A 67,396-nucleotide genomic window follows, 5' to 3' on the forward strand; every position below is an offset into this window, starting at 1 on the left:
GCAGCTTTTGCACAGATGGATGAAGCACTAGGCCAAGAAAAAATCAGCTGCTGACACAGTCCATGGCCTTCCTGAGATGTTGGCAGATGTAGCTGTGCCTCAACGGGGAAGGGAACTTTGTCAGCATTTGGATTAAGACATAGTTTCACTATCTGAGACCTTTTTTCATAAATATGGCCTTTATTCCTGTCTCCTAAACTTTTTTCCTTGCTCTTCTAGTGGCTTTCACGTTGATCTTGGGCACTTTTTTAATCTACATACTTCAGTATCTCCATGTGTATAAAAAGCATAAAATAACTTGTCTAAGGATGCTCTGAACTTAGAAGAGAGGGGGGGAAATTAAATTTGATTAAAATACCTTTTAAAAAAAGCAAAGCATCCTTCTAATGCATTTCCTTTCCATTTGAAATGCATTTTAACAAGAGTTGCATACAATTCATTAGATGTGACTTGTTTCTTCTGTACTTCATCTTAGTTTTCACTGTATTTGACTGCAGAACAATTCAAAAAGCATCTAGAGAATACCAAACATTTGGTTCATCTGTCTCTGATATTGAACAGCCACATTACAGGGGCTGTGCCTAGCCAACTAGGAGATGTCTAGAATGACAGATCCTGGCTCTTTCTGAGAAACAAGGTTTGCTTATCTGAGACTAGGATCTCTGGCTCCAACACCCAAGACTGAGAAGCACACTGAATGTCTGAGGAGCATATGTTCCAAATCAGCTGTCAGTAAATGACCAAGCAAAGGCATGGAACAACATAGACATTCTTCACACATTGCAAATGCATGGACACTTTATCTTCTTTTTTTTAGGATTTTTCCTTTACACTGATGTTCAGATGGAAACCTCTCCAAAAGCCAGGTACTGCGGTGCACAGTGGGAAAACAGCAGAGGGAGTGATTGATTGTGAACACTGGAAGATGTATTGTGTAATCATATGCCAGGAGAAGGAGCAGGCAACATGACTTGGTTTCCATTTCACATAACTAGACAGTGGAACGATCAAGAAACTGCCAAAGTAAATGAGTTCAGTGTGGTTGGAACACCAGCCTTGCGTTGCTTCAGAGAAGGTTCCTGTCACAAGTTACAGCATCCATGGTGAAAGACACAGGTCTTCTGTTTCAGTTTTGCACTTCTTGAGCCACACTCTGCTCTCTGTTATTCCAACTGACATCTGGAGGAAAGCCAGGGAGTTCACTGAAATTACTCTGCTTTTAAATTATTGTAACACAGATCAGATTCCTGCCCACTTGAACCTCCTGTCCTTGAACCTCTGAGGTATGCCAAATGTGTGATGGACTCTTTCTCATGGGGGATTTATATGCTGATTTAACTCTACCCAACGGTTCCTTTACCACATTAGGAGCTTTATGCTGAGAAGGAGAAAAAAAAAAAAAAAATAGTCTTTTAACTATGAAAAAGTGATAGAAATCAAGAAAAATTAGTTGCTCTCCATGGAAATTGCAAGAGGTCCCAAGGCCATATCAGGGCACATTATTTAAATTCTTTTAGCTATCACCAGCAGTGCAGAGCTTCTCCTCCAACATGCCTGAATCTGCATTTGATCTTGTAATTTGAGATATCTTAAATTAGAGGCTATCATACTCCCTTCTCTTTGGAACCTGTCACAGGACTTCTTCTAAAAGGCTTTGATTTTGCATGAATATAAACCTTACAAGACACCCCCCCCCCAACTCGCATGAGACACTAGCTCTTGACAACTTCAGCAGTGTTGGCCACGTGCATAAGCAAGGATTTACCAACACACTAGGTCACACACAGCTCGTGCCAGGAGGACAGGGTGCTCAAACAGGGTCCTGATCTTGATCCTGATCCTGATGCGCTTTCTGTGAAAGCAGGGCACTCCTTCAGTAGCTGAAGGTTGTAGATTACAATAATGCTCGACACTTACAGTCTTGAAGGTCTTTACTCCATCTAATTAAAAATTGTGGATACGTAGGCTTTTATACATGGGGAAAGTAAAATAGGGAATTCCCTAAAGGCATAGATAGAAGAAGAAAGAAGTCACAGGCATAGAATTCTAATTCTTACTCAATTCCTGGGCACTAGTCCTTCCTCAAATTCCTGGCCACGCTTTCTAATAATAAAATAACTTGAATTTCATCCAAAACAGAAGAAAAAATGAACAATGAGTAATAAATCTATTATTGAGGCTAAACTATGGCACAATATTTTGAATAACAAAGAGTGGTGTTTTTAGGAATGTAAGTAGAAAAGCATAACACCCACTGGTGTTAGAATTTCCAGGATTATTACAAGCTCAAAGCCATCCCTTATTTCTCTGGCTACTTCACAGCTTCTTTCTCAGCACAAAATCAGTGTATGTGCCAGCACCTTTTAAAAAGTGTTCACCCCGTGGCACATGAGAACGTTACACATCCATCTTCTACAGACTTTGCTGTGTCAGTGCATTTATTAAGCAGAAAACCACAACATCACTGTTTAACTTCGACTGACCATGAAAGCAGAAGGGAAACCCATGTCTGAACTATTCCATTTCTACCAAGGTCTACTAATAAATACACACTCCATAAAGAAATATTCAGTACTTCAGAAATCACAGTTGCACAGTTCCTAGTGTGGGTCCAGAAAAGGGCAAAGAAGCTGGTGGAGGGTCTGGAGAAGAGGTATTGTGAGGAGCAGCTGAGGGAACTGGGAGTGTTTATTCTGGAGAAAAGGAGGATGAGGGGAGACCTTCTCACTCTCTACAATTCCCTGAAAGGAGATTGGATCAAGGTGCTCTCTTCTCCCTAGGAACAAGTGAGAGGAGGAAAGGAAATGGCCTCAAGTTTCTTCAGGGGAAGTTTAGTTTGGATATTAGAAGAAATTTCTTGACTGAAATGATTCTCAAATACTGGAACAGGCTGCCCAGGGAGGTAGTTGAATACTCATCCCTGGAGGTGTTGAAAAGAGGCAGAGATGTGATGCTGGGGAACATGGTATAGCACCAGGCTTGGTAGAGTTAGGTAATGATTTGACTCAATCTTACAGGGGTTTTCCAACCAAAACAATTCTATGATTCTGTGAAGCTCACTTCAGCTAGAAGTACATCCCTCTGTCATTCTCCACACTTGGCTATGTCATCTGAGAGGCATTCACACCAGCCAGGTCCCTTGGCTCTCTCCATGCTTATTTGAGTTTGGCACTTAGGAGTGTATGGAGCTGCTTTGGTCATATCCATTGCATTGTGTCACTAATTGAAAGGACACATCTTATTTGCTCAGAACATTTCCTGGCATCTGAAGAGTTAAAGAAAAGCTAGGTTTATCTACAGAAGCAGTTTGGAATTTCTCTGCATGCAGAGACAAACTCAGCTTTACCTGGCTGAGTTACTCCACGGCTGGCCAGCAAGGCCCACTCACAGGAGTAGGAGCAATGCCCAAGTGTTCTTTGTGTTTGGGATGCAACCTGGCAGTGTTTATCCAAGCAAAATGCCACAGAGCTTGGCTTGAGTGAGAAGGCAGGTTAAGGCCTATATGTCTTATTAATCAATAAGGAGAGAGGCTGTAAATTGCAGAGTACACACAGCTGACTGGCTGTAGCTTGCAGGTTATAAAGTCTCTTTTCCTGTTATTCTGTAGGGCAACATCATGAACTAGAAATGTTTAAATAACATCATTAACCAGAAATGTTTAAATAACATCATTAACTAGAAATGTTTAAATAATCACCTACATTTTAGTGAGACTGCTCCTAAAATTGAATACATGTACAACTCTTCCTAAGGAAGAGTTTCTCCCTGTCATTACATATTACCTTAGCACTTCATAAGTACTATAAACTTTTCAAACCACTTTTTGCACGTTTAAAACCCTATGCAAGCAATGTCCACTGACATCTGAAAAATATACAGAGATCAGTGTTCAGCAAAGTGCACCACATACAGGTTTTGACCCTTATTCAGTGGCCATCATTTCAATTCTTCTGGAGATAAGGAAATAGACAGAGCAGGCTGCCACCATCTGTGTGGTATTTTGTGGCCACTAACTTGATTTTTTGGTGTCAAACTAGAGAAGTCAAGGTCATTCTTAATAAAAGCAGCAACTATGGGCACAATGAATAGTATCAAAGAATTAATTTGTCAAGCAAGTAGGATGTTCTCTTGCTGTGCCTTGTGTTCCTCCTTGTGTTTTAAAGCAGAGCAATACACTGGAATAACTTTACAGGCTGCATTTACTTTTGAAAAACTGAAAACAGTGAAAATGATTGAGGAGAAAGTTGAGGAATTTTTTATCTCAAGGCATCACCTAGAGAAGATTTCATGTAAGAGTGTGGAATACGTTTTCAGGAGTTGGATAAACAGGCTCAGTTATTTACACTGAAAAATTCCAAAGATTAGGCTTCTGCTTTTTAATGTCTCAGCCCTAAAAGGTATGTGATATATGTGTTCAGTTTGTTCTTTTTGCATTTGCCCTTTAAGTGCAGAGTCCATTGATAGCCATTTAGAAAGCACCCAGGACTTGAGTGCCATGTGTTTCAGCAAAGCTAAGAGAGATTTGAGATATTAGGAGTAGTGTTTAAAACAGCCTCATGAAATTGCTGCCAGGAATCTGCTGCCGGGATAGGAGGGGAGCAGGGATGGTTCAGAGCAAGTCTTAAAGAAATGAGCTGTAGCTGATGCTATCAGCAACACCAGTGAGAGTCAGACTGGCAGTGCAGTCAGGGCTAAACTAATGTCTGGAGTTTGGACACTCCTGAACACAAATTATTCACACCAGGGAGCTCTGTAGCTGACTGGCACTTCAGTCAGCTCCACATACATGGACCAGCTATCCTGGCATGGATGACACACCTAACCTTCAGAGAGTAATGTAAGGGATCACATCTATACAGAGATGACAACTGGCTGGTTTGGGGTTTTTTATCCTGTCACCTGAGATGGTCGGAATCATACTTACCCTTCTCTAACAGTGGACTCACACAGGGGTTTTCATGCACCTTACACCTGCAAGGAGTTGTCCTTGCTGCTGAACAAAGCAGGGTGCTCCAAAATCATTTGGTGCTCCAAAGAGATGTCTAAAACGTGAGCAGGGGAGGGGACAGGCCATTTCCTGCACTCACCAGGTCTCTGCAACTTTTCCCTTACTTCCACTGAAGCAATCCAGTTTTGCATGACCTTGCAAGAGCCCTTTCTGGAGAGGGCTGTGTGTAACACAAGAGTTTGTGGAGATGAGCACAGTCGTTGGATTTGACCCACTGCTTGGTTTGTGGCCAGTTTGACTGCAGCATTCATGGTGGGTAAGGATGCCTGATATGCCTGAAGATGCAGCCATCTGAATTGGGCTACCAAAGTGATGAAACTGAGGGTAAGATTCAATGAGAGTTGCCAGAGCCTCTGTTAGTGGCCGAGGAACAGTGTGGACTGATGAGAACTGATGAATCTTGGTGTTCCTTGGGATCAGACCTGCATCCCTATAGGAGTAACTATTGTCCTGTTGTAGTTACAGCTTTCCCAAATGTGCTATATTTGCACCCTTTTGTTTTTAACTTAAATTACAATGAGAGCCTTGATCTGGGGCACCTCGGTGGCAGGCAAAGTTGGCAAGAACTGGTGGTCTGGGGCAGAAGCTTGAACTATTAACCTCTGACTCCCATTAGTCCCCAAGAAATGCCTAGTCATCAGTGTTGCTTAATTAATTTGTAGTGAACTGACAGGAAGATGTGAACCTGCTTTCTCCTAATTGTGTTACTTTATAAATATGTCCTTTAAAAACCTTGTTCATGTTATTCTTTAGACTTTTGACCTCCCATTCATCTTTCTCCTGCCATACAACAGATGGACTTGAATCTAGCATGAATGATGTCAAGTTTTCATCTAGTAGGAGCTCTCACCAGTATTGCTTCTAGTTGCTCTGGCTTCCAAATACCCTGTTTCAATAGAAATGAGAAAAATGCCTTTATCCTCATTTCTCTGTGAAATACAATATATTTGGAAGATAAGCCTAGACCTTCATGTTAATCGTAAATCAATTATGTTTATCCCTAGCCCAGAAAGCATGAAAATTCCTTTTTTTTCCTTATTGCAAAATCCAGTAGGATCCTCACAGTAATTATACCACTTTATTTTTTTTTTTTTAAAAACTCATAAGCTCACATCATAATCATTAGAGCTACAACTGAATTGTTGTCTGTCTTTGATTATTTGAAATGTCCATTTCAGCTGCAGTGGAAGTTTGGGAACGTATTTAATTTTGATAGCTGAAGCAAAGCCTTTTATTAACCAGATTGCCCCTTTTTATTCCTCACATAGCCTTTTGAGGTTTTACATGACAGGATTCTGCATGAAGAAAGTGAGAAGGGCAGTAAGAAGTTAAGCCTGTAAAATACTGTCTATGCCTGGTGCCACTGACCATCGATTTGGCAGAACCCTGCAAGATTGCTCCTTACACCTTGAGTCTGCAAATAGATCCTGCCAATCAAGCTGTCCCCACTGTTTGTTATTGCTATTACTTGAACCATCCAATGTGTTTATCTGATACCTCCTCTGTGCTAAGGGATGTACAAGGACAGTGTAAACATGAGAAAAGGTGGGATGGAAGAAATATCCTTCATTCTGCTACATGCATAAGTACCTGGGATACAGAGAAAGGAAATATATCTCACTGTCCTCAAGATCCCAAATATCTGGGGTTAGATTTTTTTTGGTTGGTTATTTGTTTTTAATTTGGGGTTGTTGTCCTGTTGCTTGGTTGGTTTTGGTTGGTTTGAATTGGTATTGGGGCTTTGAGGAGGGGTTTTGAGGGGGGTTGTTTGCTTGCTTGATGGTTTTGGTTTGGTTTGGGGGTTTTTTTGGGGGGAGGGGGAGTGAGTGTATTTACAGTGCTGATCCTGCCTGAAACACACTGGTTCCAGCTTATAGGAAAACAAGGGATATGAGTTAGTCCACTGTCTGTGGCTTGCACATTCTAATCTAGTCCCAGCCATATCTGGTGAGGCTCATCACAGGCTCTCAACTCCCTTAAACAACCTTAGCCCATGTGATACTGAGGTGCTGGGTTTGGCTCACATGGTGACCAGCACTGCCGAAAGAATAAAATCCACTGCATCTTGCCTCACAGTTTACTTGGCAAGATATCAAGTAAGGACACTGCTGATGAGAGTTCACGTTTAATTGTCTAGAGCTCAAGCACCAAAAACAAGGCATTATTCTGTGTGCATTATGAAATAGGTGTCAGGGACTCATTTCTCCTGTTCATCTCAGGCTCTCTGGAATGTAAGCATGATCTTATGGTCAGGCCCTCCTGCCCTTTCCACATCAAGCACTAACTTGTCAGAATGAGTGGAAACAGGTGTATGCAGAGAAAAGGGGATGGCTGTATCTGAAAGAGTGTTTGTCACTGTTGCAGCCACAGATGAAATTAAATCTGGCTGATAAGCACAACCGAAAATTTTCAGGCTCATTTGTGCACCATCATGGCTAGTGGCATATGTGCCAGCAAGTATGTTAATTACAGGGCACTTCAAAAACTCTCCCTTCTTGGCCATCTTGATTTCACTTGCTCTCTATTACTTGAAGGCTCTCTGAAGTATTTTGGCTTTGTTATGTCCAACTTTACACATCTCTGTCCTTAATCTATATTCTCTCATTGCTGCATTGCTCCCTTTATGGTCAGAAAGTGTTCTTTTTAGGATCAGTAGCCCATTTATGCTAGCAAATGAGTAAGAGGGAAGAGCAACCAACTTGTCATATTCAGTAGTACAGTAAATGCTAAAGTATGGCCCTTGATTAACTGGCACCCTGACAAATTACAATGACAAATTAGACTAAATACTCCCTGTGAAGTAGCAAACATGATAGTTCTGCCCCTGAGATTTCATTTTTCTTATTCAGCTTTCTCAAACTATATAAAGTTGCCTAAGCTCAGCCCACTTTTCTCACTTTTCTGTGCAGAAATCAAAACTTCCTAATGAGTAGGTCAAAAGATTTCAATGAGCCCTTCATCTTTCTTTCCCTCCCCTACAAATATGTTACTAAAACCAATCCCAGTCAGTTTGCATGTGCTGGAAAGGAGCCACCTGAAGTATCCCATCGTTTCCATGGACTATGAGGTCGGCAAGGAAGGATCTGCCCTGCCTAGCTCAAGCTCTCTAAAAGTAAAGAGCACTTTGAGGTCCTGCACCCTCCCTACAGACTGAGGCTATTACTACATCATACCTAAAAGCAGCTACTATTTGTGTCCAAGTGCAAGTATGGCAGCTAATCGTGCAGGATATATGGCGTAATGAAGCACCAAATTACTTCAGAGGGGTTTAACATTGCTGGTTTGTCATCACTTTGGTGGGGAAAGGGGGACATCTGGTGGGAGGTCTTTGTAGAAATTGATCAAGGCAATTTCCTACAAGATACAAATCCCTATGGAAGTGATATATTCTGTTAGATTTCGCTGAACTTCTAACCAAGAGTATTGATTAATGGAGGCGTATCAAAATCACGCAGCAGAATGTGTTGCAGTGGTACATAGTCTAAAGCCCTCACTTCCCTTTTATCAAGTTCACAAAGAAGTATATCTAGGCCTGGATCAATGCCCAGAACCCTCTTGCAAAGAGAGTTTCACTAAAGATCTGGGAGAGAAGGGGTGAGAGGAAGTCTGATCCTGAAAAAGCACTTAATACCTTTTGCTGGGGGTTAGAAAATAAATACTAGAAATCTGAAAGCATTGCATGAGTACATAAGAAAGCAAGACATTATGACATTCTCCAAGCCTTAAGCAGACATCTTCTCAAGGACTGTAACCTGCTTAGTCAAGCCTTGGAAATTAAATGAGGCAGGAGGCAAAACTTTCAGTAATACTTGAGCATGAGACTCCGAGATAAATTGCAGCAGATTAAAAGAAGACATAAGAACGTGGCACATCTGGGGTACAGTGCCTGGTATGCTTTGTCCCATGGTGTAAACACTAAGTAATGACTGTATTTCTTGATGAAGAGGAGAGCTACAAGCCTTTCCTGTCTCAGTCTTCTCTGATCCTTTCCTAACAACAGTCAGTCTGGAACATGCAGCTTTGTTCCTTCTGCTGACGTTTCACAGCTTCTATCCCATTTTGTGGATGGTCTCCTCCAGAAACCGACCTGTGAGGAGAGAGCTCCAGGGTCACAACAGTCACAGGATGAGAGAATCATGGAATTTTTCAGGCTGGAAAAGACCTTTATGATCATGAAATCCAACCATTAGCTTACCACCAAGTCCACTGGTGTGTTGGCCCTCAGCACCACATCTCTGCCTCTTTTAAATACCTTCAGGGATAGGAGTTCAACCACTTCCCTGGGGAGCCTGTCCCAGGGCTTGATAACCCTTTTAGGGAAGAAATTTTTTCCTAATATCCAACCTAAATCTCCCCTGGTGCAACTTGAGGCCATTTCCTCTCATCCAATCACTCATTCCTAGGGAGAAAAGATCAACACCCACCTGACTCCAGCCTCCTTTTTCAGGGAGTTGTAGAGAGCGAGGTCTCCACTCAGGCTCTTCTCCAGACTAAACACCCCCAGGTCCCTCAGCCACTCCTCACCAGACCTGTTCTCCAGACCCTTTGCTGGCTTCATTGCCCTTCTCAGGACCTGCTCTGGCACATACACATTTGTTGTAGTGAGGGGGCCCCAAAATTCCACCCAGGACTCAAGGTGTGGCCTCACCAGTGCTGAGTACAGAGGGACAATGACTTCCCTGGTCCTGCTGGTCACACTGTTCCTGATTCAGGCCAGGATGCTGTTGGCCTTCTTGGCCCCCTAGGCACACACAGGCTCATCTTCAGCTGGCTGTCAACCAACACCCCCAGGTCCTTTTCCACCAGGCTCTCCAGAACTTTGATCTTGCTATGGGAATAACAATGCCAGGAAATAATTCCCAGGCAAGCATTGCTGCATAGGGATTTGAGGAGAAGACAGCCAGCATGATGTCTGGATGTCTTGCTGCTGCTGCTTGATCTGTCAGGCCTGTTTGCATTGTAGCTGAGCTATCATCTCACACACTGCCAACTGGGTAAATTTTATTTCCATGAAATTCCATGGCAAACAGACACATTTCTTTTCACCAAAGAGGGCACAAGGTATTTGCTGTGAGCTGATATTTGCAGTGGATGTACTTTTCCCCCCTCTGCACTGCACACCACATTTCACTTCTTTGTCTGAATCATCTCGGATTCTGTGTCCTATGGCAACAGAGTGTCCTTTCAGCCCATCACTGTTACAAACTCAGATTTATTTTTTACTATTTCTCATAGTTATCTGCAGTCTTTAAAGTGCACTACAGGACTATCAGTGCAGACAATTTATGCTTGCATTTGCATTTAAGTTATCATCAGCATAAGGTCTTAAATCAGATTAGGATTAGCTTGCTTTTGCAAAGCTAAACCAGAACTTTCTAAGATAAACCGTATCTTGCTACTATCCAAAAAGTTATTTCCATATAAAGTATGTTTATTAAATGTGCTGAACTGTTACAAAGATCCTTTAAATTTATGAAAATGCTAAGAAACTACTTGGCAAGAATACCTGAAATGACAATATATATCATAAATGCCTTCCATATTATATAAAGAACAGCATGCAAAAAAGAACCACTAAAAACGTTCAGCATGTTCACTTATGCTCTGGGTGTAACATAAGCCAAGCTGACCTCAATTTATAAGAGGCCATTTCATACTCAAATACACCACTAAGCTTTATTTTATCTGTTTTATTTTCATTATTTTTGGCCAAACCTGAAATGGGAGCATTGAGGCTTCTGAGCTGCCTCATAAAAAGGAATTTCAAAATGGAACAAGGTTCACAACCGACTCCTCTGATGGGCACACATGGATATCTTAAGAAAGAGACTTACAAAGAGGGGATGCTAATCACATAATCTCAGCATGGTGGGGTTGGAAGGGACCTCCAGAGATCATCTACTTCAATACCCCTGCAGGGTCACCTCGATCAGGCTGCTCAGGATCAAGTTCAGGTGGATTTTGAGAGCCTTCAGAGAAGGTGACTCCGCTCTCTGGGAAGACTGTTCCAGGGCTCCAGCACGCTCAAAGTAAAGAATTTTTTCCTTATGTTTAAGTGAGACCTCCTGTGTTCTAGTTTGTTCCCATTGCCCCTTTTCCTATCACTGGGCACCACTGAAAAGAGCCCAGCCCCATCCTCTCGACCCCAACTCTTTAGATATTGATCAACATTGATAAGATCCCCTCTCAGTCTGCTCTTCTCCAGGCTAAACAGTCCCAGGTCTCTCAGCCCATCCTGGTCAGAGAGAGGCTCCAGTCCCCTCATCGTCTTCGTGGCCCTCCACTGAATTTTCTCCATTAGTTTCCAACTGCTGTGGTTCCCTAACCTTGTGGTCCTATCTGGAATGCACATTTTGATTGCCTGAACTTCTACTGCCAGTGGAGTTTCAGTTCAAGTGAGTGATCTCATCATTCATTAATTTCAGGCACTCTCTGGGTAGTTTAGTTTTGTACTGTGCTACAATTGGCAAGTTTATTCATTAGGAAAATTATCAGAGCCAAGTGCTCTTTTACTGTCAAAAAACAAAGAGTAAGAATTCTTGCACTAAATCTTCAGTTCTAGGGTTTGAGATCGATGATGCACAGTGATTTTTGATGGTGGATGATGAAACAGCTCTGTGAAGCCCTGTTACTCAACACAGTTATTGCACTGATGACTCTCCACCAGGGTACTGCTTGTCTGATTAACTTCCCTGTTGAGCCAAAATTCTGGATTTGGATTCCCATTAATCAAGAAATAAAGTTTTAGTGCATGAATCTGAATCATAGAATGGTTTGGGTTGGAAGGGGCCTTAAAGACCCTCAAGTTCCAACCTCCTTGCCAGAGGCAGAGACACCTCCGACTAGATCAGGTTGCTCAAAGCCTTGTCCAGCCCGGCCTTGAACACTTCCAAGGGAGGGGACATCCACAACCTTCCTGGACAACATGTTCCACTTTCTCACCACCCCCACTGTCAAGAATCTCTTCCTCATCTCCAAACTGAATCTCCCCTCTTCAAGCTTTAATCTATTCCCTCTCATCCTCGCTACAAGCCCTTGTAAAATGTCTATCTCCAGGTTTCTTGTAGGCCCCTTTTAGGTACTGGAAGGCTGCTTTAGTGTCTTCCTAGAGCCTTCTCTTCTCCAGGCTGAACAGCCCCAGCTCTCACAACCTGTCCTCACAGTCCTCTGATCATCTTTGTGGCTTCCTCTGGACCCACACCAACAGTTCAATGTCCTTGACTTGGGGGCCCCAGAACTGGTCATGGTTTTATATATCTGAATTTGTTTCTGCAGTGGATAGGTGACAAAATGCATAGGAGATTGTCTTTGCTATTTGTGAAGAAAAAAAAAAAAAACCAAAAAACCTTGGTGAGGCTGTTCTGATGGGGAGTCCATTGGCTAAGCTCTATAAGTGAATTTTCAAAATCCAGTTGCCTGTAATCAAAGACTTCAGCATGCTTAGAAAAAGTAGTCACATTTCAGTATCCCTCTGGTCTTTTCTTCCATTTCTACACCATAGTAGTGCGATGGGATTTTCTACTTTTCTCTGGGACATTATTTGCTACTTGCAAGTGAAAATACCAGCCTTTATGGAAAAATCACCTGATATGTTATGGTAAGTCCTGCCATCCCAAGAGACATGGTAGTTTAAGAGCTGGAGTGAGTGCTTGCTCTGTGTCAGGGATTAAGACTGGGACAGCCACTAAAGGAGTGACAAATATCCTCTATAAACCTCTCACCTTTTCCACAGGGGAAATAAAAGGGAAAAATGGAGAGTGACTTAAGGGTTGGAAAAGAAAACTAGAATAATTTAAATAAAAATAATAATGATAAAATGAAATAGGTAGAAATCAATATTGAAGCCAACCCCCTGATGGCAGTTAGTCACTGTCACCACTGATGCTGTGAGAGAAGTCCCAGACTGGACTCAGCAGCAGATGGGAACTGGATTCAGGACCTGGATTCAGGAACTCATGGATTGGGATTGAAGGCTGAATGGACAGAGTCCTCCTCAGATACCAGCAACTGAAGAAGAGGAATGATGGAATGAATAAAAGAGGGTTGGCCCTGGTGATCCCTCAGCTCTATACCAAATGTGATATCCATGGAATGGAATCCCTTGTTGGTCAGTTAAGGGTCACCTGAACTGTCTGCTCTTCCTTGCAGGTGTGCATTGTATGCACATGGTGATCCCTGCAGAACTTGGTAATTGTTTGGCTTAGTCAGCAGTGATAGTCCAACACTGCCTGAAGGAAAGATACCGAATTTGAAACTATTTTATTGCATCAGAACAGCAGCTTTGTTTTTTTTCTAGCCAGCTTCACTTCTTTTCACATCATATTTTGTGCATTTTCTTCATTGTGGCAGGTAAATCTAACTATGTTGCAACAGAAACATAGTGGTAAACAAGTACTTTATGTTTGGGTTTCCATCTTTTGTCACAGTCCGGGGCTTATTTTTGCCTCCCACGTAATGCAAGAGACATCTTCATCCTCACCTTGGAGAGCAGGTCTTCTGAGGAGCAGCTAGAGGCATTTCAAAGAGGCAGAGATGTAGTGAGGGAGATGGTTTAGCACCAGACTTGGTAGACTTAGATAATGGTTGGATTCAATGATCTTAAAGGTCTTTTCCAACAGAAACAATTCTATGATTCTATGATTATGGATGTATAAAGTACTTCTCATTTTGAAATCTGCACAGGATCTTCCTGCAAGATCAACACTTCTTTTTTGGCTCCAGAGAGGTCAAAGATACTCTGTAGGAGAATTAGAAAAGGAACCATTCATTTGAATTGAAAACACAGACAGGAAAACACATGACATTTATAGCACAACAGTTTATTTCTAAGAGATTAGCTGATGAGATTTCAGGAATAAATACAATGTACATTTGGTTTAGAAAAGGCTTTTCCCTAGATTACCGTAAGAACATTATACCATTGATTTCTGACACAGGATTTGTAAACCTAAATTGTAGTGCTGCATCTGTAAGCACAGATTTTGTGGAAGTTAAAAATCATCCAATGCAGTAATTGTTTCAGCTGTAACTCTGACACCAGCAGAAGTGTGGGAAGTGTGATTTCTGTTCCAACTGTATGATGATTGGGCTGAACTTCTTCATTGCAATGTAGTTTCAGTGTAATTGAAATTAATCATTGAACTGCTGGAGAGGATCCAGAGGAGGGCCACGAAGATGGGGACAGGCTGTGAGAGTTGGGGCTGTTCAGCGTGGAGTAGACAAGGCCCTGGGGAGACCTTACAGTGACCTTCCACTACCTGAAGGGAACCTACAAGAAAGCCAGGGAGAGACTTTTTACAAGGGCTCGTAGTGATAGGATGAGGTGCAATGGCTTCGAGCTGGAAGAGGGTAGATTTAGACTGGAGATGAGGAAGAAATTCTTCACAGTGAGGGTGGTGAGACACTGGAACAGGTTGCCCAGGGAGGTTGTGGATGCCCCTCCCTGGAGGTGTTCAAGACCAGGTGGGACAGGGCTTTGAGCAACATGGTCTAGTGGGAGGTGTCCCTGCCTATGGCAGGGAAGTTGGAACTAGATGATTTTTAAGGTCCCTTCCAGCCCAAACCATTCTGTGATTCTATGATTTTTATTCCTTTGAACTAATGAAGTTATGCTAGAGGAAAATTCTTTTCTGGTCTAATTTTCAGATGGGTCTTTCTTTTTAGTTTTTCAGACCAACAGAAATGTGAGATAGATGTGGTGGTTAGATTTGTCAAGGCTCATGCTTACTCGATACCTCTATCCTATTGTGAAGTGCTTGTCTAGGTGATAGAAATATTAATAATTAGGAGGAGAACTCAAAATACCTTTGAGATAGTCCTCTAGTCATTGTTTGTCAGAATATAGGATTGACACAGAAGATTGTAAGCATGCTGGCACAAAGGTTTGTGAAGAACATCACTGAAACTAGTCTGGGATGAAAGCTGGAATGACTTTTTTTCCCCCCAAACAAATCTATTTAGCATATTTTAAGCTATCCTACTTGGCAGAAACTGGCCCTATTTGGTCTTTGTTCAATTCCCCCCACCCCCACCCCCTTTTAATAAAAGAACAGACATTTTACATCTTGTGTGGCAGTAGCAGTAGCAATTAAGTATTTTCAGTCATACTAACAGCTATAGAGATGCAGGAGTGAAGTGCTGCTACTGAAAACTCTCTTAGCTGCCTCTGCTTAGAGAGTGGCTAGTGGAAAGATGAGGTTGAAGGTAGCACACAAAGAAATGCTAACACTCTTCTTACTGGCTTGCTTGTTAGGCTTACCCAGCTGTTGGAAGAACATCTAAAAAACTGTGCCATTGAAAAATCTTTGAACTCATGTAATGCAACTAGAGCCTGATGTTTCCTGCTACTGCATAGACTTTGCTATCATCAAGCTGGCCTTCAGTAAATCAGATACTGATCCTTCATCAGTCTTTGACAGTTTTGTGCTTCATCTATTATTTCTTCTTCCTATTTTTTCTCCTCTTCCTTTAGCCATTGGAGAAAGAGATGCACATCTATTCTTCTACCTATGGATGTTTGCAGATTTTTATCAATACACATATGTGTCTGAATTTGTGCATAAACATAACTCTAATCAATATATAGGTAATCTTGCAGAAGAAAACCAGCATCAGTAAAGTAAAAATCCCTTCCCTGGATCAACTTTTTACTAAGGCAGGTAATGACAGCACAAGGGGTAATGGCTTCAAACTGGAAGAAGCTGGATTTAGATGAGACATTAGGAAGAAATTCTTCTCTAGCAGGTTGCTGAAGTGCTGAAACAGGTTGCCCAGAGAAGCTGTGGAGGCACCCAGCCTGCAAGTGTTTAAAGCTAGGTTGGACAGGGCCTCAAAGGTTGCTTCAAAGGGGCAACAGATATCGCATGCTGGATGCTGGAATGTAATTCTGCATCACTAACTCACCCAAAGAAAATAATTTAAGTGGCAGGAACTGCAGCAGTGGTGCAGTGATGCAGATATTTGGCCAATAGAAGTTAATGAGCATGCGTGGGGTGGCAGAGAAAGGTTGTTAGGCTTTGAGGAACACACTGATTTCCATATACACAACACTGGGTCCCATCTCTGGCACTCTCAGCTGCTCCACAAGAGAACTAGGGCCAGGTAGGAGCTGGAGGCTGCTCACATCTCACACTCGTCTTGCTGTAAACATGTGAGACAGTGCTTTGTCTCACATCAATGGATCAATGGCTCTGGAAGGGCATGAGCCTACTTGAGGGGATAGGGAAACTGGGCTTTTGGTGTCCCTGTAGCTCAGTTTCTCCACTTTTAAAATATTGTGAAGGTTTATTTATTTATTTATTTAGTATTGTTTTAAAGTTCAGATGCCTTAGTGACAGAGGCCTTTTACACAAATATTTGGAAGCTGTTCTTATGCAAGCTTTTAAAACTTATCTCCTCTGGAGTGCTCCAGGGGTCTAGGCAGATTTATTCCCTTCACATATGCTTTCTTTCTCTCTCTCTCTTTCTCTGTTCCTCCCTCTGCCCATGTTCTGTAAAACATATTAACTTCTTTGTCCTGAAAGGTATTTACTTTTAAGTTATTCAAGAGATGGTCCTGAAACTCCAGGGTTATATGAATTAAACATTATCTAGTCTCTGGAGCTGCAAATGTTGCACTGTTAGTTTGACACTGTAAGGGGATATTAAAAAAAAAAAAAAAAACCAAAACGGTTTTTCCCTTCTTTCCAGGCATTATTATTTATGAAATACCTCCATCCACTGACTTACATATTTTCTCAATGGTTATAAATATCCTGAATGGGTGAAAGCAAATCAAATAAATAAATACAGCTGATTTTTGGCTCTTGAATAAGATGAAACTCACCCATAATCAACCACTTCAGAGGAAGAGTAAGTTTATGCAACTGATTTTTAAACTTTAGATCCAATATAATTTTAAAAGAGGAGGCAGTGCTTTTAATTCCTTCCCTTAGGCTGCTCCAGAGTTGTAATTATTGCACCATTTCTTTGTATTCAATCTTTTTATGTTTGGTGTTTTCTTTTTTTAATCATAAATTCCCAGACATTTTTCCCCACTTTGGATAACTTTACCTCCTTCTGGAATGGCAGAGCTCTGTACCATGGAAGTAAAAAATAAGCTGTTGCAGAAGAGACTGAAAGATTCATGAAGCACAGGAACCAATAAATTACATGGAGTGAGCACATCCTGTGCACTTATTTCACATAATTCTTTTAAATTATTATGATGTAATGATTTTTTTTTTGTTCCATAAAGAGGGGTTTTGGCAAGAACTTGCCCACTGAACACATCCTAGCATTAAACTTACACCCACTTTTTTTTTTTTTTAAACCTTTTTTTTTTTTTCCCTGGTAGGAACTTGGGAGAAAAGAAAAAAATAATCAAGCACTATAACAGGGAGTAGGTCTGCTGGAGGACACCACCACTGCCTGATCTTCATGCTCCTTTACTGGGTTCATCCTCATTCGGGTAACCCCTGTGCTGTCTAAGAAACCAGCCCCTGCAGAGTTGTGTCAGGTAAGTCGTTTCACTCAGGTGACTGTTTCAGAGCCTTCACCTCAGTAACCTGGCATCTTGCAAGCAATTCTGACCAATCTGGTAACCAAAGTAAGTGAAGCTGTACTAGAAGAGAACCTAGGGAAAGATCAGAAGTTAGTATATAAATGTATTGCTTTCAGTCACGGAGTAATCTGTAATACCACCTTAATCTGTGACGATTCGATGCCACTAACAGGTATTGATCAGTGCTACAAATAGTAAGCAAACAGCAGTAGAAACTAAGGCTGACTGGGCTTGTTATTTTCATTTGCAATCTGTGTACCTACAGTTCCATAAATAGCCTCCCTGATTTGCTCTTTTCAGCTGCAGATTGTGTAGCTGTGGTTCCATAAACAGCCTTTCTGATTGCAGAAGAGCCATCCAAGCTCTCCCCTCAATCACACATGCAGAGGCTTAGCATTGTTTCTGGTCGAAAAAAACTCCACACGTTGCCTCACAAACCTCACCTCTGAACAAACAATGCATTTATAGGCAGGCATGGAAGTTCTCAAACAGAGAACTCCAAACAGGAGGTTTACATTGAACGAAGGGTGGAAATGGTTTGGGCCCTTCCAGAAGCACCATCTGTTTCTACGGCTGGTCATTGTTTGGTTTATTTATGACCATAATTTTAGATTTATCTGGTTAACCTTTGGATAGCCTCCTAAAATAAGTATTGACTCTCAGAGTTTTCAAGGTAATATATTAAGATGCAAGAGTTCCATGTTATTATTTTACAGAAAGAACCACAAGCCTCTTAATGCAATATATCAATACCTACAAAGCTGGCAAACAGCTCCACTATCACATGGCAAAGGGAACTGCAGTGTGACATATTTGTTGTTCACACACACAAGCTACCCTAATGGAAATTTCTTTCTGAGAAAACAGAAAAGCAAAGGACAGCTTGGGGTTTTGTTTTTTTTTTTCAGACTTCCCTACAATAGTTTAATATCTATTTTCACATTACATTTCCACAAAAAGAGAGGAGTAGATGAGATGAAGCTCCCCCAAAAATAGTAGGAAAAAAAAAAAAAAAGAGGAAACGGCTCTCGAGGATTCATGTCTTGCATCAGGCTTAAAATGGATGAAAGGAGATGGAAATAAAGTCTTTTTCTATATTAGCCTGTATGTTCTCATCCTGCACTATTAGAGGTGCTGGGAGGCTTTTCATTTTTCTTGAGGGATTGGGTCCCGCAATCCAGAACAGGACAGAATCCTGCTTGGTGTTGCAAACATTAATCAAGAATGGTTCGAATTTTGTTCAAAAATCAGCTGGTAGAAATTAGTATCTCTGGGAAAGGGTCTGTACAACTAAGGTAATTTTAGTTGGAGTATAATTACACTTTTCTTGCTCACTAGAGGTTATGCACACCAATATATAGACTTCAGAATTAAGGAGCATGAACTCTCACGGATTTGTTTGTATTTAAAAGGCATCAATCCAGTCAAATGAGAATATTTATAGAGTTTATTCTTCAAAAAGAGTGAGCCCACAATCTCATGTAGCTTTTGGCTCCTCTCTGTGTAACAGGCTAAAACCAAACCCTGAGATTAAAACACCTTACTTGTTTACTTTGGACTTTATGGCCTATGTCCAGTCTTGGTTTAAACTTCATTCTATAATATTCCAAATCTACACAGCACTCTATAAAATGCACATTGACAAGGATGCTGGCAACCACTGAAAATGAAACCACTGCTGAAAAATATGCTGCAAAGTTAGTCTTAACTTAGCAAAGTAAGTGTAAATTGAGAAATCCTTTGCAGTCTTCCTAATAATTTACTGTATTCCCCTTCCCACCAGGGAAAAATATTCTTAAATTATAAAAAATCTGAAAAATGCTCTCTTGCTGGTGATCACCCTGCCTTCCCCCATGAATAATAAATCCATCTAAGACAGATACTGCAATTCAGAGTTATAAAAAAGAATAGCTCCATGGTTAGGAGGAACTACACATACCAGGTAGAACAAAAGAAGATCTCAAAAAAACCCAGCATTAATTTAGGTCTTTTGGGTGGCACTGCAGAGGAAATGAACCAGGCTGGCCTCCCAAAATGCAGTCAGTGTTGTCGTCTGTAGTCATATAATCTTCCTTTTTATGATTCTAACCCTGTAAAATTGATTTGTCACATTAGCTCCAATTTGCCAGTTCCATATGCATCTGAAACACTAGCAAAAATTAAATTAAACTATAGCAATGCGTGTGAACACCTGATGAGAGGGAATAAAGAAGAGAGAGCCAGGCTCTTTTCAGTCATGCTCACTGACAGAACAGATTAAAAAATATTAATTCTGCACAGAAGAAAGACCATTTTTACTCCAAGGGTGGTCAAACCTGGGCACAGGTTGCCTGGGGGGTTTGTGGAGTCTCTGTCATTTGACAGAGACCAGCTGGACATGGTCCTGGGCAACCTGTTCGAAGTTGAGCAGAGCCATAGACCAGATGACCTCCAGAGATGTCTTCCAGCCTCAGCATTTCTGTGATTCTGTGAGAAGAGGGAGTTATTCTCTAGCTATTCCATCTAGTTCAGCTCCAGTGTAAGACTGATGGCACAGTGAGAAGCTGATCACACTGTAGTTCTTTAATCTAAATAAATTCCACAATGGCTAAATTGCATTTTCTGAACCTTCCTCATCAAAAAGAGACAAAGTGTGGGAAAAAGACAGGATTGGGGGGTTTTTATGTACCCTTTGTCCTTGTGTTCAATCAGCTTCAAATAATTCATTTAACCTGCTGTGGAACACTGTAAGACATATTTTTCGTTCACAGAGATTTGCTGATTTTATCAAGAAGCAGGAAAATGTTCACCAAAATATCTTACGGGGCAGGGAATGTGGTCTGAAGTTTGCTACAAGAGGAATGCAAAGCCAAAGGCTCTTCTCGCATGACTTAATCTTACACTGCCGCCTAGTGGCCAAGATCTAAATGAGTCACTGTACGGCTTCACACTGGGCTGCAGATAGGGATATGGCTATAGAGTGCTTCTCTGTGCTATTGTACTATTTTGATTCATCTTTAGAAACTAGATTATGTTTATTATATGTCCACACGGTAGCAGTGTTGTCAAATATCACAGATTCATAGAATTGTGTCAGTTGGAAAGGACCTCTAAGATCATCGAGTCCAACCATTCACCTCATACTGCCGTGTCCACATGTTTTTTGAATGCCTCTGGTGACAGTGACTCTGCCATCTCCCTGGACAGTCTGTTCCCATGACTCACCACTCTTGTAGGAAAGAAGTTCTTCCTAATATCCAACCTAAACCTTCCCTGGCAGAACTTGAGCATTTCTTCTCATCCACTTATTACTAGGGAGAAGAAATCAACAGGCATCTCACTCCAACCTCCTTTCAGGGAGTTGTAGAGAGCCAGAAGGTCTTCCCTCAGACTGCTTTTCTCCAGACTAAACAATCCCAGTTCCCTCAGCCACTCCACAAAAGACCTGCTCTCCAGACCCTTTACCAGCTTCACTGATCTTCTCTGGACATGCTTCAGCAGCTCAATGTCTTTCTTGTACTGTGGACCCCAAAATCTGAATACAGTATTTGAGGTGTGGCCTCACCAGTGCTGAGTACAGGGGCACAATCACTTCCCTTGTCCTGCTGGTCACACCATTGTTGATCCAGGCCAGGATGCTGTTGGCTTTCTTGACCACCTAAGCACACACTGGCTCATGTTGAGCCAACCAGAAAACCCTCCCCAGGTCCTTTTCTGCTGGGCAGCTTTCTAGCTGTGCAGTAAAGTGAAGAACAGATAAATATCCATGTTGAAGGACACTAATATTCATGTTGGGCACTAGTAGTAAGTGAGTAATGATTGTAAGAGCACTTACAAGAGAACAGTATCTAAGTTATTTAGTTCTTTCTTAGAAACAGTGAAAAGTTTCATCTTGTCAATGCACCAAATGGGCATAAAAGTCCCAATTTGTTTCTCTTAAGGAGAACTGTTTGCAGGGCATTTGCTTAAATCAGCTTTCCTACAAAGTGCAATCATGTTCTCATCTACACTGTACTAGGCATGTGCCTGACCTCCTACTGTCACTGGAAGCAGATGGTGAGTTAGAAATGATAAGTCAAATTAGTTTATAGTTTTGGAAATAAGCAGCTCAAGTAATAAGCAATTCCCCAGAAACCTAACAGCATGCTGGAATCATGCTGTTCTGTTTCTGTTCTGAAACGCTTTGCTAGTGTTCTCATGAGGAGTTTTAGCTGAGCTGTCAAAAAGAAACAGTAAATTGAAAACTGATGCTCTGGTCTTGCCTACAGAGATAGGCTACCTTCCTTAAAATCTGCTTTATCTGCTATGGCTTAGATCCTCAAGAGGTAGTTGTATTTATTCTAACTATCTGGCCACACTGAAAGTTTGAGGGCCTCTGCATGGATCTTCATTATACATCTCAGAAGAACATCTCCTTTCTGCAAAGGAATAATTTCTAATCTTCTCTTTGCTGTCATTTCTAGCCCCCTTCACACCTCCCATCCTGCTAGTTCCACCCTACTTCATCTCCCTCAATCCAGAACTAATGTTGGGATCTACGAAAGGAGTCAAAGAGGAAAATAGCTTTGCCAAACTCATTCCAAAAAGTACTACAGCAGTGGTACTCTGAAACTGAGAATAAGACTATAAATCTTCCTCGTTGCCATGGTGATCAAAATCAGGACAGTAACTTCTTCTCATTTTTTCAGCCTGTACTTCTGACATCCTAAAGAACCTGTTCTGTGGACAAGGGTCTAATTAACTGCAGAACACCAAACAAATATCCAAGACATGAAAATGGAAAGAAATTAAATACTACAACTTTATCTCCAAACAAACAAACAAAAATAAAATTAAAAAAAAGGCAGAGATGAAAAATGTTCCCCTACCAAGAGACAAAGGGCAGGTGACAAAAGAGAGTAAGGACAAGGCTGAGACTTGGACATACAGAAGCAACATTTTAAGTGAATGAGAAGCAGGCAGTACCCTTATGTGTTGGGACTCCTCCTAACGCCACCCAGTGGCAGCCTCTCCATCCAAGATCTCAGAGGAACTACACTACCAAGGAGTCACAGATGAATTTCCTTGGTATATTGTTCCAGGCAGATATACTCCTTTCCTGACCTCATTTCAAAGGAAGGAGATGGGTGAACACTTGGTTCCACCTTCAGTCCTGGAGGTGCACATGGCAGTGTATTTTTTCGTATTCTCCAAGCCAAGGCAAGGACTAAAAGCAAAGTTTAAGCTTACACACATTTTTTAGAAGACTATAGGTGGATCAGTATTGCAAATTTGTGAACTCTACACCAGTAAGTCTCATAATGTCTCCTCTGATCAGTAAAGGGTTTCTTATAGCAATATGCACTATTTGATTGCTGTTTTAAAGGGCTCAGGAGTGTTTCATAGTATCACAGGTATACCACAGCCATTATTAAACAACTGCATAACACAAGGGAAATCACAAAGTTCAGTGAAGCTTTTTAGCAGGCAAGCTCAGAATTTCATGCTGTGGTTTGCAGAAGTACCTCTCCAGAAAGTTCGTCAGGTTACAAAATCTCTCAGCTGACACCAAGAGAAGAAAAAGCCAAAGTGGAAAAATTAAGGATCATACAACTCGATAAGAAATTCAAAATTAAGAAGCAGGAAAAGCATTAAATTAAGCAAGTAATTTGAATTTAAATAGGGTTCACTTTAATTAATTTAGCTTTAATTTAGTTTAACAGCACTTGCCTTTCCAAATGTTAAAGATCAGAGATTTTATTAGAGAATATATTCAGGAACATTTCAACATAACCTTTTCTTGAAATCTCTGACATTTTCTCCTTAGAAAAATACTTCTAAAATAAAGGATTTTTTTTTTTTTTTACTTTACACACTCAGGCTTTGTAGCTTTGCAGCAACACTAAGTTCTCCTCAGCCTTTTGCTTGGTTTTTGGATCACACTGGAACCACACTTAGATGGAAAGGTCACAGGGTGCTAAATGTGTCCAGAAGGTCTTCATACAGTTTAAACAAAACTTGGAATTAACAACAGGCCTGAATTCAACAGCTTGCCTCCTTCTTGACTAGATGTCTTCATTTAATGATCAATGTCCTAAATTTGTCTAAATTAAATGGCTATTTTAGCACATGTTAGATCAGCAGAGCTGGTCTGATGGGCTGGTCTCCATGAGACTGGACTAGAATAAGCTGTCTTACTAGGAATGTTCCCACACCATTAAAAACAAATAAAATAAAATATATCTTTACTCCAGTACTGATATTTTTTAGAGTTGAAGACCTATGTGATTTTTAGTAATTAAAAAGGGAAAAATGAGGACACAAACAAGAACATGAAAATTGGCTTTTAGGAAATCTTTTCAGTAACTTCCTTTTCCACTGTTTTTCCCCTTGGAACTAGTGATGTTCTTTCCTTTTTTAATTTGTTTTTTAACAAGCAAAACAGACATATAGCACTAAAACAGGCTTAAAATTCTTTGGTGATGATAAATTTGCTCCATTCTGTTTGGATGTCTCCCCTGAATACAAAACACAAATATAATCTGAAAAGGCAAAAAATCCTGGGGTCTTTTAAAAGCTAAAAGGCTTCAGGTTTGTTGATTTTTTTTCTTTTTCCTAAGATCTACACCAGCTCTCCACAATTAGACAATCAGTCATCTAGGCATGGTTAAGTCTTTTCATTGTGTCCAAGTACAAACTGAAGCTAAATCATGATCCCTGAGTGGCTTTAAAGACTTAATAGCTGTTTGCCTGGTGTTAAGTTGATAATAATCTTTTATATTAGCTCTCCAGCACTGATGTGGAAGGAAAAACAAAGTTTAGAAAGCAAGCAAACAGGAAAAAAATAATTAAAAAAGAAAAAGAAAACAACACCACAGAAACCACAAACAACCAAACAAAACCCAAACCAACAAAAAAACAAAAAAAAACCCCAAAAACAACCTGGTAGCCATTTCAAAGCAGAACTCATTCAGCATTCAGTATTTTGAGTATCTTAATAGATAATATTTAAGCCCATTTGCACAGGTGATGAGGAACAGAAGGTTTGATAGCTATGAAAAACTCAATTATTTGGGATTTGTTTGGAGGGGTTTCCTTCGTATTTCTGAGTTTCTCCTTCCTCATTTACTATGTTTGTCTTTTGTTGCCCCAAGGAGAAATTGTAGTAGCAATAGTAGCTTCTTTGCATTTCTTTAATTAAATCCTGAAAGGCACCAGATGCTTCCATTTGCAATCTCCCTTTCTCTTACTAAAGCACAGAGGAGTTAATCATACAGTAGGCTTTAGTTTACTCTGAACCCAGGCTGGGGCAGAGTTAATTAAGTCTTGCCATTTAGATGAAGTATAGCCTGTCATCACAACAGGTCTCCCCTGCATTGCTTTGTATTGTTTTTTTCAACCCAGTAGAGAATTCTGAGATTTTTAGCTCTCTCTGTAGTTTAAATTATTAAAGACTTGATCTGTAATCATTCCTTCTTGTCCAAGAACTAAGTCTCATAATTTGGCCCCTAGGAAGTGCCTGGTTCAGTCATACTGAAGTGTAAGTAGCTGGGACTTGAAGAAACCACAGGAGAATTTCAAAGGACAATGGCTCATGCTACTTTTCACCAGATTCAGAAGTCATTTAGGTGCCCAAAGGCACAAGTAGGTGTTCCCTGTGATTCTCACTAACATCTCAGGCCACTTTATAAAATCCTAGGGTGGCATTTTTTGCATCCTTAGGTGTCTAAACACTCTTTGACTGTGTTCTTGACTCTTGCATCCTCTTTTCAAGTGCCCTGCAGTGTTAAGAAAGGTGAATGTTAGGCAGCTATTCTGGCATATGCCCCAGGGGCAGCCAATGAATTCACAAGCTTTACCTTTCACAATGGAAATTTTATCCAAATAGACAACTATACAACTGGGATGCAAATCACTTCCCAGGTACATCCTCAGGCTGACAAGATGAGGTTTTAATCACTTTACCTTTTGCCTCCCTACATCTGATTCCTCTGAGAAGGAAATGTGCCTGCACCAGCCTGAACAGACCCCTGGGGCACTCCAACTGGGTCACCACCTCAGGGATTTGGGCACTCAGTAGGGCACACCAGTAAGGAGAACAGATCCTGCTCCACCTTGCTGTCTCACAAGATGACTCTGCGATATTCACAGATGAGCTGCAGACCCAGAACTTTATTTAAAGGAAAGACTTAACAAATTATTTTTAATAACAAACACAGCGGAGGAAAATGTGCTCTGCTTGGGGAGAATTAGTAAAGAAGAGAGGCAAAATTCATCAGATAAATTATCCATTATGAATTATTCACATAATTCTATGAGAAACTTTAAATTAGGGCAAGATAAAGATCCTAAATTATAACTCCCTTCCCTGAAGCATAAGAGTATGTGAGAACTTCAAATAACTAGGCTTTGCTTTAAAAAAAAAAAAAAAGTAGTTAAAACACATCACTTAGGTCTTTCTAAGTCTTTGCTAACTTTGCTAAACTTGGATGAACTTTATCAGATTTGTAGTTATGTTATATTAATGACAGAAAATGAGAGCAGGGCCACATAAACTGAAATCAACACCAAGCAGAGCCCTGGCTCCTGAGGAGGATGTTGAGTCTTACACACACCCAGAGCTTTCTCACAGCCTGCTATTGTCTGAAAATAAAATACTGTCTCTGCTGCAGGCAAACAAAAAGCCCAAAAGCTCAGCCAGACTGAAAACAGAACATGAATTGTGTGGGGTTTTTGTCAGTCTTTCTCCCAGTGTCTGTTCATCTGCCCAGTCTGGAGTGCCAAGAAGGCTTCTCAATGAAGGACTTTGAGTAAGACCATTCCTCTTCATTTTATCCTGTCTAACTCACGCTCACAAAAATTCAATGCTGTTTCTCTGAGCATATCAGATTGCCACAATCTCTTTCTCTTTCCTCAATGCTAAGGATCATTTTAAGAGGAATTAACATACTCTTTCCCAATTGTAACTAAAAGACCTTTTCTCCTGCCACATATCTAGCATCCTCTTTGTTCTTCCTGTAGTTAAGTTGCATATACTCAGAATCACTTAAAACTATAATTAATTTGCCCACATGAGATTAACACACACAACCCCTCCATACAGTACCTTACTATTCTGCCCTGTCCTGACTTGCACTTGGACAAATGACAGCACAAGGTGCAACGTTAAGGAAAGCTTGGGTTTTATTTTGGCCTAACCAATTTAATATTATAAGCTCATACTTGTTTAAGAAAGACTGTTTACAAAGGCTTGTAGTGATAGGGGCAATGGTTTCAGACTAAATAGGAGTAGAATTAGATTGGATGTGTGGAGCAAGTTCTTTACCATGGAATATTGGAACAGGTTGCCCAGGGAGGTAGTTGAGGTCCCATCCCTGGAGATATTCAAGTGAGGCTCTACAGGGCTCTGGGCAACCTGATCCAGCTGAGCATGCCCCTGCTTACTGCAGCGGGGTTGAACTAGATGACCTCTGGAGGTCCCTTCCAACTTAAACCATTCTATGATTCTAGGATGAGGTGTCCATAGCCTAAATATCCTTGTTCTCAAAGTGGGAGAGGAAGAAAAGGCTTTTTTGGGAGGGAAAGGCACTTTTTTTTTTCCATTGTAAATACAAAGAGATTCTTGGTGGAGGAGAGGAAGCATAATAGACGTTGTAGGTGAGGTCATAGATCCGTGATATGAAGTGTACAGCACTGGTGCCTTGTTAAGGAGTTTCCTTCTCTCTTCTCTTTCTCATGCCTCAAGCCATTTGTTTCTGTTTCTGTGACTCAAAACACAGTGTGGAGACTAGCCTAGGCATGACCTTTGTAATACTTGGCATATATATTTCTCTCCAAATCCACAGCACAGACCCCTCTGCAGTCTGCAGGAACAGCTGTGGGGATGGGACACCAGGGTGGCTGAGGAAGGCAGGGAGGGACTTGTGAAACTGGTATGGAGCATAAATAGGTTCACACTGTTAAAGACAAAGTGTCATCCTGATAGCCTGTCAGACTTACTTCAACTTACAGATGAAGAAGGACAATTTTATTGCTGATGAACACAGCAAAGAGGACTGCAAAAAGAAAACACTGTATTACTGTTGTTCCCTGGAGACACACTGAGAGAGCTGAGGCTATTCAGTCTGGAGAGGAGAAGGCTCTGAGGAGACCTTCTTGTGGCCTTCCAATATCTTAAGGGGGCATACAAGAAAGCTGGTGAGGGGCTTTTTAGGGTGTCAGGTAGTGATAGGACTGGGGGGAATGGAGCAAAAATAGAAGTGGGTAGATTCAGATTGGATGTTAGGAAGAAGTTCTTCACCATGAGGGTGGTGAGACACTGTTTTACGGCCAGGCTGGATGTGGCTCTGAGCAACCTGATCTAGTGTGAGGTGTCCCTGCCCATGGCAGGGGGGTTGGAACTGGATGATCCTTGAGGTCCTTCTAACCCTGACAATACTATTCTATGGTTCTATTGTTGCAGCAAACTGCTGGAAGAACAAGAGCTTGGTCAGTGGCACCAAGCAGCAAACTGGACCCAGGCTTTCAGTGTCCTGCAGTAATGAAGAGAGAAATAAACACACTGCTGTGAATTTGGACTGACTGTAGATTTTTAAAGCATTTTTATGAGCTTATTCTAGAATGGACTAAATTCTTACAAAAGGTTCATGGCAAGAAAAATAAAATAATCAAAACTCTCTTCTCAAATAGTAGCCAGGAAAAAAGGTCATAAATTAAGAAAGATCAGAGCAATTGAAGTAAGCAAAATTAAGGTTCTGGTTTGTAAGCCTACTAATCCTAATAGAGTTAGGGGTAAATATTGATCATGTAAGCAGGCTTTCATCGATAAGGATAAATTAATCTAACCTAATAATAGAATGAAATTTTTTAAAAAGGGAAAATTTATATTTGATATCCAGGGGGGAGCCTTTTGTCAGATTGTTTTTATACTGTGAAATAATATCCAAGGGAAATGGCAAAATTCACTTGAGACGTTAGGAAAAAAAATATAATGGTGAATGCATTAGAAAAAGTACTGCAGAAAACTACCCTCCAAAGCCTGGGAGTGCTCCAAGTGACCTTTCATAATCGAACTTCTCTATTACTGTTTTGTTTCTCTTTTTTTGAGCCCATATATATGAGCCCAGGCATATTTTACTTTGGCCCTTAAATGAGATTGCATGATATATATCAACTATTGGAGAACAGGGGTTGCTAATGGGGGCTGATCTTCAATGCCCTTTTGTCATTACAGATGGGAGAAAAAGGAACCAAATTAATTGTTTCATTTCATTTTTATTCAGTATACTGTAATATATTTTCATGTTTTGAATTCCAATTTCTCCCAGTTCACTTTGTAACCAGTGCTGGAAAAGCCATTTCTTGTATTTCTTAATATGCTTGAAGGATCTAAGGAAATTACAGAATTTAACAGCTTTACTTCAAAAATCCATGTAAGAGCTCCAATGACCACCATAAGCTGCATGGTCATACTGGACAAATTGTCTGATGGTTTAGAGAATTTACTTATATTAACATCTAGAATATAAAGTAGATAAAACCCATCAGAGAGTTTGAAATGTTCCATTCATCAGTAAATCCATTATACTGTATAAAACCCACATTGACCTCTTCCCAGTTATGACAAAAGTTTCCATTACCAGAGGTTTAAAGAACCCCTGTTTGTTACAAACCTTTTAATATTTAGATGAACTCTGGAGTTTGGAAGGATTCAGGATTAAACTGTGCACTCAGCAAGCTGAGTGAATCTCATACTGAAGTCAGTTACATCTTTTAGATGTATATAAAGGGAAGAAAAAAAATAGTCTTGGTTTTGTTGTGAAGTCCTTAACCACTGATAGCTGTTGTCACTGATAGGGCGTGGCAGGTGAGAACTGAGCATGTCCTTTGTACCTTGTCCCTGTCCTTTCTGAGTCCCCACAAAGGTAAATTTTGTGTTGAGAATAACTTTAAAGGCCAGCTTGGTCTGGAGCAGATGCAGGTTGAATTGGCTAGTACATGGGCCTAGTACAGTGAGCTAATACATTGGCTAGTACGTTCCAGCCTGGTGGTGGGTGTTCATGCCAGTTTTCTGCCAGCTGACAGAGAGGACACACGGTACCTGCTCTGGAATAAGACAGTGCTAACCAGTTAAAAATGTTTGACCTGTTTGAACCAGGAGGGTGTCTCTGTTACATGGCTATGGCCTTTTCAATATGGAGTTACACAGCACAACACTGGTTTTATTGTATCAGCAAACCACAGCCATCACTGTAGCAGGCTTCATCTTTGCCTTCATGTCCTCAGGCAGGTAGCTGGGTTGAGGAAATTCTGTGGGCAAGAGCAGCTGACATCCCTGGAGAGGGGGACTCGATGCCCCAGCCATGACAGCAGTCTAAGAAGGCACTAGTGAATGCCAGGGGCATGGAAAAAAAAAAAGTGAAGGATGAAAGGGATACGTTCCCCTGGGCAAGAAGACCAATATAAGCACTCTGAATTACTTGGCATGTGTGATCCCTGTGGCAGCATGCCTTCCCTCCACTGCCTTTGATCCCACCACTGAAATAGTGCCCTTGCTATCCAAGCCGGCGCCTGGGTTCAGGAAGTCTTTGAACCTCAAGTTACTGGCAGCCAGAAGAATACTCTCTAGAAGCATTGCTGCAGCATCTGTTACTCTTCCTCTGGCACGTACTAGTAGCTATGGTTAGAGAGCAGATCCCCATCTAGAGGGAGTTTCAGTTTTTTTCACTCCAGCTCTTTCTGTACTCCACAGTCTAGGGCAGTGTTTCAGTCTGTCCTAGCTCTGGGCAAAGCTGCAACATCCACCCTTCCTCCTACTGAAAGCTTTTCAGAAAACCCTTTGATTACAGATTATTTGTTGTATCATGAGGTTCCGAGTCTCCTTTATCATGAAGTTCGGAGTCTCCTTAGTGATCCCCAAATGACAGTCACACAAATGACAAAGTCTCTTTACCCCTCAGGATATATTTGTCTGTACATGTACTACGAATGGACCACAAGTTGCCCACATGAAAAAAAAATATTTTGCAGAATCTGATTTTTAACTTGTATCCCTGCAATTTCTTTTGGCAAGTGGCTTTTTGCCTATCATTATGTCATGCTGGGATTTATCCTGGCATTTTCTGATATTGATAGTGGGAGAAGGCACTAACAGCAGAAGGTCAGATGTGTTCAGAGGGCTGGAGGGGTGGGAAACTTCACACAGACAGTGATCTCAAAATGACAGTTCCTAAGTTGTGGGGAATCTCTTTTGGTGACACAGATCCTTCATCTTATTCTTCTGATTAGATCCTTATGAAGCTACCACACACTTCTGAATATTTGGAAAGAATCCTGATTTCATTAAGACAGCGTCAAAACATCTGTCACTCAGAGCAGTTTTGCAAGCAGCTCAGTTCCATACACAGACCCAGGCACCATTGCTCAGAGCACATGAAGCCTAGGAAATTTGATTATCAGAAGCTAGAGACATGGACCTGATGGAGAGGGTCCAGAGGAGGGTCACAAAATGATTAGAGGGTTTGACCACCTCTGCTACAAGGACAGGCTGAGGGAGCTGGAGTTGTTGAGCCCAAAGAAAAAGAAGCTCCAGGGAGACCTGGTTGCAGCCTTCCAATACCTGAGGGGGGCCTACAGGAAGGATGGGGAGAGACTGTTTACAAGGGCCTGTGGTAACAGGACAAGACTTCAAACTAGAGAAGGGCAGATTTAGATTGGATATCAGGAAGAAGCTCTTCACTATGAGGGTGGTGGCACACTGGAACAGGTTGCCCAGGGAGGTGGTTGAGGCTCCTTCCCTGGAGACATTCAAGGTGAGGCTCGACGAGGCCCTGGGCAGCCTGATGTAGCTGGGGATGTCCCTGCAACTGCGGGGAAGTCGGACTGGATGACCTTTGGGCCCTTCCGGCCTGACCATTCTATGATTCTATGATTGTGGTGTGATTGTGGCATTGCCTTTACTATGAGTGTCTGCTGTCAAGGGAAATGAGTTTCTTGGAGGTCAATGAAGTTGCACAGGCTGTAATGGTGATTGCATTCTAAGAAATCTCAGGGAAGGCTTCTGAGTTCCTATTCTTCCCCTGGACACTGGGACTATTTGCTCCAGGAGTGCTTCCCCACAGAGAGCATGCAGGGAGCCAGAGGTAGTCAAAGGCTGATAGCTACAGCAGGGAGCAGGGCAGCTTTTCTTGAGATACAATGAGCATTCCTTCCCTGTAGAAACTATGGAAGAATCTTCCTCCACAGGAAGATCAACATACATCATTAAGACTGCAGGTGGGTGAGGAGGAAACCATAGCACCAAGCCAGCATGATAGTACTCCTGGCACAATGGTTACTGGCCCCCTGAGAGGCAGCAGAGATCTGTGCTGTGAAAAAAACCCAGCAGCCTCAGCATCAACTTTTTCTCAAAAAACATCCTAATCCATATTTTTGAGATCCACAAAAATATGGTGGTTTATGGATTTGAGCACACTAAAAGGCTAATTGATGCTTTATTTAAGATCTTTCTTCCAGAGTGAGCTTACTGAGTGTCAGTTCTATGTGTGATCACAGAATCACAGAATGTTAGGAGTCGGAAAGGACCTCCAGAGATCATTGATTCCAACCCCCCTGCCAAAGCACCTAAGACAGGCTGCACAGGTTCTTTACAAATCACCCAAGGAGCAGAGAACCTCAGGGTCGTTTTACAGAGCTACTGCTGCTGAGCAGTCACATCGTACACAGATATATATCCTGCAGGCCTCAGTGGTGAGGTCCTTAGGATCTTTCCCGGTGCCCAGTATTTCCCCATGACAGCAGAATTGCAGTGGTTTATGACAAGTCTTTCAACAGCTGATATTCCTCCAAGCCTGTCCTGATTCCTGAGAAACACTAGTAACAAATGGGTCATGGACCAGAAGTCCACGTGATCACTTAGTCATCAGGGCAAACTGCTTTTGGCCACCCTGCACCTCAGGAAGCTGCTGGGGCCAGCAAGGCAAGCAGAACAGTGGCCCCTGTGAGAAGTGCCTTGCCCTGGCTGTCCCTCTGCTGGCCCTCAGTACTCATAGCCAGACACATGACAATTGGTGTGACTTGTATGTTGACTATACCACAATACACTGAATGCTTTTTTGTGATGGCTTTAGGTTTGCTACAGCTATTGCTGGTCCTCACTCAACAATAACAGCAAAAAAAAAATCAAAAAGGAGATAGAATTCCCTCTAGGTTAACAGTCCACACACAATCACCAAAAAGCCATATAAAACTCATGTGAATGCCTGATTCCCACAGAATTCTACTGTCATACAACCCAGTAGAGCTTTGGGTAATTGCCAGTGGAAACAAAACCAAGCCAAGCAGACCTTCCATAATTAAAACATGAACTGCCTTCTGGATGAAGGAAAAAAGATGCACATGGGTGCCACCTGTGGTCCCACCACAGCTTGGGAATGCTGCTCACTGTCCATTCAGGCCCACTCTTTGCTTTTGCTTTACTGGGGAGGGCAGCATTGGAAGCCTCTCTCTGCAAAGTGAGCTCCACCCCAGGGAGCAGGAGCCAGGCACACCTCTGTGCTGTGCGTGGCATGTCTTCATCAGCATTCCACTCCTCCACACCCTCCCGAGCCTTGCTGGACACAAAATCTTATCTTTGGAGAATCACAGAATGGCAGAGGTTGGAAGGTGCCACTGAGGATCACCTAGTTCAATCCCCCTGCTAGGGCAGGATCATCCAGAATAAATCACACAGGATGGCATCCAGGCAGCTTTGGAATGCCTCCAGAGATGGAGACTCCACAACTTCTCCAGGCAGCCTGTTCTGCTCTGGCACTCTCAAAGTGAAAAATTTTTTCCTGGACACCACTGAGAAGAATTTGGCTCCATCCTCCTAATGCTAACCCTTTAGATATACATAAGCATTAAAGAGGTCCCCCCTCAGTTTCTTCTAGGCTGAACAGATGCAGGTCTCTCAGCCTTTCCTCGTAAGGTAGATGCTCCAGTCCCCTCAGCATCTCTGAGTGACTCCCCACTGGACTCTCTCCAGTAGTTCCCTGACTCTCTTGAACCAGTGCTGGACACGGTACTCCAGATGTGGCCTCACCGGTGCAGAGTAAAGGGGAAGGAGAATCTGCCTTGACCTGCTGGCCACACTCTTCTTGATGCACCCCACAACCCCGTTTGCCTTTTTGGCCACAAAGGCGCACTGCTGGCTCATGGTCAGCCTGATGACCACCAGCTCTCCATGGTACGTTTCTCTAGAACTGCTCTTCAGCACGTCAGCCCCCAACCTGCACTGATCCACGGGGCTGTTCTTCCCCAGGTACAGGAACTCAGCACTTGCCCTTGTTGAATTTCGTTAGGTTCCTCCCATCCCTCTCTTCTAGTTTGCGGATGCCTTTCCCATTAATTTGCTCATGGGGATGAGGAAGCCCAGATTCAGGCAGCCTCTGAAGAGTGAGGCCAATTTGTTCCTCAGCAATTGCACACCCACCAGACGAGGTGCTAAAATTAACGCCGTACTAACACCTGGCCTTCCCCGGGTTTAATAAAAGCTCGGGAAATGGGGCTGTTGGGAGGGGGGGTTTTGCTTTAATAAGCAGCAAGCTCTACCCCCGCCCAAGGCTCTTGGCGACATAGCTTGAGGCGGGCCGCAAGAGCAGGAGGTTCCCTTTCCCGGGCCCCGTTCCCCCGCCCGCGGAGGCCGGTGCCAGGAGCCGCCTCTTCGCTCCCCGCCCTCCCGCCGCTCACCCGGACCCCGTGACGGTCCGGTCCCGCCCTAGCAGGCGGTAAAGGCAGGGATCGTGTAGCTAGGCTGGGCGCGGAGAAGCTATGGGGTCGGCGGCGGAATTGCTGCCGCCGTTAAGGGAATGTGAGCGGGAAGCGGGGACGGTGTCCGCCCGGTACCAGCAGCGCCCAGAGGAGCAGGTGGGTGTCAGCGGATTGAGGGGTCTGGGGAGGGCAGGGCCGCCGCATTAGGGCTGCGCCGGGATGGCAGGGGCTGTCCCGGCAACAAGGCGAGACGCCGGGAAAGCTCGGCGTCCCTCCCGGCGTCCCGCCCTGTTGCCGTGGCAGCCCCGCTGTCAGCCGAGAGAATCCCTGAACACCTTTGGATTTATCTTCCGTGGCGTTCCGGTTTTCGTCGGGGCTTACGCAACCCAGCCGAGCTGCGTGGGGCTTTCCCCGCCGCACTCTGGAGCAGCCCCCGGTGTACCCCGCCCGGTCCTCCTTCCTCCCTCCCCGAGACATTCGGTCCCTGCCTAGCGTTGAGTTGTGACCGAAGGGACAAAGGTTCTGATCCCTGCTCAGCATTCACGTGTGAACATCTGGCTTGAAGTAACTGTGGTGCTGTTGCCATCTCAGGAATTCCTCAGTACTTCAGCTCTGGGTCTTCCTTTGAAAGACTTTGGCTTGTTCACTGAAGTGTTTTAAGCTTTGAATCTCTTTATTACTTATTAAATTGGATGTAAGGTAATTGGAGAAACAGGTCAACTCATTTTTTTGGCTTGGCTTTTCCTCAGGATACGCATTTTTGTGGCAGGGTGGATGGCGATGGGCTGAGGAAAGGAGCTGTGTATGCTTCTCTGTTGTTAATTGTGAAATGGCTCTCCATGCGCTCTTTGTTTTGCAGACAGCCTTGCCCCGCTGCTTAGACAAAGGCAGTGTTCTTAATGCACCTTTATTGATGTTTCGTTTAATGATAAAAAAGAGCACAACCCATTTCATCTTAAGTACTTTAATGAACTGCTATGATTGCCTTGTGTGGCTCGGTAAGAGAAACGCACTAGTGCTGATAACTGCACTGGGGCAAACAGAGCTGCTGCAGTACTTACCGAAGTAATTTCCAGAGAGTTTTGTTTAATCTGTTAATAATTTCTGTTGAAAATTCTTACAGGATGGTTGTGGCTGCACTCAGCCCTTACTGAGCCCTTTCCAGCTAGAATAGCTTGATACTTGAAAGCATCTGGTAGGACTTGGTGACATTTCAGCTAGAAGTGGGCCACTTCTGAAAGACACTGGTACTTGAGAATTCTCTTGGTGACCATTTACGTCAGTCAGTGCATCTCCCTTGGCCCCTTCTGTAAAAAATGGGTCAGGGCAGGGCACATACCTGAATGTAGAGTAAGGCTAGATGTGCTACAAGAGGCACAGCAGTTCCCATCTCTGTGTCCATGAGCCCTTCTGCAAGATATCACAGGAGGAGACTCAAATTATTCATTGGTTCTGGCTGCCATCTTCCCTGAAAACAGATATTAAAAAGCTGCCTCAGTTCATCTTGGATGTTACTGCTCTCAAACTGGTTGTAACTCCTCACTTAAGAAGGGAGCTCCCTGCAGGTCACCGCTGCTTCTCTCAGTGACAAGTGTGGTGGTGTGGTTTCAGAGGATGCTTTAGGCTGAAGAACGGCTTTCTGATGTTGGCCAAACACATTTGAAAATGAAGTTGGGTAAAGCTGCTGGTTGGGGTGGCCACAGGCACAAGCACACTTGGCTCAGAAAGTCTCTTTCCACTTTTCTTGGGCACAGGTAGTGATCATGGCCCTTCCTTACAAGTTAGGACATAACATTAGGATAGGGAGGCAGTTTTAAATAGGCCATGAGGAAGAAAAAGAAAATCCTTCCAGTTTACTAGAAATGTTTCATAGTGTGGAGTATTTTTTTTTTGCATACTGAGATGCCAGAAGCTGAACAAATAAACTAGATTTGGCAATAAGGAATAGCAGTTGCCTTTATTTAATATACATAAAGTACGTGCCCTGGTGAGGCTTCACCTGGAGTGTTGTCTACGGTTCCGGACTTCCCAGTTCAAGAGGGACAGGGAACTACTGGAGAGTCCAGTGGAGGCTACAGTGATGGCTGAAGGGGGTGAAGCATCTACCTTGTGAGGAAGGGCTGAGAGACCTGGGGCTGTTTAACCTGCAGAAGAGCAGCCTGAGAGAGAATGTTAATGATTACCAATATCTAAAGGGTGGGAGTCAAGAGAATGGGGCTGGGTTCTTTTCAGCGGTGCCCAATAATAGGAAAAGGTGCAGTGGGAACAAGCTAGAACACAGGAGATTTCGCTTGAACTTAAGTAGAAACTTACTTTGATAGTGCCAGAGCACTGGACCAGGCTGCTCTGAGAGGTTATGGAGTCTCCTTCTCTGAAGAGATTCCAAACCTGCCTGGACATGTTCCTGTGCAACTTGATCTAGGTGACCCTGCCTTAGGAGGGCGGTTGAACTAGATGATCTCCAGAGGGCCTTTCCAAACACCGCTATTCTGTGACTGAATAAAATAGCAGTAAAAGCAGTCATAATTTGATTATTAAATAGGAGTATTTTGTTTCTACATGTAGGGAAGACTAAAGCTAGATGAGAAATTAGCAGTACTTCCACTTGCTGCAAAATTTGACAGAGTCCCAGATTCCCCTTTTCAGGAGAAGCACAGACATGCAGCTTGGCTTGCAGGGGCTCGTGGATCATCAAACCTAGTCACATGCTGTCATGTTTTTGCTTTCATGACTGCATCCAGATTTCTCTCAGAGGAGTCAGTCGCCCCTGCCCTTTCTGTTGTCTTGGAAGGGCTGTTGCAGAACTCTGCCATTCCAGCAGGCAGGAATCTGGAATCCTGTTTGCAGGCTGGGTCTCACCTGGAGTCTCTCATGGAGGCCTAGCATTGTTGATGTGTTTGCTGTGAGTGTTTGCACTGTTAACACAACCACTGCTCTTCAGCCCATGTGTTCCTGTTCCTTATTCTCTCCCTGAAGTGTAACTGTAGGTGTCACCTTAGTGTTGAGTGTGATGGAAAAGAAACAGGTCAAAATATGCTTTCACAATGGTGTAAATTCTTACTTCTCTTAGCTGGTGTAAAGTAAAACCTTCGTGAGAGCAAATCCTTTGGCCTTTTTAGAGAAGTTTTGTTGTTTTGGTTTTTTTTTTTTTTTTAGGTGAGGACCTAGGACTGGTAACCTGGGTGTGATTTCTTTTTATAATTTTTTTTTTTCCAATTTTCTCCAAAGTAAAATCCATTTGTGTAAGATCACACATAGTAAGATAGTTCTAGAAGAAACCTACCTGACAAGCAGGAGCCAAATAATAATGTACATGCTTTAAAGTGTTGGGTTATTTTTAGAAAGAGTGTACTCTGTAGGAAATAAATTTCTTTATTTAAATGCCAAACCCTCTGGCTTTGATTTTCTTTTGAGGCTTATGTCAGCAAGGACATGCTTAATGAAATTACTGACAGGTACATAATTTTAAAGAATAGAAGGATAGAGTTGGGGTCTTTTTAGCCTGGAGAAGGCTCTGGGGAGACTTTTAGAGCAGCTTTGCAGTATTTGGAGTGGGCTACAGGACAGTTGGAGAAGGACAGGATGAGGGCTAATGGCTTCAAACTTGAAGAAGCTCAATTTCAATTAGACATCAGGAAGAAATTCCTCCCCCTGAGGGCGGTGAGGCACTGGAACAGGTTGCCCAGAGAGTTTGTGAAGGCTCCAAGCCTGGAAGCATTCAAAGCCAGGTTGGATGAGGCCTTGAGCCAGCCTAGTCTATCAGGAGGTGTCCCTGCCCATGGTAGTGAGATTGGAACTTTATGATCTTTAAGGTCCCTTCTAACCCAAACGATTCTATGAATCTGTGATACGTTACTAATACCATACGTTGTCTCTGGAATTCATTTTTGCAATGGGCTATAGAATTACCTACTTCAGTGGTTAGCTTTAAAAGCTAAACTGGATGATGATGTAATTAATATTCTTCATAGGTTTGCATGTAAAGATGAGAATAATTACACTTACTGCAGTCTTCAAAGAGCTGCAAACCTGGTTAGCATCTTCCACATCACCTGGTGTTCACAAGTGGTGTGTGGAGGCACTGGAAGTCACCTGTAGCTGTGGCAGCAGGTTGCTGCTTCACCCTGCGAGTTCACCATCTTCCCCTAGCTGTTGATAGTTGTTGGTCAGATACACAAGGTGACCTGTGTTTTCAACACTGGTAGAGGTAAGGACCTAAGGAAGTGATTGTGCCCCTGTACCCAGAACTGGTGGGGCTGCACCTGGGTTCAGTTTTGGGCCCCTCACTACAAGAAAGACATTGAGGTGCTGGAGTAGGTCCAGAGAAGGGCAACAAAGCTGGTGAAGGGTCTGCAGAACAGGTCTGGTGAGGAGCAGCTGAAGGAGCTGGGGGTGTTTAGTCTGGGAAAAAAGGAAGCTGAGGAGAGGCCTTCTGCCTCTCTACGACTCCCTGAAAGGAGGTCGGAGTGAGATGGGTGTTCATCTCTTCTCCCTGATATCAGGTGATAGAACAAGAGGAAATGGCCTGAAATTGTGCCGGGGACGTTCAGATTAGGTTTTAGAAAAGAATTCTTTAGTGAAAGAGTGGTCAGGCTTTGGAACAGGTTGCTCAGGGAGGTGGTAGAGTCACCATCCCTGGAGGTGTTGAAGAAATGTGTGGCCATGGCACTTTAGGACATGGCTTACTGGCCATAGTGGTGTTAGGTTGACGTTTGGACTCAATGATCCTAGAGTTCTTTTCCAACTGAAAGAATTCTATGGTTCTGTGACCTCAAATCTCCTTCTCTAACCCATTTTCTAAAATAGGTTAGCCTCTGTCATACTACAAGAGGCTAAATCTCATCAACAGTTACAAATTAAATCATGAAATAAGATCAGAATGGTGGATTGCGTATGTGTGAGGCAAAAGTCCTGCATTCCCGCAGGGCATGACGTGGTGCTAGCAAAATACATGCCACCAGTCACTCCATAGGGACTTTGAACCCAAGCTGTGTTACAGCAGAGTTCCTTGAAAGCTGTGGCATTGTGGTTTTCTGTTCTACTTAAGACTGTCTGGGCAGTAATGGGCTTTAGCCTCCTGTAATCTAAGTTGAAGGCAGTGGCAGAATTCCCGATTGCTTCACTGAGGCCAGGATCTCCACCTCACACTGCCTTAGGATGCACAGAATCCAAAGTGCTGTCTGATAGCGAAGCTAAAGCAAAAGTTTCGAGAAAATATCTACATGCAGATTTAATATGCAGTACCTCTATTTGCCAGGAGCTTGGACAATCATCTTTTCCTTGGCCTCAGCTTGTACCTCTTTGGGATGTTTGATTATTACTTTGAACAGTGTTTTATCTTTTGTATGTGGAGTGGTGTAGCTGTCTGAATATTTTATCTTCTAGTTGATGGGTTCAGATGTAGAGGATGGATTACAAATTTTTTTGGCCTTTCCCCTTGAGAATTATGTTGAAGAGATATGGGTGTCTTAACCAAGTTCAAGCCCTGAACTTGAATAAGTTCATAAGATCATAGAAAGGTTTGGGTTGGAAGGGACTTTAAAGAGCATCTAGTTCACCCTCCACTAGACCAGATTGCTCAAGGCCTTGTCCAGCCTTTGCCTTGAACACACCTGCAGGGAGAGGACATCCATGACCTCCCTGGGCAACCTGGTCCAGTGTCTCACCACCCTTACTGTGAAGAATTTCTTCCTAGTCTCCAGTCTAAATCTCCCTTCCTCAAGCTTCCCTCACTACAAGCCTATAGGTGTAAAATATCACCAGTATTTCTCCAGCTTGGAAAGAATGATCAGAAACAAAACTAGAGGATAATATCAACAGCCTTGTGGTATCCCTGCAGGATGGACACGTGTTGCCCGAAATGGCATCATTGCAGTCATAAGTCAGTAGAGGCCAAGAATGCTTTAAGGTCAAGTTGTACATGTGGAAAATGTGGTGCCTAAGGCTGGAAACCTACTTCTAATTTATTCCACACTGAGATAAGCTGCAAATTGTAGGTTTCTCCTGCTTGCAGTTGTTGGGATTTATTTCTGAAGTAAAATAGTAATAATTGACAGGGAGGGCTTGCTCCCTAATTTGTTCTGGCTCTACAAATTAACTCTGCTGCAGAGATTCATAGCTATAAAATATGTGATAATAACTTTCTAAAAAGCATTAGTGGGTTTTCTGAGGCTTGACAGCATTTGTGGAAAAACAAAAGAAAACCCCAGCCCTTCAGACATACCTGTAGCACGTACAATAGGCAGGATAGCATGCTCTGCTTAAGCTGGAACCTAAAATGGGGAAGAGAGGCAGCAGATCATAACATGGTGACAGGCAGGGTGCTGGGTTCTTGTCTGTGATGCTTTGTCATCTACTGCCATATCAGTGGGGAAATTTACTGCTGAAATGATGGGGCTCAAACACAGTTTGTCAGGGGAAGCCTCTACTGCTCTTGAAGCTATCTCTGCTCTGCACACACACGACAAAGTTCAGTATCTGGAAAAGCCCTTTCATCTTCTTTGCACAGAACTGCTCCTGGCATTTCAAAGTTTGTTCCATAAACTGCTGATCCTAAACCTGAGTTGTTGTAAAGCTGACTAAAGGAAACCCAGTGCAGTTGCTTTTCTTGTGTTGTTGCTTGTTTCTATAGAAACATCTTGTTTCTATTTTATAAGTGGTGGCTAAATTCTTGCTGTGAAATGAATGTTAACCCAATCATTGGTTTTGCTTTTTTGTTTTGTTTTTTTTTTTTTTTAGTTTATCCCAGAGGAATAAGCTCAACTTAGTTTTTCTCTCTGTCTTATTTTTCATCTGGAAATGAGGTGTGATTTGTTCCCTCCCCCTCATTTCCTAATCTATTAATCTTTTCATATTTTGAACTATTAAAACTATCATAGAGAAACAAATCTGTTGTGTAAATTTCTTTTTCTCCAGACAGCTGAAATAAATTTTGCTGTCTTCGTAGTCTGGCTGATTATCAAGATCTTCTTACTGTTTACATTGACAAGGTCAAATATTAATTGATGTTTCATGCTAGCAAAGGATGTAAAGGAACACCATTCTCTTCCTACTCTAGTAGAAGAAGAAAAAGATGAGAAGCATTTCCAATAATTATTTGCTCTTCTTAGGCACATTTCACTTTCTTTTAATCAAAACATAAGAAATCTTTTGAGGTATGAGAAAGCAGGGTGGAATCCTGGGCACATGCCACGTGTTGCTAGCTAGTAAAAAAACTGCCTGGTTTGCATATGTGGAGGAGTAGAAAGCAGAAAGCCTGTGCCAACCCACCCGTGTGTTGCAGGGTTTCATGCTGGTGCCCTTCAATGGGCCAAGGCTGGGGCTCAAAGAAGGAGTAGACCACAGCTTGGGCACTTGCCATTCACTGCAAACCCCCAAAGCTTGTCCACAGCGATAAGCTGGGCAGTCAGATGGCCAGGTACCAGCAGTTCAGTCCTCTGGGGCTTACATTGCTGACTACCTAACCATGAAGTAGCTGTAACTGTCTGTTGGCTGGTACCTGTCCTTGTCTACACCCAACAGAAGTTGGTCTTTTATTTTGGAGGGGAAAGAACTTGTGGTTTCTTCCATTCTGGTCGCTCTGCTCACTTTCTGTTCACTTTCTTCTCGTATTTTTCTGTCAGAATGAGCTTGAAGTATTTTCAGTTTTAGTTTGCATCCTCTAAAAATAGATGGCTTTGTGAGGTGCTCTCTTCTAAACCTGAAATGTTCCAGCACAAATTTTACAGTAAGTGAGCATGTTCCCAAAGCCACATCTCAGTGGCTTTTTTGACATTTAAGTGTCTATGGGTTTCAGCTGTCAGACACACCACCTGTCCCCTGGAGTAAAAATAAACATGGCTGGAGCAAAATAGATAGTGAGTAGTTCAATACTGCAGAAGGAACTTTTTACTTAGAAACAAAAAAAGGAAGATGAGGGGGTGGGTGTGTAAATGTAATACTGCTGTGTTTCTTTATTACACTTTCAGTTTTTCATGTCTCATTTAGATGTCATTAAACACATGTTTCCTACTTAACTCAGAGGGGGTTTCTTTCCTATCTATTGTGGAAATAATGTTCTTAGACAGGGCCTCTCTTTTTCTTCATTTTATAGCTGTAAATGTGACCAATTGTGATCTGAGGCATGCTACAAACTATTTCAAGATGCTGCTGCTTTTCTGTGTTGCAAAGAACTTTGTGGGTACCTTTTTCCTACTCCTTTCTCTCTTTGCTGCCTTTGCCCAGAAGCATTTTTTCAGCTGTAAAATCACAAGCCTTTAGATGGAGAGCAATTATCTCCCACTCCTTTGGCTTTTCTCCTCCATTGCTGGAATTCATGTTTGTGTAATGCCCTTTTGGGCATGGGAGAAAAGAAGTGATAGACTTGTACTCAGCCTGGTGCTGTTGTCAAATAGAGTGTGGTGGGGGAGTTTTCAAGTTCTCTGAGCAACATAAGACTGTTGGGGTTTCTTTAATTCATTAGCCACGAAAAATAAGAATGGGGATGTTACTTACTTTGTTTTGAAGGCTCTTGTACCTTCAGAGTAGTTGAATGGATTTTATTTTTTTTTTTTAACAAACCATTCTGAATCTTTACATGGAGCAGGTTCCTTATGTTCATCCATTCCCTCCTCCCACAGAACAGAAGCTGTTTAACTTCATCCAATTCTTTCACTTAGGTCCATTATTTAGGATTATTTTTCTTTTACTCAGGTGGAAAAAATCCCAAGCCAAATGAACCAGCTCAAGCTCCTTAGGCTAAGCATGCAAAGCTCTGGACCAAGATGCTGCTTCAGGAGATGAAGTGCCTGGAAGGCAAGACCAGAACTACACCTGTTCTCCTCATGGCTAGTGCAGTAGGAAGGTTACAGGACTCAGAATCATTGAAGTCACTTTAGAGCTGTTAGTTTGTAGTCCTCCTAGACAGTTTGCCCAGCCCCCTGCTGCCTTTCTGGTGGCCCTGTGACACCTCACCCATCACACTAGCCTGGTGGCAGAGGGGTGTGTGATCAAGCAGGGCTGGCTGTCTTCCATGAGGCTGGCATGAGGCACTGGCTGCAGCAGTTGGAGCAGCTTGGGTCACTCCTTTCAGACTGCTTGCTTCTTTCCAGGAATGAGCCCTGGGAGGCCCCAAGTTGTTCTGACAGAGAATGGCACAGAGTTCACCTGCACACAGATGTTGCAGTGGTTTGCTTGGCGCATGGCCAGCCAATCCATCACGTACAGGTGATGAGGTGCCTTGAGTGTGGCACTGTGCTCACTGCTTACCAGGTAAAGTGATGCAGCAGCAGCCATGCCCCTAAGAGAAGCTGAAGTAACTTCCAGACAGAGCTTGTTGGCCACACCATGTAAGGAGATCATTGATACTACCCTTCAGTGAGCCAGCGCTGCTGGTAGCAGAAAAAAGACATTCTAAGTCTGTGCTTCCATGTTGTTTTTGAGCCACAGGAAAAGAACTTCCCAAGCATGTTAGGTTTGTGTCCCCTTCAGATCCACTTGTGTTTGGCATCCTCTGAGGGCTTGATAAAGTTCCTGGGCAAGCGATCAGGGGTAGGATCCCTGTGCTCCCAGAAGTTTGAAGGGGAGAAAAAAACTTGAACTGGCTATATTATACTGAGGAGGTGCAGACTGGGATCAACCTTAAATGACTGTGAAAAGTTCAGTGCTAACTTTATCTTTCTCTCCTAGAGAGTGGCATATGAATCATTTCAGAGTCAGTTTCTTTGATGGTGGGGATATGTTCTAATGGGATCTCGTATTTCTCTGCATGGTCAAAACACCCTTGATGGGAAGAGAGTGAGCAAGAAAAAGTCCCTTCTGTCAGGCTGGCGTGGAGTGGCCTCTGCTTGTGACTTACCATGTGCTTTTCTGAATTCTGCAGCAGTCAGTTTGAGTGAATGTGGTGGAAGGTTGCCTTAAGCAAGGGTAGTTAGTGGTCAGAATACACTTAATTTGATGTTATGTCATAATGGATGTAACTGGCAAAGCCACAGCCGGATGTTCGTTGGGTTCAGCTGGCTCAGCTGGTTTTACCTTCTCTGTTCTTTTAAAGCTAGTCCAGGAAAATGTTGAATTACACAGGAAATTTTTTTCAAAAGCACTTGAGGGGTGTAGGCACACCAGCAGTGCTCGAAGTGGATGGAACTTGTGCTTAATATCTCCTCTGTGATCTCCTCAGAGACTTGCATTCAGAAGAAAAAGATCCTTTAATGGCATTCTTCATCTCAGAGGGTACATCATGGTGCTCCTAAAGGAGCCAAGCCCCTAAGCTGTTTTATTGTAAATTTGGTTACATAGTTTCCATTGTGAAGTCTTCCAGAGTTTGGGTCTTCAGGCTCTGATTTTCTGCCAGTAAAAAGCAAGAGACAGCAGACAACAGCTGTGCTGCTGAAAATACGTCATTTTGAATAGGGAGGGGAATTTTATAACACCACACATCTGAGAAATCAAGAGAAAACTGGGTGCTTGATGGGAACTGCAGTAGGCTTGTGAAGAACATTGTGCATACATGCTGAACAATGGGACACTTCAGACACCTCCCCTTCTGTTCTATATAATATAATAATTCTGGCTTTAATTTTAAATAATTTAAAGTCAAAAATAGAAACCAAATGTGGAGTGTGGAGTACTGAATTCAGTTTGGAGTCCTCAGTGCAAGAAAGACATGGACTTGTTGGAGGGGAGGGCCACAGAAATGATCAGAGTGAGGGAACACCTCCCCTATGAGGACAGGCTGTGAAGGATTTAGGGTTGTTCAGCCTGGAGAAGAGAAGGCTCTAAGGAAACCTTACTGCAGCCTTCCAGTGCTTCAAAGGGCCTATAAAAAAAGGACAGACTTTGTAGCAGGGACTGTTGCACTAGGACAGGGGGTAATGATTTTAAAGTAAAAGAGAGGAGATTCTAGACATAAGGAATAATTTATTCACACTGAGGGTGGTGAATCATTGGCCCAAGTTGACAACTGAGGTGGTAGATGCCCCGTCCCTGGAACCATTCAAGGTGAGGTTGTTTGGGGTTCTGAGCAATCTGTTGCAATTAAAGATTTCCCTGCTCACTGCAGAGAGGTTGGACTAGGTGACTTTTAAAGGTCTCTTCCAACCCAAACTATTCTATGATTCTATTAGATATTTTTTAAATGGAAACATCTGAAAGCATTTATGGAACATAAAAGGAAATTGAGGCAATGAAGTCAAAGACAGTTGTTTCTATAAAGGAATCTGCTAGTGTAGCTTGCTTTGAGGGCATTGATGATACCTGTATGTCTTAAAATCACTTGAAGATTAATTTAAATTACAGTAAGGAGTAATTCATTAAAGCAATTTGATAAAAAACATTAGGCTGGGAAGCAAATGCAATCAGCATTTCTCTCAGCTTCCCTCGCACAGGAAAGCCCCATTCTCCTTTTCCCTTCAGGAATAATCCTGGGTGTGTGGATTTGGTGAGTGTTTTTCACCCAGTTGGAGGAAGGAGCAGAGAGGAAGTGAGAAGACCATACTGCTGTTTCTCTCTTGGGCATGCATCCATCTACACCCATTTAGACCTCTGTCTCTGCTTATGCTCCCCTGGCCCCTCTGAGTTTCTTCATCACTCCTGTCTTTCAAAGAGCAATGAAAAGCAAACATTGCTGCAGATGAAGGAGACCTCACTTACACTCTTTCCTGCACCATGGCAAATGAAGTTTGGGGGTGCCTCCTGCACAGCACTTGTTAGCTATGAGGAGAGGAGCAGCCTGGAAAGCATACTTTCTCTGGGGGCTACTGTAGATAAAGAAATTCCCTCCACTGCTTTTTCATACACACACACGCACAAAAAATCTTAGCAGTTAGGAAGGCAAGGCTGGGTTGTTGGATTTAGAACTAGACACTTTGAAACAGAAACCACTTTTGGTTTTAAATGAGGCAGCTGACTTTTGGGGTAGGTGGACTGCCCAGGATGGACACATTTCTTGTTCCCTGTTTTTTCTGTTACGGTTGTGTCTGTGTAGCTTCAGGCTGATTCAGCAAGATTTAGTATGAAAATAGTCCTGAGATTTGGTAGGAAAAGAGTCCTTTGGAAATTGAGTCAGGTAGGAGCTATGTGCTTGCTGCAGACAGACAGTTTCTAAAATAGTTTAGAAAAGTACTTTTGGGGAAAAGAAGAAGCATTTGGTTCTAAGGATGTGGTTTGAGAGCTGCTCATGTGCAGCACATACGTGGGACTGCATGCTGGTTTACTATTGCCCTGGGAACTGGTAAGAGCACTTCTAGCTTCAGTGTTAAAGCTTTAGAGAGTCATAGAATCCTTTCAGTTGGCAAAGACCATTAAGATCATCAAGTCCAACCATGATCTAACTCTACCAAGTCTGGTACTAAACCATTGCCCTCAGTACCACATCTCTGCCTCTTTGAAACACCTCCAGGGATGGAGATTCAACCACCTCCATGGAGAGCCTGTTCCAGTCTTTGAGAACCTTTTCAGTGCAGAAGTTGCTCCTGATGTTGAAACTAAACCTTCCCGGGGGCAACTTGAGGCCATTTCCTCTTCTCCTATCGCTTGTTACTATGGAGAAGAGACCAGCCCCCACCTGACGCCAGCCTCCTTTCAGGGAGTTGTAGAGAGTGAGAAGGTCTCTCGTCAGCCTTCTCTTCAGGCTGAACTGCTCTCCTCTCCTTCTCACAAGACCTCTGTTCTCCAGACTCTTCACCAACTTTGTTGTCAGCAGTTTGGAGTATTGTAGCATTACTAGTGCTTGCTCTAATGATTCTGGTTTAGCTACACCTCTGAAGAAACTTACGTGTTCAGCATGTGAAATATTGTGCAACAGTAAGGAAAAATGCTGTCTGTATTTTATGGCTGGTTGTCTGTTTTCAGCTTCACTTGTTTGTTTGCTGAGTTCCCTCAAGCAAGACATACACAGCCTGAATTAACAGAGTTTGAAATCTTGACAATTTCCATGATCATTCTGGAATGTTTTGTAAGCTCTTGAAAACGTTGTGGAAAATAACCCAATGCTGGTTTTGTAGCTAAACATACACTTTTTAGTTGCCATGCCTAGAAGCTTGCTTTGCATAATCACTTTAGGAATTCATGAATCTACTGCTGTTTGAGAAGGAGAGAGTGAGTTGAAGTGGTGTTTAAAGAAAATAATAAAATAAAAAAAAAAAATAACTGGGCAGCCTGTACCCTGCTTGAAAGACTGTGCAACTTCTTGCTGGTAGCTGATCAAAGCAGAATGGGGCTGCTAGGGAGATCCTGCGTAACAACTGCCTCGTAACAGAAGAGATGTTGTCTGTGTAAGCATGCACAGTTCAGTGTGCTTCATGGCCTGGTGAGGTGGAGATCATGCACATGTGCTGCTGGCAGCTTCCTTCCCACTGCTGCACTCCTCTTGCTCTCTGCAAAGCCTTCCAAGACACTGCTGACTAGAGGCAAAGAGATTCCTTTGGTTTACCCCTTGTTTGCACTGGCCACTGGCTCAAAGTCTAAGCTACTTTGCTAGAAATTGTTGTGACTTCTCTTGCACATGTTACCTATTTTCCTCAGAAGTGATCTCTGCACTGCTTGATGCAAACTGTCCCCAAGCCCAAACAGCTGAGGGACTGCAAGGGTTTTGTTGGTTTGGGTTTTTTTCGTAGTAGCTGTGGTGCTTTACCCAACCATCATTCAGTCAGAAGGTTCTGCATGGTGGCCTAAAATAAATTATATAAAAAAACCCAAACATAAATTAGTTTCCTTTGGTCTTTGCTGGATGTTTTTCTGTGGGAGTAGGAGTTCACGTTATTCCTTGGAGTCTCATGGCAAGCCTGGAATTGCTCTGTGAGGGAATTTCTGTTGCTCCACTGAGACTATGCCATGTAACCAGGGACACAGAACAGCTTTCATCCTTGAAGGCAGAACTTTGCTTTGATTCCAGGAGGAGACTAATGGCACATAGAGATTGCAGACAATTCACTGGAGCTATTATAAGTTGACTGAAATATTGATGAGTACCTTGCTGCTTGTCTTCTCATTGCTGCCTAATGGAAGGATTAGAAATCTCATCTTCATCATCTTGAAAGCAAGTTTGCCCTGCCACACCCCAACAGAAGTCAGTAAGGTTTTGTGCAAAGGATTTCTGGACAGTGGGAGAGATGGGATTTCAGGCTCTAATCTAGTTATGTTTTACATGTTGAAACAGTTGCATGTTTTCTGTGGAGTCTTCAGCTAATGGGGTGTTTTTGCCTTCCTATATGTTTGCCACATGTTTCATTTTTGGGAAAAGTGCAGAAGTTGTTTCCCCTCCCCTTTGCCTCTTTGTACCACCACCTTGCTTCTGGTCCATTTCCAGTCATCTTGTCACTTGGTACCAGGGAGAAGAGACCAACCTCCCCCTGGCTCCAACCTCTGTTCAGGGAGTTGTAAAGAGGAAGAAGGTTCCCCTCAACCTCCTTTTTTGGCAGACTAAGCCACTCCAGTTCCCTCAGGTGTTCCTTACCAGACCTGTTCTCCACACCCTTCACCAGATTTGTTGCCCTTCTCTGGACCTGCTTCAGCACCTCAAGGTCTTTCCTGTAGTGAGGGCCCCAAAACTTAACCCAGGACTCAGTGTGGCCTCACCAGCCCAAGTACAGTGGGATAATCCTTTCCCTGGTCCTGCTGGTCAGACTATTCCTGATCCAGGCAGGATGCCGTTGGCTTTGTTGGTCACCTGAGCACGTGCTGACACATCTTCAGGCAGCTGTTGATCAACCCCATCAGGTCTTTCTCTGCTGGGCAGCTTTCCACCCACTCTTCCCTAAACCTGTAGTGTTGCATGGGACTGTTGTGACTTCTTCAGAATCACAATAATAAGAACTTCCTTATTTTTCTTCTGTCCACAGGTCCAGCAAGAACAAAGAAACCACACTGCAGAACCTGTAGTAGATGACTATAAGAAGATGGGGACTCTCTTTGGTGAACTAAACAAAAGCCTAATCAGAATAGGCTTCACAAGGATGTACTTTGGAGAACGGATAGTAGAACCTGTAATAATTATTTTCTTCTGGGTTATGCTCTGGTTCCTTGGCCTGCAAGCCCTTGGACTAGTTGCTGTTCTGTGCCTTGTCATTATTTATGTACAACAGTAAAGTTCTGCAGACTGTTTGGATTAGGTATTTCAGTACTGTCACTGTGTCAGTGGATTTATGTGTTTCAGCAAAGAGGTGGCACATCAAAAGCTGCAACGCTTCAAATTGCATTTTGCTGAACTTCCAACGTTTGGGATGAGGAGGACTAAAATTATGCATTTCAAGCAAAGTCAGCAGTGCAGTGCTACATCTTTCAAGGCCAAAAAAGGAGCTGTTTGTAATGTAGTGGTGGCCAGTGTGCTGCTTCCTGCACTCTTGGTGCCTGAGTCCAAGGACTGGCGTTTTGTTTTCCCTGCCTCTCTCAATGTTCTTGCTTTGTATAGTGAAAATTTCCTCTCTGGTTTTAAGAGAATACTTGATGCAAGTTTCCTGTTTCACTGTGGGGGCTTACATGCTGTTTGTTCCCTGAATCTGCGTAATTTGGCAGTTTTTTGCTGAAAAGCTAGGTCTGCAGGAAGGAGGGGGGACATTGCTAACAAACCTATAATGACAAACATTCCTAAGGTGAATTCAACTTCCCAGCACAAAAGCATCTTTGGTTAGTGTAGTTTCTTGTAAGCAGTTTCCCCCAAGAAACAACCTATGCCAGGTAAATGTTTTTATGCTAATATTAGTGACTTCACACACAGTTTCAGCTGTTGTTCAGGCGGAATCACAGTCCTCTATTGGCCAAATAGTCTAATGTAGCTCTGCCTTGGTTTTGGAAATGGTCTCAGCTCCTGCTGCTATTTTTTCTTTCACCTTTTGTTTTTGTTTTTATACTTATTCTTTTCCTTAGCCTTCCTTCTGAAGATAAATATTTGGATAATTCATGGACTTTGCAGACAGTTAGAGCTGCAGTGTTGGAGTGTTGCCATTCCAGACTTCTCTGCTTCCTCTGGGTCCTGTGTTGAGTGTCTGAGCAAACCACATGGATATCAGACCAGATCTCTTCACGCTTCCCTGATCTGCTGTAATCTGGACCCAACAGAGCTAGGAGCTTTGCATACATAAGCAATTCCCCATGCAGGGCAAGAAAGTAGTTGAAATCAGGTGGCTGTTTTATTTAGTACTCTTAAGTGATTCATTTCTACACTTGGCAACAAAAATGTGTGTCTATAGTTGCATGTCATGGGCAACACAAATCAGAGAATAGGTTGTGTGCATTCAGGAGTAGATACAAAGTTCACTCTGGCTCCCCAGGACGTGCACCAGGAGTGTGTTGAATATTTCCAAGTTAAATGTGCTCATTTAAGGAAAAACAGTAAAATGAGACAGGACCTTTACTAAATAGGTTACCAATTTAATATTTGGTCTATATTACTTTAGTAAGAAATTTGATTGCAAAATTGACTTCATTTATGGTAGAGTGAAATTAAATATTTACTTAAATGTAATAGAAGATGTGAAGTTTATAGAAAACCTTTTGCAGTGACTCTTTTGATAAACATTTTTATGCTAGCAGAGATCAAAAGTAAATGAGTTGAAAATGGTGTCTTATCCAGAGACATTTGAAGCTAAGGGAACTATAGTCCCTGCCCTGCAACTGGATTCTCAAGGCTGAATCCTTAAAGACTTTCCTATTAATTAAATAATTGTTGCTTAGGGCAGTGAACATGCAAGCCCAAGGCCTTTCAAGTCTTCATGTGCCTACATGTACCAGCTGTAGACATGTCTCTGTTCTTTTATAATGAACGCAAAGTTACCTTCTGAGGAGCCAGGTCCCCTGTCCTGACCTTCAGATTGACCTTGACTGTGGATATGAGAGGCTCTGGTGGACCAGCGGGACTGCAGGGGAGCAGGACTGAAGCCCAGCTGCGTGTGTAGATGGCAACCTGGGTTGGTTGTCACCAGTTAAATAGTTGTGCTGGGGGCAGGGAAGCTTTGACAACAGAAGGTGTTCCTGAATGCAAGGCTTTGTTATTCACTGATGGAAGTCTCAATACAAACACCAAGTATAAGCTGAACTCAGAGGCAGGAGCCCTGTACTCACAAGTGCCTACGGGTAAACTTTGGTTTTGTTTCAAGTCCTTCAGAAAGCAGAACATCTGTTTATACCTTTGTATATTTGTATAGATATAATGGTGGATCTCTGTGTGTTCTTCTTCTGTGTAAGGGCTGTGCTACAAAAGCACCCTGTCGTTAAACAAATTAAAAGCCAAAGCCTTTCTTCCCACAAGCAAGTTACTGTTCAGAGGGTCTTGTCCTGTAGGAAGAAATGACACTGTGCTGTGAGGTGGCATGTAGGTATTTCCCTGAAGTGATTTTGGTCTGTACATGAGAAATGGGGAACAATGATAAGTTTAATGAGGACATGTTCTATTTGCATGCAAACTTCTGATGTGTGCACAGCTGTGACTGTGTCACTCATGGAAGTCATTTCAGTTGTTCTTTCACTGTTCATGTTTGTATACCATGTGCTCTGGGGAAAGGTAGCTTGTGGACAGTGTGTTTCATATGGTTTCCTTTGAGGGTAACCTTCCATGTCTTGTTCTTCATAGAAGTATTTAATTTTTAAACACTTGAAAAAAATTAGCCCTCCTATTGGAGTTAGGTTGACTGAAAATAAAAAACAGGGGAAAAAAAAGAAAGATGAAAAGATACCCTTGCCTGTTTGATTTCATACATTCCATTGTATAAAAGAATTTGCACCTAGTCACCTGTCCTGATCTTGTGCTCTTGCTGTGCTGTCTCCCTGTCAGTTGCAGGAAAGGAGAGAGGAGTTAAGGGGGAAAAAAAAAAGGGGTGACTGGGGTAAAATCAGCCATAAAGAGGAGAAAATGGAATGCAGTGAAATGATGCATAAGTGTCGAAATCTGATCCTACCTGTGTGCCAAATATGAGAGGGCAGTGGGCAAATAGTCCTTGCATTGTGGTGTTTTTCCACCCAGGTGTAGTTCCAAGGGTTCAAAGGATGTCTCTAGCTAAAAGCAGGTTAATTTAAATGAAAAGGACAATTTCACTGTTGTCTGTATAGTGAAAATAGATGATGTATGTATGATTATTGTTCTGAAAGTACCTTTGTGTGTGTAGGACTGGATGAAGGAATTCTGTCCTTTAAATCTAACAACGCAATGTAGTTCCTGTTGGTCAGTGCAATGTATTGAAAGCTTTTTACCTAACTTCTGTTTTTTAAAGGATGGACACTTCAGTGCAGTTTCCCACCCACCAAATACAGAAATGTTTGAACTGTTGTGCACAGAGAAGAAACTCCACACATAGGAGAAGCACATGTTGGAGAGCCTTGTTTACACTGAACCATCATCATGTCAGAACTGTCCATATCAAAAGGAGAAACCACATTTCTTAAAACCTCTGTATGAAATGAATCCCGTGGAAGCACTTTGTTATTCTTTCCAATAAAAAATATTGCCATCAATGGGAGCTGTGCTTTGTGCGAAGTTACTTGACTCCTTCCAAAATTCCATGGTAGGCCCAATGGAACGGAGTGGTGCTCCGATGACCTCTGAAGTCACTCAGCTTGCAGCAAGTGGAGTGTTGTCAGGTTAAGCACTGGAAGCCTTAACCATAGAGACAGAAAGTCCTCCAGAAGATAGACCCAGGAAATTGTATTGTTATCATTTAATCCCATAATTCTGCTATCTCTTTATGAGGTGGCAGCAAGGCCACAGAATCATGGAATAGTCCAGGCTGGAAGGGACCTCCGAAGGTCATCCAGTCCAACCTCTCCGCAGTCACAGGGACATCCCCAGCTACATCAGGCTGCCCAGGGCCTCGTCGAGCCTCACCTTGACTATCTCCAGGGAAGGAGCCTCCACCACCTCCCTGGGCAACCTGTTCCAGTGTTTCACCACCCTCATAGTGAAGAACTTCTCCTGATATCCAATCTAAATCTGCCCTTCTCTAGGTTGAAGCCATTGCCCCTTGTCTCTCCGTCCTTCCTGTAGGCCCTGCTCAGGTACTGGCAGGCTGCTCTCAGGTCTCGCCGCAGTCTCGTTCTCTTTTCTCCCTCCTGTCGGCTCTCCGGAGGGCATCCTTATCTGGTAACAGGGGTGTAGGCCTATTTGTGGCCTTCAGAGGCCTGAATAATTTTTCCTGTGTAATTTTGGCTTATTTAGGCATAATGGAAGGGAGAAAATGGGAGGGGGGAGAGAAAAGGAGCACTTGAGCTTGTGGCTTAGTCTGGCTGGGGGAAGGTTTTCGGGGGGGGTTTCAGGTATCCTGTAAACAGGTGTTAAGGATTCATGTGTTCTGTATTTTCCTGTATATTTTTGAATATAATTCTCTATTTCTCTCCAATTGAACAAGAGTGTCTTCCTTTGGGAGTAAAATTGTCTGTCTGCTCTTTAACTGAAGACAAAGAGAAATAACTGCAGTATGGGAGCTGAATGAACTGCATCAGAGGTCTGTGGTTGAGTGTGCAGCAAGTTACACTGAATGAAAATAGTAAAGCTAGATGTGCCCAATTAATGGCAAAATGATGGTGTAAAGTAACAGCGTATTTATTTTGCACCCAGAGCAGCCTCTGGAGGAACCAGATGTGGTCAAGGATGTGAAGAATCCTTCAAAGCAAGAGTTGCTGTGCCACAGAAAGGTTTGTGTTGATTTAAATAATGTATAGAAGAGCATATGGTTCAAAGCAAATCCACTTCAAACTGTTCATTCTATTTTTTTCCTGCAGGTCAGTGTGGTGTTCGTTCTGCCAGGTCCAACGGACACTTCAGAGTATCTGTTTCACACAGGATGCACAGTGAATTAAGCAACTTTGCTGAAAGTAGTAGTTGGTTGTTCAAACTCATATTGGTGGTTGAGGTTCACTGCTTGAATAAATCCAAGCCTTCAGGTTTTACTTCTGATGAATGATCTTGGTCAGACCTTTCACAGGGTGGATGCAAATTCAAGAACAACCTGGCTTTGGCTCTGATTCTTTCCATCCTGTGCTTTACTCTAGGTTTTTAGCCTCTCCCCTCTGCTAGAACTGATAGCTTCATCCTCTTTCTACTTTCCTCTTACCATCTAGATGCATTCCTGTGTGACCTGTGCTAGATTCTATAGTCCTGCTCTGGCAGGGGAGTTGGACTCAGTGGTCTCTGGAGGCCCCTTCCAGCCCCTAACATCCTGTGATCCTGCCACTCTGTAGCTTTCCTAGGGCTGTTCAGTTAGAACAGCTTCTGTGCCAAGGGTTTGGGATTTTTCATCATTCAGACTTCTACCTGAATGCTACCTTGACAGAAAATGGTTTTTTTCAGTTGGATATTTTGTTTGTTTTGCTGTCTGCCTGCTTAACACCACAGGGGAGAAAATTAAAGAGAGGATCCTTATAAACAGGCATATGCTGGGCAGTCACTTCTCTTTTTATGTTGCTTATCTGATGATCTAGGTGATGGATCTTCGGGGCCTGCAAATTGCTCTTTGGTAACCAAGAGAGCATTGCAAACAGTAAAGAACTGTTGGTAGACTGGCACCAGGATTTTGAGAAACGATGGAACAAGTAGCATGTGGCTTGAAGCTTACACAGGCAGGTAAACTGCTAATTTCCCTCCACTCCTGCTAGCACCTCATTTTCTTCTGGGAATGTCTCCAGGTGCATATAAAATCATCAATATTCCTTCTGCACTCACTCTGAAGAAACTGAGTTTTCATCAGCTCTGTTTTACACTGAGTGACCGAAAGGAGATGTGATCAGGAAAGGGGAATTCAACTTACAGTAATGTGTTTAACTTATGGGCAAGCTCATGGTCTTTCCAGATTTTAGTCCTGTACTAACCAGTAGGCTTGAGGATAGCCTGTGCACACAGGATGGCAGGTCACAGGGAGAGACTGGCATGTCTTTAGTGCTACCTGTCTGGTGTCACAAAGCCTTAAATCAGGTCTCCAGCATTCCCTTTGCTATCACTTTGTGTACTCATGCACCTTATCAGCAGCTTAGTGAGAGCTGACATCAGCCAAGTACCTGATTTCCTCAGGGATTTCAGTCCTCTGAGCTTGGTGCTTGCTGCTACTGAACGTCCTCCAGACAGCTGGGCGCTCACCTAATTGTCCCTTTCTTCTTGTTGAGAGTGGAAATATACTCTGGCATACTGTGGTCATGTCCTCATCCTAACAAGAGCAGGAAAAGTGGGGTGATGCCTTTTTCCCGAGAGAACAAACATTTCTATGCCTTGAAGCTTACATTAGTGTGTCGGTGTGAGCTGAAATTCCCCCCCCCACCGACAATAACCAGGCTAGCCCAGTCTGGAAGCAAATGAAAAGCTGTATTTACAAGCAGATGAAATGCAATGAATATGTACAAATATACAAAATTCACAACATTCACAAATATATACAATCAACAGAAAAGCACAACCGATCTCCCTTTGCTTCCCCCCAAGGGGACCCTCCCAAAGGGGCCTCCCTCTCCCAGGAGCTTCCCCCCCAGACCCCCCTGGACAGAGAAGCAGAGTTAGTTAGAGCAGAAAGTTGTTAGCTGCCAAGGTCAGTGTGTTATCTTCAGCCAGAAGAGAAGAAGAAACAGCAGCCAGACAGCCCAGCAACTGCCCCCACTGCCAAACGCAGAATGTGCAGAATGCCTACTTTGTTTTGGGTAATAGTTCTTAAACATTTCTATCTATCCAATGGAAGTGTTTAGAACAATCAGTATTTTGCTTTCTTACACCCAATAGTGACTTATTTACATTCTTTCACTTTCTCTGTTCTGAACTTTGCAAGGAAAAATTAAAAAGACAGTTTCAAACCATCACAATTAGTAAGTGTCTCTGTCAATCTTCCTGCTGCAGAGAGGAAAAAAAATTAAGTTATGAGTCTGTTGCCCATTTTTGATGCTTAGCAGATAAGAAAACCAAAGGCATGCAAGTGTTTGAATAAATATAATATTTTTCATTTCAATTCCTAGTTTCTTCATTCCATCTGTGATTAGAGATAAGAAAGTATTTGGCTGAGCTCTGTTAGCAATGGAGTTGGCTCTTGGTTAACAAATTCTTATCCCAAGCTCTTCAACGGGTACATACAGATTCCTGTGTTTTACAGCTTTTCTTCACAGTCTGTTTTTTATTATTCTAATGCATTATCCTAGCTTTTTAAAAATTATTTATTTTCAAACGTGTTTTGGGGAGAGTCTGTTCCTTGTTGTGCTTGTACCTCAGTGGAGATGGGACTGCTGGACAGTTTTGACCCTGCATAGGCATGGGTTTTGTTATTGTTGAGACCTGCCTTGGTAGCTGGGCTTTACCAGAGAAAGGTAGGCTTTAAAGTATAGTTAAGGCTTGAAATTAATAGGAATTACTTGTGCAGTTTCCCAGGAGACTAAGCCATGTGCTGTAATGACAGCAAGGAGCTCTAGAAAATAAGTTAAAGATACTGTAAAAAGATTCAGATCTCCAGGAGTAACTGCTCTGCTATTAATGTTCTGTTCTACCTTTGTTACTAAAAAAATTAAACCCCAAAAAATAATTCAGTACATTTTAAGATCCCCCACTTACCTGTGCTACCAGTCTCAGCATTTCTTTTTTGATGCTTCTCCCTTCTCCCATCTTTTCTGAAAGCCTCCTGATTGCCACCTTTATTTGTTCCCTTCCAGATCTCTGTGTAACGCAAACATTACAGGGAAAAAACAGCGTAGCTCTTCCCAGACAGAAGGCATTTGCTTCCAGGGTAGTGGTAGTGCAGGCTGCTTTTACCTTCCTAAGTGCTTCAGAGCTCTCCTGGGAGAACTCAGAAACCATTTAGCTCAGAATCAGCTCTGCCCCTGTATTATTATAAATGTTGTTTGTCTTTACTTGTTTTGCTGAGTAACATTTAAGAGCAGGTTTCTGACTGAACATATTTGGGCCTGCTGCTGTATCCTAAATCCCCACTGCAGGAGCCCTAAAGGAAGAATTTGTCCTGCATACCCTACTGCACTGTTTTCAGACCCCAGTGCCAAATTCAAATTGTAATGGAAGGAACGTATTCCATCACTCTTGGTTCTGCTTTAACTGCTCTTGTCTCATTACTCTCCTTTTAGAATTCATGTAGAAACCCCTCTTAGCAAAGTCAGTGTGAAGATTCAAAGGGAGTTTTCAGCCTGTGATAACCTTCCCTGTAACCCAAAGTCACAAAGAAGTGTGCTGGAATTATGATGTTCAACTCTCTTGGGATCTGACAGGAAGAAAAGGTTTTTTGGAGTTTCCCATAAAACCCTGATGTAGTGAAATCTTTCACTCCCTCCACTTTTCATTACTGTTAATGATTTCTTTAGTTTTTTTCTTTTCCCCCATGTTTGTATTCAATAATCATTAGAGTTAATTTTTATCTCCTGAGTAGTGCTGAGCTATGACATTTTCTATCTTGACATTTTTGGGTTTTGTTCAGTCCCATTTGTCACTCCTACTGAAAGCTCCTTAGATGCTGCTGTTGATCACAGGATCACAGAATGGTGGGGGTTGGATGGGGCCTCTGGAGGTCATCTAGTCCAATGCCCCTGCCAAAGCAGGATCACCTAGACCAGGTTGCACAGGAACACATCCAGGTAGGTTTTGAAAGTCTCCAGAGAAGGAGACCCTACAACCTCTCTGGGCAGCCTGCTCCAGTGCTCTAGCACCCACCCTCACAGGAAAGAAGTTTTTCTTTAAGGTTAGATGAAACCTCCTGTGTTTTATATTTAATGGGAAATAACTAGTTGATGAAGGAGAGAGGGCAGTGGTCCTGCCCCTTCTAGTCCTGCCCTGTCCTTGTGGCACCCCTATGAGAGCCTGGAATCCAAGGTGTGTTCCCAGCAAGGCTCACACCACGGCAGGTTTGAAGCAAACCTGCATCCTGGATTTTCTTCCCTGTAGGACAAAGGCCGTCAGGACTGTTTCATGAGAGCACTGTCTCAGAGGCTAATGTGCTTCAAGTGCTCTGTGGCAGAAGTCACCTGCATACAGCTCCAGTGACCTTAGAGAGGGGAGCTGCACACTGCTTCTCCCTTGCCCCCCTCCCAGTGCCTGGGCAAGGATAACTTTGGCTCTTGATGGGGTTGTAAAGCCTTTGCCTAGATTTCTGGCTGATGGTTTAGGAATCCTTTGCCAAGTGTGTAGCTGCATGGACTAAAATAGAACAGACCTTGAACGTTAGAAACAAACTAAGCATGGGCTTCTGGCTTTCTCCTTCAGGGCTGTTTATAAGCAATACATAGATTATAGTTTCTTTCTCAAATAGAGAAGAAGCACTTGACCTGTTCTTTTGTAAAATGAAACTCTTCAAATTAAAAACACCCTTCGTTCCCCCTCCCAGGACACCCTGGGGTTTCCATATGTCTCCGTTTCCTGAAGAGCTGTGCCACAGCTCATTTCCTAGTGGTGGCTGTGTTTCAGCAGCTAGCACATGATGGCAGCTGAATGCATGTGGGTGTCTTCAGGGTCTTTCTGAATCAACACTGCTTAATTGCTGAACTCTGAAAAGCATTTTTTCATGAGGAAGAGAAATGGAACTCATTGTGTGGAAGATGAGGTTTAACAAAGCCAAGTGCCAGGTCCTGCACTTGGGTCACAATGACCCCAGGCAGTGCCACAGGCTTGGGGCAGAGCTGCTGGAAAGTTGCTTTGTAGAAAAGGACCTGGGGGTGCTGGTTGACAGCTGCCTGAACACGAGCCAGCATGTGCTCTGGTGGCCAAGAAGGCCAACAGCATCCTGGCCTGGATCAGCAATAGTGTGACCAGCAGGACAAGGGAAATTATTTTCCTCCTGTACTCAGCACTGATGAGACCACACCTTGAATACTGGGTTCAGTTTAGAGCCCCTCACTATAAGAAGACTGAGGATGCTGGAGCATGCCCAGAGAAGGGCAACAAAGCTGGTGAAGGGTCTAGAGAACAGGTTTGGTGAAGAGTGGCTGAGGGAACTGGGGTGGTTTAGTCTGGAGAAGAGGCAGCTGAGGAGAGACCTTCTTGCTCTCTACAACTCCCTGAAAGGAGGTTGCAGTGAGGTGAAGGTTGGTCTCTTCTCTCTAGTATCAAGTGATAGAACAGGAGGAAATGGCCTGAAATTGTGCTAGGGGAGGTTTAGATTGGAGATTAAATTCCTTTGCTGCAAGAGTGGTCAGGGATTGGAACAGGCTGCCCAGGAAGGTGGTGGAGTCACCGTCACTGGAGGTGTTCAAGAAATGTGTGGACATGGCACTTGGGGATGTGGTTTAATGGCCATGGTGGTGTTAGGTCGATGGTTGGACTTGATGATCTTAGATGTCTTTTCCAACTGAAACAATTCTATGATTCTGTACACACAGGCACAGGAGTCTCTGCCATTATTACAGTAAAAAGCGTTGGAGCATTCCACTGCAGACTGTAACAGTTAACAGTGCCTTATATTGAGGTACTTTTCTGTGTTCATCTATTCCTGCCTCAGTGATTTTATTAACAGCAAAAATGTGCAAAGCCATCCTAGCCTTGCAGTTCACAGATGTGTGGTTTCTGTTACCCTCCCATCTGGCTGATGAGCTGTCACAGGCAAAAAAAATGTATTAAACCTTGGATTTGTTTCTTTTAGGAGCATCCTCCTTGTATTCTTCCCTATGAGGACAGGCTACAAGAGTTGGGGCTGTTCAGCCTGGAGAAAAGAATGCTCTGAGGAGACCTTAGAGTGACCTTCCATTACCTGAAAAGGGCCTACAGAAAACCAGGAAGGGACTTTTTACAAAGGCTTGTAGTGACAGGATGAAAGGGAATGGATTGAAGCTTGAGGAGGGCAGATTTAGACTGGGTTTTAGAAAGAAATTCTTTCCAGTGAAGGTGGTGAGACACTAGAACAGGTTTCCCAGAGAGGTTGTGGATGCCCTCTCCCTGAAGGTGTTCAAGGCCAGGATGGATGAGGCCTTGAGCAACCTGGTCTAGTGGAAGGTGTCCCTTCCAGTGTCAGGGGGGTTAGAACTAGATGTTCTTTATGGTCCCTTCCAACCCAAACCACTCTGTGAATCTATGCTAGTAGTAATATACATGACTGGAATCTGCTGTGTTATATGGGAGGTTGGCACTACAAATCCCAGTTTGAAATGTCTTCACAAAACACCAAAAAAAAAATTTAAGTGTTTGGTTTGTTTTTTTTCTTTAAACACAGCATCTTACTTTATGTAGGATCTTATTTCTTGAAACAGAGGTCCTTCATTTTGGAAGGGGCTTCCTGCTTCCCTGAGCTGTACTGGGTACTTCCCTGGCTCCCACTCTGGTCCTCAACCCAGCTGTAAGTGTGGGATTCTGCACTGCTCTCTTTATCATAGTCATATGGAGTTGTAATTGAAAAAGGTCTTGCAGATCCAGCCCAAAAGCCCACGGGCCAATGAGAATGAATTATTGTATGACTTCTGAGGATCACAAAGAGGGGTGTTCAGCAGTGAAAACCAGTGACAGCAGAAAGCCAATAGGTACAACTCCTACAAGCCTGTTATTTGTCAGTTTAGAACAAAATCAGCTGTTCAGTGACTTCAAAGGGGACTGGACTGATTCCTGAGTTCTGGTGGCCTGAAGAGCTACTGGTTGTGTAGCTAAATTGAGCTTTTATTTGGTTTGTGTCTGTGAGCTGTGTTCTGTACAGTCTCAAATGATCTCCAGCTCTTCTCAGCAATGTACAGCTTGGATGTGTGTGAGCCAAATGGCAAATTTATCCTGGTTCTGAAAGAAGTCTTTTACAATGCCTCTCTTCCTCAATTCAGTCACTATTTTCTCCAAATACTAACTACCTGGGAGCATTGTTTTTAATGTTTTTGGACTCTTCACATGCTAAAGCATGTTCCTGCTTGGGCTCCAAAAAGTCATTTCTGCTCTCCAGAGGGGCAACCTGCTTGTTTGTGGGAAGTAGCATTACCTTGTCCTGGATGCAGAGTGTCTAAAGGAATTTCAATTATTCATGTGCCTCATGGCTTAATTGTATTTTGCTTGTCTTCAGCAAGCTCAGCTTTTTGAGCCTTGTGCAGTCATAAGGAGGCTTTGATACTTTCATATCTGAGTCTTCTCCTTTAAGAAACAAAATAAAAATAGCTTTAAGCTTTTTCCTGTATTGAGCTTTTCCAGGAAGTTTAGCACATTTGTATCTTTTGCTTGCACTTCCTATTCTGCCTTTTGAGCAGTGAAATGGTTGAACTTGATTGCCTGAAGCCCAGGCTGCTTGAAGTTAGCAGGAAGCTGCTGTGCTCTCCCAAAATTGCTTACTTCAGACTTCCCTCGTGTGCTCTGTCTGGTATTTCCATCAGACAAAACTGAATGACAACATCTGGGAAGGAATAATCCCATGGTCCAGTATAGGTTGGGGACTAAACTGTTGGAGAGCAGCACAGAGGAGAGGGACCTGGAGGTGGGCAGAAGGATGCCCATGAGCCAGCAATGTGGCCTTGTGGCCAAGAAGGCCAGTGGCATCCTTGGGTGTATTAGAAGGGGTGTGGCTATTAGAAGAGGTGTGGCTATTAGAAGGGGTGTGGCTATTAGAAGGGGTGTGGCTATTAGAAGGGGTGTGGCTGGTAGCTCAAGAGAGGTTCTCCTTTCCCTCTGCTCTGCCCTGGCCAGGTGAGGCCACACCTGGAATATTGTGTCCAGTTCTGGGTCCTTCAGTTCAAGAAGGACCTCAGAACACTGCTTGAGAGAGTCACAGAGCCACAAAGATGCTGAAGGGAGTGGAACATCTCCCTAGTGAGGAAAGGTTGAGGGAGCTGGGTCTTGGAGGAGACTGAGGGGTGACCTCATTCATGTTTATAAAGATGTGAAGGGCAGTGTCAGGAGGACAGAGCCAGGCTCTGCTCAGTGATGTACAATGATAAGACCAGCGGCAATGGGTGCAAGCTGTAGCAGAGGAGGTTCCACATGAACACAAGGAAAAAGTTTTTCACTATGAGGGTGCCCGAGCCCTGGAACAGGCTGCCCAGAGAGGCTGTGGAGTCTCCTTCTATGGAGACATTCAAAACCCACCTGGATGTGTTCCTGTCTGACCTGCCCTAGGTGATCCTGCTCTGGCAGGGGGGTTGGACTGGATGATCTTTCAAGGTCACTTCAAACCCCTAAGGTTCTGTGATTCTGTGTGAAAACTAGATAAAATATCATGTGATTGTACTCCTTAGAGCTGTATATTTTTAAGAACTGATTTGCTAGCCAGGAGGAATGTGGCAGATCTAACCTACCTGTATATCAGTGAAGTATTTATACAGCATGGGCAGAAAAATGTAATAACTCAACCAAGACAAGGGAAATGAAGCTGTCAGACTGGGAGAAGGTTTATTAGAGAGTTCTTCACAATGGGGTCTGTACACCTATCTTTGTTATATTTGCACTAGTGAGAGCAGCATGAGAATCAGGCATGTAGTTACAGAAGCAATAGGAAGGATTATGAAAGAATGCCTGGAGTTAAAAAAAGGGGAGGAGTAAATTCCACAGTCTGATGTGGAAGATCATATAGTTAAAGCACTGCTAAAAGTAGGATAAGTGCAGTCTTAGCTAGACACAGGCTAAACTTGAGCCCAGAGTAAGATGTGACTCTCAGAAAATACAATCCTATCCTAGGATGTTTTGGATTATGTATTGTCACTATAGACATGTAACAAGTCAGAGCATTGCACTGCACTGAATGTTGTTAATTTTTTTTTTTAATATATAGATATTAAAACCCCCCAATATGTGGTACAGAAGAGGCTTCATGAACATCTTATGAAAGCTGGTTTGTTTGTAAAACTAAAACGGAGTCACAGAACAAAGCACAGGAGGATACAAAGTGAAAGGGTGAAGTTTGCTGAAAGGTAATTAGGTAAAAACTGTTAGCAACTTTAGTCCAGGTGTTTGGAAAAAACGTATACCCTCATTTGTGTAAGATTCTGAAGCAGTAGCATCAGCAATTAAAAGAACTGGAAACAGTTTTTAGGATAAAGCTTGATTGTTTCCAAAACAGATGCTAGGGGATGGTTGCCTGCAAGAGGGGAAGACTGGACTGTGGCTCTGAAGCAGAGTTCTGTGGTACAGCTGCAAGCTGAGCTGAGTTTCAGTTGTGCTCCTCTGGAGATGTTGGTGCAGGGGAGCCACGTTAAGTAGCCTGCAGATTGCCTTCTGGCTCCTTTCCCCTGCCTTGGTTGTCAACATGCTGCAGAACTTGCGTGTTACTCAAAGAGATTATCTAACCTCATCTTTGCTCTGACTTTGGCTGATAGAACTGAGATTAATTTCTGAGATAACAGTGTATAACTCGCTTAATACTGTTGCCTAATGCTGGTTCCAAATACCTGATCTCTCCAGCTTGGAGGCTGGAATTCAATATTCCTATTGTGTATCTGAGCTGGTAGAATCATTGCATCATTGCTAGCATCATTGCAGGGGAAGAAAGAAAGGAGTGAAATAATTAGGCCCTTAAGTTATTGATAAATTCTGCTTGCTTGCTTTTGGTTTGCTCAGTAAACTGTGTATTGTGGCAATGTGCCCCCAGCATCCTGGACCGGAAGTTCAATTATTTGTGACTATAGAGGCTGATAATCTCGTGGTCAATGATGTGAGCAACACTTCCCTTTTCAGTTGAACAGAAATTGCTCAACAGTTACAGCACCTTCCTCCCCTTCCACGTGCAGCTCAGCAGCACGCATATGCCTGGGCAGAAAGAGGCTTTCCTGAGAGCCACAGCTTAAGGAAAACTCTCTACTTCTAGCTAACAATTCAGATCTAATCCATGTCACCAGGAAAACCACAACTACTGTCACCTCAGGGCTTCTCGTATGGCTTCTGCAGGTGGACTAAATGTCTCAGTTCCTAGTCAGTAAATCTGTAATCCACAAAGCAACTGTCACGGCTGGCATAATTTGATGTACTTCATCATATAGAGAAACAAAAAATATAGGAAGTCTGAAGTCTGAATTCAGCTGTAAAAGAACAGTAGTCCAAAGGCTAGAACTTTGGATAAATGTATCATATAACTTGGATTAATTGTTCCTTGCCTCTGCTGAAGGAGAAAGGCCTGACTTTAGCTCTCCTTTTGTGGAGGCTGAAGGAAGAGGGACATATTAAAACAGGTCATTTAAGGGAATCTCAAAGCTAAGTGGGACAACATTCTGAGACCAGCAAGTTTATGCTACTTCAACCTGCATAAAAAAGTTTCCCATCTCTGTGAAATGCTCTTTGGAGCACAGAGTCTCTGGAAAAGACACAACAGCAATGCAGACCCATCCTCCAAGTCAGATGTGTTTAAAACGTATGCATGCATGCTCTTTTTAAAGACATGTATATACCACCTTTGTGGCTCCAGAGAACAGGCTGAAAAGATGTCATTTGAGAAATGCACTTTCAAATAACTTCTTAGACATGCGATACACGTCAGCATAAGGTGATCAGTGATCTGCTGTGTGTCAAGAATCCACTGCCACAAAAGCTGTTGGTGAAGGCAGCACATACTAATATATACTTTCTCTTTAGTACCTGTCTGTTTCTAAAGGCTTGTATCTGAGGAAATCAAAAAAGGCAGAGGGTTGAAAACAGTTTTTTGGGGGGGAGGTATGGAATGGACATAGCTGGGAGCTGAGACTTGTCTGAGGTCAGGCAATTCTGTGGGAACTGAGTATCACCTTCTGGGGTCTCAGTTTGACTTCACCGTGTTGGTGTCTCACACTGCTGCTGGAGACCCATGCTTCAGGTGCTCCTTTCAGAAGCTGTAAAAATTCATAGATTCATAGAATGGTTTGAGTTGGAAGGAACCTTAAAGATCATTCAGTTCCAACCACCTTGCCAAGAGCAGAGACACCTGCCACCAGACCAGGTTGCTCAAGGCCTCATCCAACCTGGCCTTCAACATCTCCAGGAAGAGGGCATCCACAACCTCCCTGGGCAACCTGTTCCAGTGTCTCACCACTCTCACTGGAAAGAATTTCCTTCTAATATCCAGTCTAAATCTACCCTCCTCAAGCTTAAAGCCATTGCCCCTCAACCTATCACTACAAGCCCTTGCCAAAAGTCCCTTCCCAGCTTCCCTGTAATGCCCCCTTCAGGTACTGGAAGGCTGCTTTAAGGTCTCCTCAGAGCCTTCTCTCCTCCAGGCTGAACAGCCCTAGCTCTCACAGCCTGTCCCCACAGGGAGGGTGATCCAGCCTTCTGATCATCTTTGTCCCCTGTGTAGGTAACCAGACTGAACTCTGCTCAGTCCCAGTAAGCAGCAAATGTTTCTGCTGTTGTGAACGTTTTCTGAATATCCCATTAGAAAACACCTGCTCAGCTGCTGAACCTGCTGAGCATGCACCCCCTGAGCTCTTGTCTGCCTGAGCAGCTGTCAGAAGGACAGCATGAGCTCTGCAGATAAAAGAACACTAGCATCCAACAGCAGTTACATCCTGATCAGTTGGCTCTGTCAGATCTTCCAGTAGGAATACCTAGAAATGAAATACCTAAAAATGCCTCGAGTTTTAGTGTACTAATGGAAAAATTGTTATCTTCTGCATGGGAGCTTCATTGAAAGATACAGTCCTTGCTCAAAAGACAGCCTTGAATTTCAAGATTTGCTATTAGGTGGAGCTGTAAACTCTCAATGTATCAGCCAGTGGGCTTTGACCAGAGTAAATGTCAAGGGTGCCAGTAAAGTCTGCCACAAGAGAGTGAAGAAATGGGTAATCTTTATACCTGAGGAAACACAGCAGGGGTTCATTTATCATGGGTTAGTGCTCTCTTAAAAAGCCATCACAACTGTGGCTGCAGTCATGCAAGCTGTGCTGGATTATCTTTCCAGGGCAGTCTGGGGGAGGTGTGATGGAAATACCATAGAGAGCTTTCCCAGAGCTGGAGGACTTCACCTCATTTGACTTATGGTTCATGGTTTAGTAGTCTTCAGGTCTTGGGTGACAGGTTGGACTTGATGATCCTTGAGGTCTTTTCCAACCTTACTGATTCTGTGATTCTGTGACTGTATGTTTGTATAGACAGAGCTGGGGTTGTTCAGCCTGGAGAAGTGAAGGCTCCAGGGAGACCTTAGAGCAGCCTTTCAGTATTTGAAGTGAGCTACAGCTGATCTGGAGAGACTTTTTACAAGGCATGGAGTGACAGCAGGAGGGATAATGGCTTCAGACTGGAAGAAGCTCAACTGAGATTAGACATTAGGGAGAAATTCTTCCCCCTGAGGCTGGTGAGGCACTGGAACAGCTTTTCTTCTCATGTCTTTGCAAGACACATGAAACGTCATCAGATGCACAGAAAACAAATATTTGTGCCAGGGTAATGCATCCCCTGGGGAAAAAGGGGACCCAGCAGGACTGGGGGTCTCCCAAGGCATCTGGTAACCCTTCCCTTCTCCCAGATAGTTTCTTTTCCTGAGCACTTTTCTGGAGTGGCTGCTGACAGGACAAATGCCTCTGGCCTGGCACTAGCTCTGTGGGAGCTAGAGAGAGCTCAAACCAGTGAGTGTGGGAGCTGCTGCTGGGGAAAACTGGTTTCCACTGGGGTTCAGTCCTACCCAGCATCACCTTCATAGGCAATACACAAGGGATGGAGCTGACAGACTCAGACACTGCCACGGTGTGGCCCTAGGGCAGCTCTGGGCCCTGTGCAAAGCCCTGCACTTACCAAAAACCTTCTTTTTCAGCCCCAAAACGTGCTGTGGTGAGAGCAGAGGGTGCCCCAGGGATCTGCACCAGTGCCTGCAGCCCCACTGGGGATGCAGTGAAGGCAGCTTGGCTGGGCATGGGGTGCAGTGTGGCTGCTGATGTGCACAGGGCCGGTGGCTTTTCAGCCAGACCCCGTCTGTCTCCAGGGGAGAAATTGGGACATTGCCAGTGTCCCATCCCTGTTTCTCTCCCATCACTGTTGCATGACAGTGGGTAGCTGCTGCCCAAAGCACCACAAAGGGGCCACAAAGATCTGCCCGTGCCCAGCAGGCGGCAGGGTTCGCAGCTCTGTGACCTCTTTGGGCTATGCAGTGCTGCAGGGAGCTCCGACTGTCTCACATCTCTCCCTGCACAGGATAGAGAGAGCCCTAGGCAACACCGGGAGCCTCCTGTGCCCAGAGACCCACGGTGGGATATGGAGCTCCAGGGAAAAGCCGGGCTGCCAGTGTTGAGGACAGCGCTGCCAACAGCCCGGCACACGGCTGGGGATAGCTCTGCATACGCCCCCCGCTCGAAGACGCTGTGGGGACCACCTCCCCAAACCCTCCTACCCACCTACATGACTGGCTAACGTGGCCCATGGG

The 67,396-nt window shown here is 43.2% G+C and overlaps 1 protein-coding gene across 1 annotated transcript; it reads left to right on the forward strand.

Moving 5' to 3' along the window:
- The first annotated feature begins 34,316 nt into the window (after positions 1-34,316).
- FAM241A (family with sequence similarity 241 member A) lies at positions 34,317-49,345 on the forward strand. Its single transcript, XM_054382968.1, has 2 exons — positions 34,317-34,412; positions 49,073-49,345. The coding sequence occupies exons 1-2, from the start codon at positions 34,317-34,319 to the stop codon at positions 49,316-49,318; spliced, it is 342 nt and encodes a 113-aa protein (XP_054238943.1). The 3' UTR covers positions 49,319-49,345.
- The last annotated feature ends 18,051 nt before the right edge of the window (positions 49,346-67,396 follow it).

Source organism: Indicator indicator, chromosome 8 (assembly GCF_027791375.1).
Source record: "Indicator indicator isolate 239-I01 chromosome 8, UM_Iind_1.1, whole genome shotgun sequence".
Classification (NCBI taxonomy): Eukaryota; Metazoa; Chordata; class Aves; order Piciformes; family Indicatoridae; genus Indicator; species Indicator indicator.

Excerpts from the sequence above, each read along its gene's own strand:
- FAM241A (XM_054382968.1), top strand. The coding sequence starts at position 34,317 with ATGGGGTCGGCGGCGGAATTGCTGCCGCCGTTAAGGGAATGTGAGCGG. Across the intron at positions 34,413-49,072 it reads AGCAGCGCCCAGAGGAGCAG|GTCCAGCAAGAACAAAGAAA; the intron begins GTGGGTGTCAGC and ends TTCTGTCCACAG.